The sequence below is a fragment of the Dendrobates tinctorius genome, unplaced genomic scaffold, assembly GCF_039654945.1.
Source record: "Dendrobates tinctorius isolate UK_male_01 unplaced genomic scaffold, ASM3965494v1 ptg000073l, whole genome shotgun sequence".
NCBI classification, from domain to species: Eukaryota; Metazoa; Chordata; class Amphibia; order Anura; family Dendrobatidae; genus Dendrobates; species Dendrobates tinctorius.
In genome coordinates, this window is record NW_027361741.1 from 36,250,209 (window position 1) to 36,322,297 (window position 72,089).

At 42.2% G+C, this 72,089-nt stretch overlaps 1 protein-coding gene across 2 annotated transcripts; it reads left to right on the plus strand.

Moving 5' to 3' along the window:
• Positions 1–8,285: 8,285 nt before the first annotated feature.
• CABP1 (calcium binding protein 1) lies at positions 8,286–53,986 on the plus strand. 2 transcript variants are annotated; one of them, XM_073582762.1, is made up of 6 exons: positions 8,286–9,201; positions 26,180–26,210; positions 40,997–41,140; positions 43,460–43,569; positions 43,979–44,126; positions 48,425–53,986. In XM_073582762.1, the coding sequence occupies exons 1-6, from the start codon at positions 8,401–8,403 to the stop codon at positions 48,448–48,450; spliced, it is 1,260 nt and encodes a 419-aa protein (XP_073438863.1). In that variant the 5' UTR covers positions 8,286–8,400; the 3' UTR covers positions 48,451–53,986. The 2 variants fall into 2 exon arrangements, with proteins under 2 accessions (XP_073438863.1, XP_073438864.1); XM_073582763.1 differs by lacking the exon at positions 8,286–9,201 and adding an exon at positions 24,760–25,149.
• The last annotated feature ends 18,103 nt before the right edge of the window (positions 53,987–72,089 follow it).

Genomic DNA, 72,089 nt, shown 5'->3' on the forward strand with positions numbered 1-72,089 from the left:
GCCCATCGGCGCTCGTGTCACATGACCGTGGGCCGCCAATGGGTTGCCCTAATAACCTGGGGTCTGCAGGAGATCCCTGTGGTTGTCATTGCCAGATTGCTAGGAGCAGATTAGCTACACATAGCTGGGCTATGCAGCTTCTAGTCTCCCATGGAGACTATTGAAGCAAGTGAAATTTTAATAAGCAAAAATGTTTTTAAAAATATTTTAAAAAATTAATAAAATATAAAAGTTTCAATCCCCTCCCCCCATTTGCCCTATTTAAAATAAAATAAAAATACACATATTTGGTATCGCCGCGTTCAGAAAAGTCCGCTCTATCAAAATATAAAAATAATTAATCTGATGAGTATACGGCATAATGAGAAAAGCCAAAATTAGGGTAATAACATTGTAATAAAATGCAATAACAGGCAATCAAAACATCGGATCTGTACTAAAATGGTATCAATTAAAACGGCAGCTTGGTGCGTAAAAAATAAGCCTTTACCCAGCCCCAGATCACGAAAAATGGAAACACTTACAGTTCTTGGAAAATAGCTCCATTTTTATTCCTTTAAACTTGGGATTTTTTTCACCACTTAAATAAAACAGAACTTATGCATGTTTGGTATCTGTGAACTCATAATGACCTGGAGAATCATTATGGCAGGTTAGTTTTAGCATTTAGTGAACAGGGTAAAAAAAATATAAAAAAAAAACCTAAAAAGCAATTGTGGAATTGCACTTTTTTTGCAATTTCACAGCAGTTTTTTCCTGTTTTCCATTACAGGATATGATACAACCAATGGTGTTGTTCAAAAGTACAACTTGTCCCGCAAAAAACAAGCCCTCACATGGCCATATTGACCAAAAACTTAAAAAGTTATAGTCTGCGAAGACAGGGAGCAAAGAGCAAAAAAAACGGAAACGCAAAAACAAAAAAACCCATGTCATGAAGGGATTAAAGAACCTTCTGTGACTGGCAGGATCTTCCTATTTGCAGATAAATTAATATAGTAATCTCTAAAATCACAAGGCCAGTATGTGAGCATCCAGATTTTCTCTACTGTGTAGAGCTAGTCACCAGCTGTAGACCTGCTCTTCATAGTGTTTACTGGACCTGGTGCTGATGCATCAAGCTGGCATACAGCCACGAGCAACGCATCATTGCCTGCGAGCCACAGGTTGGGGATCCCTGGTATAGGGCAGTCTGTAGCTCTCTTAATCGGTGGGGGAAAAAAATTGATCCTCTAATTAGGTCGACCAGTTGTTTAAAAAAAACAAAACAAAAAACTTTGGTCCATATTACCACTTAACTTAAAGAAACTTGACAATATATCACAGTACAGTGCTAGTAGGCAGGGCAGTATACATTCTGTAATAAGCCCCATTCCTGTCAGAGTTCTTGTAACACTTTTTGGAAGGAAAAAATAAAATGTATGACCTTTACAATTTTTACTCTGTTGTATTACTGCAGAGAGGGTCACTCCTTCCATCGTGTCACCAGGTTTCAGGAGCCTTGTGCATTTAGCTATGATGACCCAAAATGGATCCGAGAGCTGTCTGTACACTCAGAGTAAAGCCTAAGGGGGTTGGCCACCACTTTACATGTCCCTGTCATGTGAGGGAACTGCCATAGATGACACTACACTAAATACCTTGCTTCTCCAATCCTTCTGAACCTGGGCTGCTCTCCTGCTCACATCCTGCCTGGCTGAGAACATTCTAACTTGTGATGTCACAGTGACTCTCCCTGCGATCTTGTCTGTGGGTTCTGGAGTGACATCACAATGGTGTGACTGACTTGTGATGTCACAGTGACTCTCCCTGCGATCTTGTCTGTGGGTTCTGGAGTGACATCACAATGGTGTGACTGACTTGTGATGTCACAGTGACTCTCCCTGCGATCTTGTCTGTGGGTTCTGGAGTGACATCACAATGGTGTGACTGACTTGTGATGTCACAGTGACTCTCCCTGCGATCTTGTCTGTGGGTTCTGGAGTGACATCACAATGGTGTGTATAATAAGAAAGGAAAGTATAGGTCACATATCGGGGGATCACCCAAGACTGGATTTAGCAAATGTAAAGCATGTAAATCTTTATTGAGACACAAATAACAGACACAGAAAAATTAAAAACATTAAAATTCGTCACTCATGTGACATGCACAAAATACTGGGCTCATAACAGAGCCGCACCCCCTTGGTGAACACTCCAAATAAACATGTGGATAAAGTGACCTTATAGATAGATAAATAACATACCATATGTAATCATAATAACCATAGGTTAATAAGAACGTACAATCTTATATGTTATTCAATGTACAAACGCAGATGTTGAAAAAGAAGGCTGGGGGCAAAGCCCTGTAACCTCAATCCGATACAACAATTGGTACAAGTAGATGTTACTGATCACCAGTGAATAACCCAAAACTATATATGAGATATAATGCATGGAGAAACAGTAATAAGTACAATTGCCAAAGAATAAATATAGATGTAAAAACTGAATGTCAAACACTGTTTCGCTTATAGTAGCCTCGCATAAAACAGGCAGACCCGGGCATGCATAATTAAATGCTGGAGGCTGTAATAGCCATCTTAGAGGTAATGAAGCGCGGCCCTGAACTGCCTGTAAAAAACCCCTATATAGAAGGCCATAAACCACACAAGGAAAAAACTCCTTTGCACACCTATAGTAACCAAATGCAACTCCAAAATGAGTAGTACAGCCACCGGCTGTGGTTGTAACCTGGAAAATGGTATGCGTGCCTGAAGGTCAATGCACAGGCACCATGTGTGGATAGGAGTGGAACCAAGGAGGGCAGAGACCCATGGTTTCTCCACATCACAATGGTGTGACTTCATAGGACATTCACAAACGTAAGGCTAAGTGCACACGTACCGGAACTCTCGCGGAAATTACAGCGATTATTCCGGAATTCCAGTCCGGGGGAAAATCGCATTTTAAATTCCCGCGATTTTCAAGCGGAAAAACTAGCATTGTGCAAGCGTATTTAGCTTGCAAAATGCTAGCATTCTCCAAGCGATCTGTAGCATCGCTTGGAGAACTGATTGACAGGTTGGTCACACTCGTCAAACATAGTGTTTGACGAGTGTGACCAACTTTTTACTACTGAGGCTGCCTATGCAGCATCAATAGTAAAAGATAGAATGTAAAAAAAAAAATAGTGTTTTTATTTTTTACCTTCCGACGTCCCGCGCAGGCGTTCCCAGTAGACCTTTGCGAAAATGCCCGCGATGACGTCAGTTCTCGCGGGAACGCGACGTCTCGCGGTAATTCGCGATGACGTCGCGCGAATTACCGCGAGACTTCGCGATCCCGCGAGATTGGACGCCATCGCGGGCATTTTCGCAAAGGACTACTGGGAACGGGAGCGTGGAGAGAGGCGGGAAGGCTGCGCGGGACGTCGGAGGGTAAGAATAACAATATTTTTTATTTTAAATTCTATTTTTTACAGGGATATGGTACCCAAAGCCCGGAGGACAGTCTCCTCTCCTCCGGACCGTGGGTACCATCCACAATTGTTCTGCTTACTTTCCGCATGGTGTGCACAGCCACATGCGGGAAGTAAGCGGAACAATGCATTCCTATGGGTGCGGGATCGCCGCGATTCCGCAAAATAATGAGCATGCTGCGGTTTTTACCGCGAAGCGATTCCGCCGCGGTAAAAACCGCAGCATTAGCACAGCATTGCGGAATCCCATAGGAATGCATGGGATGCTTATTTTTCGCGTTTTCGCGGCAAAATCGCGCGGTTAAAACTGCCGCGGAAACGCGAAAAAAACGCCACGTGTGAACTCAGCCTTATACTTTCCCTCTGATTGCTCCACTTCTGGTTTTGGCTTACAGATACTGAGGTAAAATACTGAGCAATTACTGATAGTGTGAACATGGTCTTAGTTTGATTCTTTTCTCTTCCTATTGTTGGTCAGTGTGGCCCATGATGTCCTAACGATGTCTCTTCTCAAATTTTAATACATAGCTGATTGTTATATGTGCATAATGTAAAAATTAGAATGAGTGAAATGTTCCTTATTCTTGCTATTTGTTACAGTTGCCGACTTTCCCACTGTCTTTGTCTGCTCCTATTACCACATAGAAATTTCTGACATTTTTGCATGCTGGTTGAACTTCACAGGTTAAATGCAGAAATGATGCTATAATTAAGTAGTTTATTGTAGAATGTAATATATTATTTTGCCCTATAATCAATGGTATTTCAAGATCAAAACTGAGTAGAAGCAAAAATTAACTGGAATGGCATTTTGCTGAAAAAAATAAGGTGGAGTTTCCTAAAAAGGAAAGGTGATACATTTTTCTAGTATGTGCAGATATACTGTATATATATATTATATATATAAAGGTACCGCTTGTTATGCGTGTTGGGGACACTCGCTTTGCTGCAGAAAACCAGGTCCGGCACAGGTTTCTCAACATAAACTCAGTCCATTCGGTTTATTATGCATCATAAAAACCAAAGACATATGCAACAGAAAGTTCATATTAAACAGCATAGCGTCCATGACAGAGCTTCACCCTGTTATCCTGTGGTCGCACAGGTTGTGCAATGTCCAGCACACAGGCTCTCTAGCCTCACAGTTATATCCCCTGTCAGGGTTACCTCATGGCTGCTTCTCCGTGCAGACGTTCATTCCCTCTCCCTGGGAACTCTCAGGCAAATGCAGCCATTATACACAGCCTCTCCACGTGTACAGGAAGGCAGCCATGTCAGCCCAGACGAGACCTTCCATACAGACCAACCGGGTCCAAGCATTCACTCATGTGACCTACCCTGTCCACCTTATATGGTCCGTAGCCACGCCCACAGGATCACATGGCTATGACCTCATCACAGGTCCTTCAATCATTCACACACACATGCGTTGCTATGGCATCCTAGATACCCGCCCCTAGGTGGGTTTGTAGGTAGCTGGTCCTGCCCGTCTCACCAGCTACATGGAAAGCTCTCCCTGACACAGTGTAACGAAAGCTCAGCAGTACCTCTGCTGATCAACACACATAGTCAAGCTTCCATCCCAAGGCCACCTACCTTGGGATACATAACGATCATTCAGCACCCTGCCACTCATCCTCTCTCCTGGGACACCCACACAGCGCCCCCTAGCGGACACAGTGGTCACTACACCACAATATATATATATATATATATATACACTGTAGCTATGTATATAGGGGAAGAAGAACTGCCTTGTGTGCAGGTGGTGGTGATGCCACAGGGTGTTTTGTGCATGTGGTGGTGATGCCGCTGGGTTTTTGCGCATGTGGTGGGGGTGATGCTGCAGGGTGTTTTGTTCAGGTGGTGGTAATGCCACAGGGTGTTTTGTGTCGGTTGTGGTGATGCCGCAAGGTGTTTTGTGCATTTGGTGGCGGTGATGCCGCAGGGTGTTTTGTGTCGGTTGTGGTGATGCCGCAGGGTGTTTTGTGCAGGTGGTGGTGGTGATGCCACAGGGTGTTTTGTGCAGGTGGTGGTGATGCCGCAGGGTGTTTTGTGCATGTGGTGGTGATGCCGCTGGGTTTTTGCGCATGTGGTGGGGGTGATGCTGCAGGGTGTTTTGTTCAGGTGGTGGTAATGCCACAGGGTGTTTTGTGTCGGTTGTGGTGATGCCGCAAGGTGTTTTGTGCATTTGGTGGCGGTGATGCCGCAGGGTGTTTTGTGTCGGTTGTGGTGATGCCGCAGGGTGTTTTGTGCAGGTGGTGGTGGTGATGCCGCAGGGTGTTTTGTGCAGGTGGTGGTGATGCCGCAGGGTGTTTTGTGCCAGTGGTAATGCAGCAACCCTATCATTTTTTTACTGATTCATTGTTGTTTTCTTTTATTTTTTTCACAAGAATAAACATTTACTTTTAGGCTGGAATCATAATGTGAAGCTGGATCCAGACAGAAGAAAATCCTGAAACTTTCGTCTGTTATACCCAGATTTGTGTCGTATTCAAAACACCGTCAGAAAACTACATATGTGATTCCAGTCTGAATAAAAAAGAAACATATAGATGCATCTCACAAAATTAGATGGCTGCGCTGACTTTGGTCTTGATAAAACACAGTGGACCTACACCAGCAGATGACATGGCTCCCCAAACCATCACTGATTGTGGATACTTCACACTAGACCTTGGAAATCAAGGTCTCAGAGTCTGGAGGAAGAGTGGAGAGGCACACAATCCAAGCTGCTTGAGGTCTAGTGTGAAGTTTCCACAGTGATCGGTTGGGGAGCCATGTCATCTGCTGGTGTAGGTCCACTGTGTTTTATCAAGACCAAAGTCAGCGCAGCCGTCTACCAGGAAATTTTAGAGCACTTCATGCTTCCCTCTGTCGATAAGCTTTTTGGAGATGGAAATTTCACTCTCCAGCAGGACTTGGCACCTGTCCACACTGCCAAAATACCAATACCTGATTTAAAAACAACAGTATCACTGTGCTTGATTGGCCAACAAACTCGCCTGACCTTAACCCCAGAGAGAATCTATGGGGTATTGTCAAGAGGAAGATGAGAGACACCAGACCCCACAATGCAGATGAGCTGAAGGCTGCTATCAAAGCAACCTGGGCTTCCATAACCCCTCAGCAGTGCCACAGGCTGATCGCCTCCATGCCACCCCGCATTGATGTAGTCATTGATGCCAAAGGAGCCCTGACCAAGTACTGAGTGCATTTACTGAATATACATTTCAGTAAGCCAATATTTCGGATTGTAAAATCATTTTTCAAGCTGATGTTATAAAGTATTCTGATTTACTGAGATAGTGACTTTTGGGTTTTCATTGGCTGTAAGCCATAATCATCAACATTAACAGAAATAATCACTTGAAATAAATCACTCTGTAATGACTCTATATATTATGAGTTTCACTTTTTGTTTTGAAGAACTGAAATAAATTAACGTTTTGATGATATTCTAATTTTGAAAGATGCACCTGTACTTTTATGTAACTACAGCAGCAAGAAGAAGCTTGTACAGGTAAAAAGACCATGTTTGTGTAATCCATATAAGAGCCACAGAAAACGTTTGTATGTAGGAGAGATCAGTCAGTTTCTCTGTTTCAGACTGTATTCTTCAAAATGTTCTTACACAAGTAATACTGTTTCCTTATAGCTAATCATGACATAACATAAAGTAGTCATAACACCCCTAATCTGAGAGCAGGATAATGTAGGAGCAGAGATCTCCAGCAACGTGTGACTTACTGGGCTGCTTGCTGCAGTTTTGGTAATCTGCTGCAGATGAAACAGTGATTTTATCACTTGAGGACCAGTAAACCTGCTGCCATGTAGTCCTCCAAATGTATCAGCCATGCAATGATGTCTAGACCATACATGATAGACACTTTTCACCTACTGCGCCCCCCCCCCCCCCCCTATTTCCTTGTAGATTGTAAGCTTGCGAGCACGGCCATTATTCCCCTGTAACTGGTGACTTTTTTTTACTCTTTAATGTTACTGTCTGAACATGTTTCCACTTAATTGTAAACAGCTGCAGATTATATTGGCCCTATTGAAGTAAAATTATTATTATTACTGTACCTCACCCCCACTGCTAAGTATCAGCTTTCTGCCTATGCACAGTGCACACTGCTGCCAATCACTGATGTGGGCTGGGTTATACAGAGCTAAGCATTCAGAGAACTGGTAGATCTGCAGAAAATAAAACGGTGATTTTATCAAAATTGCAGAAAGCAGTAAGTGATACATCGCTGGAATCAGGGTCTCTGCCCCTAGATCATGCTGCTCTCACATTGGGTGGCAAAAACATGGTGACAAATTAACTTTAGTCAATTCTGAAAAGTTACACACATACATACACCAAGGATTTATATGTGACTTGTACCTAATACAATGTATCGAGAGTTGGTAAAAATGTCACAGTACTGACAATGAAAGTAAATTGACATATTACAACAAGAACTTCTAAAAAGAGCTATGGCTGTCATTCACAAATGTGTATATAGGGTATTCTGCAGATGTTTCCAGGGGTTCAACACTATTATTAGAGATCTTATTAAAACTCTTAATTCAGCCTTTTGAAGGCCAAAGTGACAGCTTACTGAGATCAATAAGTACATTTCCCATAAGGATGTGATATACTGCAGTATTAGTGGTAATGAAGGAGGAAAGCATAATTGAATCAATCCCATCTTCTCTCCTAGTCTGTGACTTCAACCTCTCCCTCCAGCTCTCTCCCCTGTGTCTACCACCTTTCCACTCCGCTCCTCCCTTTCCACTCCAGCTCTCTCCTCCCTCCCATTCAAGCTGTGTGCAGGAGCTGTCACTGGCACTGTGGTGCTGAACAGACGTGCTTGCTGTAACATGGCTCTAGCTCGGCTCCCTATACACTGAGGATCCTATGGCAGATACCGATCCACGTCCAACGACATGAACGAGTCCAGCAGCTCCGTGATCAGTGCTGACGAGACCAGGAGACCTCATCCCAGATACCAGCTGCCCCATGAGCCTGATCCAAGCTTTAGGAGGCCTCTATGTCACCCCCGAGATAGTGGACTTGCTAGCGGAAGAAGGCGCCAATCTCCACGGACAACTGAGAGCCCCCCAATAATGAGAAGACTTCCTCAACAGGAGGGTGGATGGAGGAACAGACAGCCCGGGAGCCCACATTATCAACAGTACCATGCTAATCACCATCACTATCCTTCCGTTTATCCCCAGTACCAGTCCCGCAAGTACCACTCCAGCAGCCCACCTCCTGACCACCACAGTCATATCCAGCACCACCCCAATTATCAAAGTCATCATCAACACATCCCCACTCATCAACCGCATGTCAGTCAGACCCAAAGCACCCATCATTTGTATCAGCACATGTCTCCATATAACCACAGGCACTCTCCAAGTCCCAAGCAGCAATCCCCTAGTCCTAAACACCATAACCAAATCCCCAGGTATCATCATCCAAATCCCAGGGACTATCCACCCAGTCCAAGGGAGCATACACCCAGCCCCAAACAGATCTCTCCTATTCCAAGAGATCAGCAAGAAAGTAGCCAAGAACAGAGAGGAAAGAAGAAGGACTCTGGAAAGGGATCTGAAGGCACCTCCGCTCAACCCTCCAAAGCCAATGACCTTCCTCCAGCTAAAAGCAGCGACAGTGACCCGGAGCCGGACACAGAGCCCCTGTTTGTGGAATTGCATCCCATCCTTAGCTCTGTGTTTGGTCAGGTGAGAATCCTCTATATATTTATCCTTCAACACAGTGTATTATGTTTAGAAGGTCCCCTTATCCTCAATACCTTCACGTCACGCCACAATGGACAATGTCACCTTTTTCACTTCTTGTTTAGTAAGTGTAGTTCAGGTCTCAACATGAGTAATCTTTGAGTTCTTAGCAGGTCTGGAACCACAACCACATGGACAAATCTGTGTAAGCATAGTCTGGCAGTGGTTAGCATCTTAGATCCAACATTGCTGCATTCCTATACCTAGTTTTGGGCCACCCTGTATATTGGCCACAATCTAATGAATATTAACCAATAAGCTGTGATATGGTGACATTGTCTTAATTGATGTTATCTCGTAAGGCGCAGGACAACTCAACTGCACTGATAGAGTTGCATTATTTGACCCTTCTACATGGTACATATGAGTTGAGCCTAAATCTGTCAGCCTATATGTGACCGATAAATGAATTAATTGTTTATTCTAATAATGTATTATTATTAACTCTGGGGTCCTATACATTAATGTATTCACCCCCCACCCCCCAAAATAATGTTTGGACAAGCAGTTTCAGTTGCACGCTGGCTGTCGGAGCATGCTGGGGTCTGTTGTTTGGCTGAGGATGGACAGTCACCATTTGAAGACCACCATAATTGCTGATGGCATAATATTGTATCTTCCCATTAGCAAATGACACCACAAGTTTATATGAAAATTGCAGCTGACAGACATTCCATAAACTGTGAAAACTCTCTTCATGGTATAGATTGTAGCAATGTCACATATGCAAATGGAAGTTTACTTTGGCCTTTATATCAATATTTTCTAAATATTATCCTAATGAGAGGCCCACAACGTCCCATCATCCCAAGCTAAAATGTCCTTTTGGCAGAGAATTAACCTTGATGCGCATTAATAAAAAGGTCAGGATGTATCAAAGTCACAGATCGATTGTTTTGCAAATGTGCTGGGAATGTTATTGATCTGCACATTGTATTAAATCCTCAATAACATTTATCCTATAGTCAAACAATAGACGGCACTTACTGTTACATTTACATGGGTGAATGTGTCTTTCAGTTGTTTTTCATCTGATTTGCTTTGTCATATTTTAATGTGTTTTCGAGAATCCAGTGTGACGACCAATATGACTGCACGTCTTTTACGGAGCGTAAAATACGTGTGTTTTTGGATGCCTTTTGACTTTTTCTTTGCGTACAGTACATTTTTTTGGCATTCATTTGAATGGGTGAAAAATGCTACAAAAAAAAGCTGAAACAATTGACATGCTGCATATTTGAATAAATGCTTTGTTGGTTCAAATCTGCAAGGAAAATCTAAGCAGCGCGTGCATAACATTTCAGAAATCTCATTCACTTTGTGGGTACTGTAGAATGCTGTATTTTTTCCGAGGCACAAATGCTGCGTGTGAACAAGCCATTGCATGGATTTTCACCCAGCTTTCACAGACTCCTGGATGGCAAACCTGTGTAGTGTCACAGCTATATACAGAGGGCATACGTATTGAACCTTTTACACTGTTTGCAATGTTCATCCAAGGTTTACGTCAGGAGGACTTGCTGATGTATCTCCTCGATCACATCGACATCCATCGTGTTTAGGCCCCCACATATATCATGCAGTCTTCTTTACTGGATGCAGCAGAGTGTACTATTTCGCATAGAATATGCCCTGCTGTAAGTAAATACGTAAAAATGTAAAAGCCACCCCACCAACGTCAAGGTGTACCACAACCGGGATGGTCCTAACCTCTAGTAATATTTTTTAATATGAGAGGTTAGGACTATCCCGATTGTGGCACACCTTGATGCTGGTGGGTTGGCTTTGATGGTTTTTATATTACAAAAAACAGTGTTTACGAAGTATCCTATCTTATTTCTATTACTATTGCTTTTACTTAGTTACTTACAACAGGGTATACAATCATTTTGTTTCTGTCTTGGGTTTTGTCTGTTTAACTCAGTGTGAACATGCTCCTATTTTGCATGCATACGAACTTCTACTTCACTTTTTCAGTTACTTTTCAGATAGCAGAGAAAATGTATACAAACATATATCAACCCAATGGGACAATCTCCTCTGTTGGGTGACTATAAATCTATGAATTTATTTCTTGAATTCACCGGAGCAAATAGTCGCTGCAAGTAAGCAGATTTGCCATACAGGAATAGCAGAAAGCTGAGTGACATCGCTAGTTAGAATTTTAATGGCATGGCGACCTTATTACTTGCTTTATAAATTTGTTACGTTATGTGTCTTCTCCTCTGTCTGTACAAACATTTGTCTTTTCGCATCATCCCATAAATTACTACGCACACTCTCTGTTACTAATCACTAACGTAAGAATAACGTCGAGTATGTTTATGTCATCCAATCAAATTATTCTTGTCAGCGATTTTAATTCAGTTTTTATCTTGGTTTCTGAAGCTAAAATTTCTGAGATGAGCAAATACCCACAATTAAATTCTATGATGAAATGATGTTTGGTGGCAGAAAATGATATAAAAAGGTTGGATATATTTCCTTACTGAAGTTATAGGTTTATTGGTTGAAAAGGAGTATTTTGTACATCTGTCAGTTATACCCAATATCCCATTTGGGAGAATGTAAAAGAGTTGGGAGACAAGGACCAGGTGCCTCCATCTCAGGGTGGGAATTTGGACTTTTTTTTCTTATAAAAACATCTTTGTCAGATTTGTGTCTTAGCTGTTTCTATAGTACCAAACTTCTACACTATGTTTAAGGGAACCTGTCTTGCCCAGACATGATATTTGCCTTCAGACATTCTTGCCTGCTTACTAAAACAGTGGCTACAGGTAGAAAGTGAACTTTTATTCTCCCTGCAGCCGCTCGCTTCCAGTCATCATGGCAGTGCAGGAGGGCGGCAACAGTCACTGCTCACAACACAGCGGGAGAAGCTGTTGTTACTTCCTGAAACTTTGGCAAACTGTTAATAATAATAATAATAATAAATTTTATTTTTATAGCGCCGACATATTCCGCAGCACTTTACATTTCAGAGGGGATTTGTACAGACAATAGACATTACAGCATAACAATAATCACATACAGTAGATTATAACAAATACCAAGAGGAAAGAGGGCCCTGCTCGCAAGCTTACAGTCTATGAGGAAAGAGGTAGACACGAAAGGTGGGTGGTAACAGTTGCCCTGATTGTATGGACCAGCCATAATGTTAGGTGTGTGACAGCACGGACACAGAGGGCTAATGGATGCATAAAGCATGTGGGAGAATGGTGCGGGGAACCTGGTTATGGTAAAACTTTTGGCTCTGCCACACAGGGATAGATTAGGTTAATGTGTTGAGGCGGTAGGCCAGTCTGAATAAATGCGTTTTCAGGACACGCTTAAAATTGTGGGGATTGGGGACTAATCGTATTGACCTGGGAAGTGCATTCCAAAGAATTGGCGCGGCACGTGTAAAGTCTTGGAGACGGGAGTGGGAGGTTCTGACTATTGAGGATGCTAACCTCAGGTCATCAGCAGAACGGAGGGCGCGGGTAGGGTGGTATACTGAAACAAGGGAGGAGATGTAGGGTGGTGCTGAGCCATGGAGGGCTTTGTGAGTGAGGGTAATAAGTTTATACTGAATTCTGGAGTGGATGGGTAGCCAGTGTAATGACTGGAACAAGGTAGAGGCATCGGTGTAACGATTGGTGAGGAATATGATCCTGGCTGCAGCATTCAAGACAGATTGGAGAGGGGAGAGTTTGTTAAGAGGGAGACCGATTAGAAGAGAGTTACAATAGTCGAGACGAGAATGAATAAGAGAAACAGTAAGAGTTTTTGCAGAGTCAAAGGTAAGAAAAGGTCGAATTCTAGAAATGTTTTTGAGGTGCAGATGACAAGAGCGAGCCAGTGATCGAATGTGGGGGGCAAAGGAAAGCTCGGAATCAAGTATGACCCCAAGACAGCGGGCCTGTTGCTGGGGAGTAATAGTGGAACCACACACAGAAATGGCAATGTCGGGTATAGGTACATTAGTAGAGGGAGGAAACACCAGGAGTTCAGTCTTTGACAGGTTCAGTTTCAGATATAGTGAGGACATGATATTAGACACAGCGTTTAGACAATCGCCGGTGTTTTCTAGAAAGGCTGGCGTGATGTCAGGAGAAGAAGCGTATAATTGGGTGTCATCAGCATAGAGATGGTACTGCAAACCAAATCTACTGATTGTTTGACCAATAGGGGCAGTGTACAAGGAGAAGAGGAGGGGGCCTAGAACCGATCCTTGGGGGACCCCAACAGTAAGGGGAAGATGAGAGGAGGAGGAACTGGCAAAAGATACAGTAAAGGAGCGGTCGGAGAGATAGGAGGAGAACCAGGAGAGAACGGTATCCTTGAGGCCAATGGAACGGAGCATAGTGAGGAGGAGCTGATGATCCACAGTGTCGAATGCTGCAGAGAGATCCAAGAGAATTAGCATGGAGTAGTGACCATTTGATTTAGCTGTTAGCAGATCATTAGAGACTTTAGTGAGGGCAGTTTCAGTGGAGTGTAAAGAGCGGAAGCCGGATTGGAGAGGGTCGAGAAGAGAGTTTTCTGAGAGATAGCGGATAAGACGGGAGTGGACCAGGCGTTCCAGGAGTTTAGAGATGAAGGGAAGATTAGAGACAGGTCTATAGTTACCGGCACAGTTTTGGTCGAGGGATGGTTTTTTAAGTAGTGGATGTATGATGGCATGCTTAAATGAGGAGGGAAAAATACCAGAAGAGAGAGAGAGGTTAAATATTTTAGTTAGGTGAGGGGTGACAGCAGGGGAAAGGGACTGGAGGAACTGTCACGGAAATGGGTCACTGGTGCAAGTAGTTGGGCGAGAAGATGCAAGGAGCCTGCTTACTTCTTCTTCTGTGACTGGTTCAAAATCAGAGAGTGAGTTAGATGCAGTGGGGGAGGGAGGACAGTGCATGGTATGAGGTGATTGGGAGATAATTTCCTGTCGGATCTGGTCAATTTTTTCTTTGAAGTAATTGGCCAGATCGTCAGCTCGGAGCTCCGTGGTTGGGGCCTGTACTCTTGGATTGAGTAAAGAATGAAAAGTGTCAAAGAGACGTTTCGGGTTATTGGACAGTGAGGTGATGAGGGTGTTGAAATAGGTTTGTTTGGAGAGGTTAAGGGCAGTGTTGTATGTTCTAAGCATAAACTTAAAATGGATGAAATCTTCGGGTAGATTGGATTTTCTCCACAGACGTTCGGCGCACCTGGAGCACCGCTGCAGGAACCGTGTTTGCACCGTGTGCCAGGGTTGTCACCGTCTGCGTTGTGGTGTTCTATTTATAGGGGGTGCAAATTCATCCAGGGCAGTTTGAAGTGTTTCATTGTAATGCTTCAATGCAGAATCAGGACATGAGAGGGAGGAGATAGGGGCCAATGAAGACTGCAAGTTCTTCATAAGTTTCTGGGTGTTAATGGCCTGTATGTTTCTATAAGTCTGGACAGTGTGGGTGACCTGAGCAGCCTGGCAGTTCTTGATAGAGAATGAAAGAAGATTGTGGTCAGAGAGCGGGAGAGGGGAGTTTGCAAAATCATCCACTGCACAAAGCCGAGAGAAGACCAAGTCGAGGGCGTTTCCGTCATCATGCGTTGGAGAATTAGTAAGCTGCGAAAGGCCAAATGAGGAGGTTAGAGATAAAAGGTGAGTAGCAGATGGTGAGAGGGGAAGAGCAATGGGGATGTTGAAATCTCCCATGATGAGGGTAGGGATGTCACAGGAGAGAAAATGTGGAAGCCAAGTGGCAAAATGATCCAGGAACTGATGGGAGGGGCCGGGAGGACGATACACCACCGCCACTCGCATGGAGAAGGGGGTGTAGAGTCTGACGGCATGGACCTCAAAAGAAGGGAAGACAAGTGAGGGTACTTGAGGGATAACCTGTAAGGTACATTTTGGTGATAGGAGCAGACCAACGCCTCCACCAGCTCTATTGTCTGATCTTGGGGTATGAGAGAAGTGAAGCCCCCCCGTATGAAAGAGCAGCAGCAGCGGTAGTGTCTGACTGCTGGATCCAGGTTTCAGTAAGAGCCAGGAGGTTAAGAGAATTAGAAAGGAAAAAGTCATGAATGAAGGCGAGTTTGTTACACACTGAGCGAGAATTCCAAAGTGCACAATTAAGAGAGACAGATGGCATGCAGGGAATATTAACAAGATTAGAGGGGTTTCTGAGTGTAGCAGTCGGGAGGTTTGACTTTCTATAACATGAGGGACCAGGGTTGGGAGCAATGTTTCCTGCGACTAGGAGAAGGAGGATAGAAAGAGTGAGCAGATGGTTAAGTGATTTGTGAGAGCGTCTCTGATGTTGAATGGTGGGACTGACTGGATCTGTGCAGTTTAACAATGTGAAAAGAGCATGAGTGCTATACATAGGAGAGGAAAGAAGTGAGGGGCCAATGTGGATGGAGTGTAGAGAGTTAATGCCAGGGCAGTGGATGTGTGTGAATGCAGTGGCAAGGATTAAAATTACACAAATGCATATGGTATATATTTGTTGTACTCCAAATGTACAGGGAGTAGATGTATATAAATGTCTTACCTGTCTCCTGCCCTGTCTAACTGCCATGTTATAACTGCCAGTACTTTGATAAACTGTACTTCGATAAAGTGTGCATAAATTCTGTTCTGCACATACATGCTGTCAATCAAAGTGCTGGGGAGTGATTACAGCTGCGCTAACTGTGTCGTGAGCAGTGACTGTTACCACCCCCTGCAGCACCCTGGTGACTGGAGGCAAGCAGCTGCAGGGAGAATATAACTTCATTTTCTCCCCATAGCCACTGCTACAGTGTATTATTGTGTAACTGATATCTACAAAATAAGCAGTTTCAACCAATAAATCTGTACCTTCATTAAGAAAATATATGAGACTTCTCCCTTTAGCTATAGAAATATTACCTTATCAAATAATTCATGAGATTTTAGTATAAAGGCAATCTCTGAGCAGGATTTCACCCTCTAAAACTCTTTCTATGTACATGTACTTGTTTTTCAAAGACAACTCCAGCAATTCCTTTACATGGCTGAACTGGCGCTCATGGCTGAACTGGCGCTGTCACAATGAGGTCTCTACAACATCATTATTTCTATAAATGTATGGAGTAACAGGTCATTACACACATTAGAGGACATTTATTATTGCATTTGCGCCCAAATGTTGACGCAAATTGTGTTATTTTGTTATTCTAAAAGCCCAAATTGAATCTATCAATGTTTTATGCCATTTATTACTACATGTGTTGATCCCTTCACCAGAACTTAAATATAACGAGAAAGGAGTATGGGGATTAATCTTGTGCAACATATTTATGACTGCATTTCTCAATAAAAGTAGCAAAAAAATTATTTAACTTAAAAAGAGTATGCAAACCAATATATTTATGTTGCAATATAGGCACAAAAGTCACAATTTGTGTGAAATCCTACATTGACATGCAAGATTGGACACGTTGCTCGCCTGCTCTTTTCTTACATAAATATTGCAATTTAAGCAACATTCATTGACTTGCGACAATTGACATATTGGTCTCAGGTTGTCATCTAACATTGGGAAGTATTCTGCCATGCAGTACTTTACCCCTTCATGACCTATATAGATACATCATAGGTTGTGTCCTGGTATTTGATGCGGGCTCCGGCACTGAGCCCGCACCTTTTCCAGCACATGACAGCTGATTGGTTCAGTTGTCATGTGCCCCTAACAGCCACAGGTGGAGTCACAATCCACCCGTGGCTATTAACATGTTAAATGCTGCTGTCAATCTCTGACAGTGGATTTAATGCAAAAGTGCCAGAAGCGCGTCACAAACCCCGCCCATTTGTGCCCCTATCAAATGACAGATGACACACAGGGCGCCAATTGGTTGGCATGACAACTGGTTTTCAGCAGAAGAACCCCGTGCTTGTCATTGCTGATCTGCTATGAATGTCGGCCCGATTTTTGGTACACATAGCAAGGCTTGAGCCTAAGGGGACTATTGAAGCAAGTAAAAAGTGGAAAAAAATGTTTTAAAAAAATAAAACAATAAAAAATACACATATTTGGTATTGCTGTGTCCAGAAATGTCCGATCTATCAAAATTAATCCGATCGGTGAACGGCGTAACAAGAAAAAAAATAAAACTGCCAGAATTACATTTTTTGGCCGCTGCAACATTATAATAAAATGCAATAACAGGCGATAAAAATGAAGATGAAAAAATGGAAAAAAACCCAAGGTTGTGAAGGGTTTAAAGGGGTTGTTCAGTCACAAGATATGGATGACCGCTGATGTTATCCACATCAGATCTGTGGACACTCAACACCTCCACCGATCTGCTGTTATTTGTTGTGGCAGCAACTAGTTGAAAATACATTGAAGTAAGCTACAATACACAATCCCATGCAATATGTAGCAGCTGTGCCGGGTACAACAGAACAGCTCCTGTGCTCTCCATCGCCAAAGATTATAACTTCTGATTGGTGGGTGTGCCAGGGGTCAGGCTTGTACCTTTTTAACATTGTTGACAAATCTTTACCATTCTTTAAACAAAGCAAGATAACATCTAGTTTTAGGCCATATTGAGTATTTTTAAACCAGGAGTGGGACAGTCAGTGGAAAAGTATAAGGTTCCTTTTACACTTCCCGTATTTTTTGCCGCCCGTTTTTGTGGGCCTTTTTAGGATAGCTGTTTTTTATGTTTTAAAAAGTAGGCTGAAAAAAAACTGGCGTTCCGCAAATACGGTGTACCGAAAAAACAAGCTTCCGCTGTTTTTACGGCACCATTGATTTAAATGGGGGCCATGTCCGTAAGACATGAAAAATATCAAGCAAGCGTGATATTTTTTCACGGCTGTAAAGACGGCCCTCACAGCCATATGGCGCACGGCGCTCTGATAAATTTTTGCTGGCCGTCTAGAAATCTATTGGGGCCGCAAAAACGTCCCGCAAAAACACGGCAAACCCTAATAGAAACACGTCATCACTTCTCCATTTATCACCCACTCCAGTATTTGGTCAGTATTTTACATTAGTATTTGTAATCCAAAATCAGGACATATGAACGTGGCCTTAGAAAGATCTTACACTGGGAATCTCATTCAAAACAAGCTTTTCTCTGGGTTTAGGTATCACTGGAAAATCTGTGTTCACTGAAGACAAATTTTACCTGTAAAATGACAATTGTGAGACTGAAAGTTGAGTCCAGGAAGAGAACGAAGTGAGTTTCTCTGATAAAATATATTACATAGATTCTTGTTTTCTCAGGTACTATTGATTTAAGAGAAAAAAAAATATGGTTACTCGTGTTTGCAATTTGGTGAGTATATTTCAAAAGTAAATTTCAGAAAACTGTCTTCTCACTTGAAAGATGAAGGAATAAGTAATAGCCTGGATGTGTTGTTCTCCATCACTAAAAAGGGAGAAAAATAGATGCTATTCCCCAAGAAAGGAAGACAGAAAGGTCACTTTTCTCTAAGGCTACTTTCACAAATCAGTTTTTTGCCGTCAGGCAGGATCCGGCTATTTTTAGAAAAAAACGGATCCAGCGTAAATTTTGGAGAACTGTAGAAACGGATCCGTTTTTCTGCTGGATCCGTCTAGCAGGTTATATCTGTTTCCTGGGGGCTGGCCAATTGGATCTGAGCATGCGCAGACTTAAAAAAACCGATTCGGTGGCTGGATCCATCTTTTTCTGGATCCGGCGCATTCCGGCGCCCATAGACTTTCATTGTGGCAAAAAGCCGTAAGCGTCGGATCCGGCGCTTCTGGCTTTTTCGCCAGAGACAAAAAACGGTACAGTAGCCGTTTTTTCCAGACACCGGAATGACAAACCGCAATGCCATCCGGCGCTAATGCAAGTCAATGGGGAAAAACCAGATCAGGCATTGCATTTTGCCAGATCCGGTTTTACAAAAAAAAGGCGGATCTCGCCTGACGGCGCAAAACGGATGTGTGAAAGAGGCCTAACATAGCTGTGTGCTCATTTCTTTTTATTTATTTATTTTTTTGAAGGGATAATGAACAAATTTTGGGGACAAATGGGCAATTCATCAGGCAGAAATGTGGCATAAAACTGTTAGAAATGTTGTCCAATTTTTTCTACAATTTACAGTTTTGGTAATCTCCCAACAGATCCTTGTTTCTCACATCACTATTCCATATGTAGGGCTACAATTAATTATCTGCCCTAAGAGCCCAGATAAAGTAAAATGACATGTTTGGCTATGCTAAAATGGAATGTGTATGTAATACATTTAAAATAAAGATGATTTAAAGAATAAGTAATTTTCAGATAGCGGATTCTCCCTAAGTTTGCAGATAGATGGCCGTATAACTCGGTCCGAGATAGGGACTGGCTGGCGGCTCTCCTGAACTGAGTGTGACAGCCGCATAGAAATACATGAAGCTGTCACACTCGAGATGGAAGAGCCGTGTACCGCATTCCGATCTCGGTCTTTTTTTTACGGTCGTCTAACTGCACCCTTCGTGGATTAATGACAGAAAGGTTGAATCACTCGCCTGCCACCATCCGAATATCATGTAACATTGATCTCCTCATTTACCATTGTGTATCCGGTCAATAAAAGCGCTTGTGATGTAATATATATTGCCTCTCTGCCTTTAAGGAGTCATTTTGAATACACATTTTCAAGACTTATGTGTTTAGCCTTATGAGAAAAGCTTGAAATTTCCACGGGCATCATTTGGTAGTAATCTAAGGCCTCTTTCACACATCCGGTTTTCAGCATCAGGCGCGATGCGGCGAAAAGTGTAAAAACCGGATCCGGCGCCGGTTGCCACCGGATCCGGTTTTTCCCCCATTCAGTTTCATTATTGCCGCATCGCGCCGGATACCTATGCGGCGTATCCGGTTTTTGCCTGATCCGGCAAAAACAGCCTGTCCGGCGTCTGGAAAAAACGTTCCATGTAACGTTTTTTTGCAGCGCCGGACCGGCTTTTTCCACAGCGCATGCCCGGACTCTGTGAATGTTAACCCCACAAGTGCCCGGCGAGAGAGAGAGAGATCTCTCTCTGTCACCTGGACACTTGTGAGAGATCTCTCTCGCCGGGCACTTGTGGGGTTAACACTCACAGTGTCTGGGTGAGAGAGAGAGATCTCTCTGTGGGGTTAACCCCACAAGTGCCCGGCAAGAGAGAGAGATTCTCTTGCCTGGACACTAAGTGTTAACCCCCCATGTCTCTCTCTCTGAATTTGAGATGATTCTGCTCCCGAAATTCTAGTTGCTTATTCTGTTACTCTCTGTCTCTCATCGTGTCGTTCATTTATTCTGTGCCCTGTGGAGAGATTACAGGTGACTTTGGTTGGAATCTGTAGGAGCTGTTGAGCAATGTCTTAGTGATATATGAAATGTTCTTTGATGTCTCATCTCCAGAGAAATCCTAAGTGTCCTCATTTTTTTAGTGTTCATTCAGTCTCGGCATATTTTCATCTGTCGGCTCAGGAGGGCTTTACAGTGTCACCCCTAAGAAAAGATCTGGCGTGTGACCTGTCCTAGGTATGCCCTCTGCTGTCGTATTATGGAATAGCACAGGAGCCATTTTCAATTGTGCGCAGTATTGTAGTGCAATTTTATGCTAGGGACAGAATGCACACATGCACTTGTCATCAGATCTTGTCTCCTTTTGTGTTTACAGCGCTCATCAAAAGAAATAAATTCAGGACAGAAGAATAAGAGAATAGCATAAGGCTGTACAATAGTCTCTATGATCTGGGAGATTTCTCAATTTAAATGGATGTTCTATCCCATCAGAATAACTATAGTGTGTGCAGGGGTTGCAGTCACACCTCAGCCCTGTAGTCTAGGGGGCGCTGTGGTGCATATGAGGAGACCAATGCAGTTTCACCTATGAGATTGGTGGCCGGTTGGAGATTTTGCATTGGGGCCAACAAGCTTCAAGCCACTGCTCTTCCCATAACCAATTTGATTCTCTAACAGCGACAGTGTCATACTAAGACATTAGAAAATAAGTATATTCTACTGTGAATGAAACGTAAAGATAAAAGGATAAGCGCTGGTTTACCTCTGCCTTCAAAAATAGTTTTTTTTTTAACTTAAGAGAGTTGTCTGGTCATAACCTACAAATTTGCAGTCACCATATCTGACTGCAGACTTGTGAATCCTGACAACTGACGTACTGCATGCCGTGATGATTCTCCGGCACTGACGCAGGGAACGACGGTCATGTGACCGCAGGTATGTGATATGCATACTCCCAGCTACAATCTGAATACACTGTTTCCAACCTCGCTTAATACACTTTCATTGAGTAAGGCCATGCCTATCTAGTTATGACTGTCGTTCCTGGTGCCGGCAAAACAGAATCCTCACAGAGAGCAGTGCACACGATGTGAAGATTCACAAGTCTGCAGTCAGATAGAGTGACTGCAAACTTGTAGTTTACGACTGGACAATCCCTTTAAATTAAACTCATACTGAGCTAGTGAGAGTCATCTACTCGCCTTATTTTAACCCCATAAACTCTTCTGTTATGTTACAGTAGAGCCGCACATTTCACAGATTGGCTCAGAACTCATATGTGGCTCTTAGATCCCCGGATATGACAACCCCCAGTCGTTGGCAGTGGCAGATACTATTGTGCACTGTTGGCATTAGTTCAGTTGACTTCTAGAGTAACAAAAACCCATATAATTGCAGGTAAGACTGTAATTTGGTGGAGAAATGTTGAACTTGATGGACTTTGCTCTGTTTTCAACCCATGTAACTTTGATTGGGGTAGAACATACTGTATAGTGGAGGAGGCAACCCTACCAGCATCCCAATAAACTATATATGTTTAATAGCTTTTCCCTTTTAACATTTACTGTGGCACAACATTGTCTATAGATTTTGAAAGTGACTCTTGAGCTAAGAGTGTGGATCTCTTCACAAATTATCTATTTATATTTAAAGGGTTTGTCCCTTTTAAAATTATATTGCACCATAAGGTTGTATAGGTTTAAAGTAAAGCACTGCTTCTCTGGTCTTTGTTGATCAGCTGAGGCAGTGATGTCAAGTCTACAGCGCTCACAACTGCTGTAGCCGTTCACTCCGCTTAGTTGCCTATGCCATCTACTGTGGCAAAGCCTCTGCATGCAGTGATTTGCTGCAGTGGTTATGAGTGCTGTAGATGAGATGTCAACGCTGCAGCTGGTCAGCAAAGACCAGAGCATTGTCAGACAAGCTCCCTTTGTTAATTTAGATCTCTTCAGTTCTATTGTACAATAACATTTGAAAAGGGACAACCCCTTCAAGGTCTTAAGTTCTTCCATTTACATTTGCCATGACCAATGGGATGCGCAAACATACCTTTGGCATAACCAAACTGCCTTTGCTAGTCAATAAATCTTTCATAGCAGTTTTTCTAATGCCGTCCATTAAAAGATTCATATTTAGAGAATAAAATATATGGAAAAATCCAGCCCTAACTACTTTGGCTCAGTGCTAAAGGTGATGGAAAAGTATAAAACTAATTCAAATGTTTGTTTTATTACTGATTTTAAGATTACAATGACTGTGATAATAATGTCAGTAAGCCAACTGCTAGTTATAAGGGCCTGACCTCATACACACGTTGTATAAGTATAACTGCGGCTTCAAGGAGATAATTATTCTTGTTGCAAAATATATCTTCGGCTTATGATATAGAATCAAAGTAATTAAGAAGTCAGGGTAAGTAATCAGCATTCCTGCCACATCCCTGCACATTTTGCAAACATATTTTGACCTTCAATATTATTAATATGCCATGCATCTGACTTAAATAATAATTGGCAAATCAATGCCGTCTGTCTGTCTTCATCATTCATCATCATCAGTAGTAACCCATGGAACGTGACAATGGTATTCTGGGGTAATGTGTAGACTGATTATCTGTAAACTCATTTATTTTCTGTGAATGTCATTCCAGAATCGCAGTAACTCCACATTTGTGTCAGTACAATGTAATCATCTTCATTCTATGACATGTGTTCAGAGGAAGTGAATTCAATTAATAGATGTTTTACCATCCATTACTAATTGCTTGGATTTTTCATGTTCATACATTACACATATATTGGTTGTGCGGGTCCTGGAAAGCACACACTGTAACTCATTTCCAATTTGAGAGGCTGTTTCTCAGCTTGATCTTTAGGGTTAACAACCACCGATGGTCCAGCTTGATCTTTAGGGTAAACACTTTTCAACCATCGATGGTCCTCCAATTAGAGAGGCTGTTTCTCAGCTTGAACTTTAGGGTTAACAACCATCGATGGTCCTCCAGTTATCAGTTTCCCATAGAATGATGTAGGATCCAATAGGCAATCTTCTCTGGTGTAGCATTTTCTTTGGTTCTGTGATGTCTGGGGTTGCCGTCATTGTATTGTGGCAGGACCTTCGATATATACTAGATGCAGATATGATGCGTTATCCTTGCAATGAGCGGTACATGCTCAGTTTGTGTCTCTTACGCAAACGCACAATAGTACATTGTCCTTTCTTTGACAGCTCCTGTCGTTCTACATTGTGCCTGCTGGAGATCACGCATCTCTGAACAGGCAACCACCGTACAATAATGAAGGAAATAGAGTTAACCGTTGGATGAGGATATTGTCGCCTTTTGGAAGCAGTGTAGCTAACCTTAAAAAGGCATAGGTTTCCAAATGGATCCCAAAATAAGAAGGTTCCTGGCTACTGTTTAGTATCATGAATCCTGTGTCCGCCTCCAGCTGATCTGTCCCACATCATGTCATTGAAAAGCTGTAAGGCTCATGGGGGGAAGGGGACTAGCTCCAAATTAGCTGGATTCTCTGAGCTCATCAGGGAATAGTTTCTGCTGCAGTTTATCTGCTGTAATCAGAGGCTCTATCAGAGAAACAATCTGCGGCTCAAAGGGTCTAATCTGTGGGAGCCTGCTGACTGCCCCCAAGGCTCAGAGGCGCTCACTGTGCGAGATGCCTCGCTGGCTGCTGCCCTCTCTATCTTTCTCGCCTCGGGAAAGCTCGTCCTTTGCTTCGTACTGTATGTTATGGGGAATTGTGTGAAGTCTCCTCTTCGTAACCTCTCCCAGAAGGTATGTCTCCCAATAGAGTAACACCTGCAGCAAACGATAAGATTGGGTTTATGGGTTGGACAAAAACACAAAAGGGAATGCAGCTGTTAGGTGAAAATCCCCAAAGAGAGCAAGGATTGATGCTCAGTTGTTTTCTCCCTTTACTTAATTGCTTACCCTTTTGCTGAGCCATAAAGCCTCCATCGCTCTCTTTATGTGTCTGTGAATATGACTCACATTTAGTTTCCTTTTATTTTTAAACTGGAGACGGTATCCTATATTGGTAACGTGTCCTTCAAAGCTAGTTATATGATCCCAAAGGACACTGAGAGACAAGCAAAGCAAATATGTCTTATAAAGGCGTGGGAATGGAAGAACCGAAAGGACCAGACTAAAACAGTTCCTTATATAGAGAGGAGATACAGGGGAGGGAGGGAAAAGAGGTGGCAAGGAGAGCAGAGACTGTGAATTGTTCATACACTGAGCCATAACCTGGTAGAGAGAAGTGTCATTGTTAAAAGCTAGTAATAGGGATTGCTTGATATAGAAGACCACCACAAACCCTAGGGATGAAGAGAAGGATTTTGGGAGGATTACTTTAAAAATATACTTAATTTAGAAGGGCGCATTTCTGAGACCCCTATATTTACAAGTGAAAAACAGGTAGAACCTAGGTTTTGGTGTTGACCCATTAGTTTGCTGGTAACACTCTATATGTTGTAAGATGCACCAGGAGGAAAGAAGTGGCCTGAAACCGGCGCAGACAGGGGAAGAGGGTGCTCAGGGACCTCTTATGCTTTTGGCTCAGAACTTCGCAGTGATGCACAACCTGTTGGGCCCAGCCTGTATTTTTCTCCGAAAGGGATTCGCTGAGAATCGACAGCCTGTAAGTGAGTTCTGACCCTTCCATCTTCTTCCTTATTGTGTGACTGGACCCACCTTTCACACTGAAATGCTACCATATATCATGTAACCCTTCACCCATTGATCATCATGACCCTGGCAAAGAAGTTGGCGGAAATGATTAAGCACTGTAATCTGCATCTATTCTGTGGATGTATGCTTGATAGTGGACAGAAGAGACCATTGTTGTGAAAGAGCTTGGTACATGTGCAAAGTTAAACAGGTCAGACCGAAATGTCAAATGATGTTACTTCTATCTATATTCTGAATTATTGTCATAATTCTTGCCAATGAACTGTATACCAGTCTCCAGTGGCACTGGGATTTCTGAATTAGATGCCGTTTGTTATCAGCTGAGTATTATTTGTCATATTTATATAGGTCTACCATTGGGAAATACCTTATAAAATAAGTGTTCTATGTAATGATAATGTCATTATTAACATGGATCAATAAAATACTGGGCATTAGCATTGGAACATCCAATCTCATCTGTGCAATCTCAAACTAACGTATATTAATTAAAACAACTTTTATTTTTAAACTCTATTTACTATTGTCTATTTTGCAGAAGACATTTTATCCTCTACAACACTGGCCTTTTCAAAATGTTAATACCCTGAAACCAAGCAAATCTTCTTACTCTGATATCTTTTTTTGTTGACTTAGTAAAATAACATACTGTGACATATAAAATCCTTGTAGAGGAAGCTCAGGACATCAATGATAACTGTTCAAGAGATAATGTATTCAACATTTGATCAGGATAAGGTTGAAATCTTGATAGAAAAGCTTACTAATTGGTGATGAAGGAGGAAAACACAATATTATGACTTCCAGCAGCATTGACATACCCAGACGGCTGAGCATTCAAGGACCTTCCCTTTCATCCACTGGCTTCTGTGTAATTATTGTCCAGATTATTGTAGGGCAACCATTTAATCCTTTTCATTCACTGACTTCACTGCTCCCTTCTTTAGATCTAATCTTTGATTCAATATGTTCTCTTTTAGGACAGAGAACTACGTCCAGAAGAAATAGAAGGTAAGCCAAATGCAACGTTTAAAATGTAAAATGCAGAAAAAGTCAGGAGGAAAATGTTGGCTTTCTGTGACTGAGATGCGTACAAGTATATATAAATAGTGTGATGGATAATGGGAGATGGATCAATGTGGGAGATAAGCTGGGGTATATTGTAAGTGCTGGAGGAATAATAATGCTTAACACTGCGATTTCAGTATAGGGTTTCTGATTGTAGTGAGTGTGGTAGGTGTCCTAAAGCTAAGGAAGGTTACATATTGTAATAGCAGCGTAAAAATGCTGCCATAGTATAGGCAGCATCCAATAAAATGCATACACATATGATTAACCATAAGGCCACTGTAACACAGCGCGTTTTATCTTTTTATGGTGTTTTTGGTGCCTTTTTTTTGCAAAAAGCTGTGTCCAGATGATAGCTGTAATCTTTGCATCCATTAATCACAACTTTCTTTTTTAATGTGAAATGTGAAAAATGCTCCAAAAATACAGGCACTTAAAGGGAACCTGACAGGTGATACATGAAGCCCGATCTATGGGCAACTTGTATCATTCACTGGTTACAGGATTCTCTCCATATATATTGCTGCAGTGTGTCAGAGAAAAATCTTGTTTCAAAGCCGCCAGGGACCTTCTTGTCAAACTAGTCTAATGGTCTGCTATCCCTAAGTAATAGGTCTCTCCCTATAAACATGCCAGGGAGAAACCTGTCACTTCAGGCAGTGGGCGGGGAGAAGCCATTGGGGAGCGGCGTGTCTGGGTAGTCCCCTATGCTGCAGGTTCCTGGCGACTATTAATCCATACTTTTCTCTGAAACAACACAGCATTTCAGAGTTAAACATACATGATTGCAATCATGCAGTCAGCGTCTGATACATGCTGCCCCTGGATAGGGCAGCATGTATCAGTTGTCAAGTTCCCTTTAAATGAGTACTATTTCTTTTTTCTCCCCCCAAAAAACTTTGCAAAAATATGTCTCTGTGAAGGGAACCTAAGGGTATATTCTCACTGCTTTTACCAGTTGTGAAAGCATACACTTTCAAGAGGAAGATGCTTCAGAAATCAGTCCTTTCTTTCTATCTTTTCTCTGCATTTTGTAATCCTGAGTGACTTTTTTGTGTCATTTCTTGAAGCGCTACGTCAACATTTTTTCCCACCAACATTTTTGGTGGAAATTTTTCTGTGTTTTTTTGGATGTCTTTATTGACCTTTTCTGGACGCTATTTAAAATCCATTAAGCAATGCATAAACCTTTAGCAGTTTATGTACCAAAAACACTTAAGAAATACTTATAAAAGACACTTCGGTGTCTTCCTGCCATTTTGTTAGCCTTCTCATTGATTCCAATTTTGAGCGTTTTTTCCAACATTTTAAGTAGTGGAACAGCGCAAAAAAAAAAAAATGAAGAGGAAAAGCCTCTGATCATTTAAAATTTTGGTAACATAATATGAAAAAGATTTTGTGAGGTCGCACTCAGACATCTGTACAAACTGGTAAGAAATCGGACAGCAATCATGGACTTGCCGCAGGTCTCCCAACTTAAGCAGGACAGCTTGATATATTTCTATGAAGCTGTCATACTCAGATCGGGAGACTGGCGGCCACTCAGTGCATTACTGTCCAATCTGGGACCGATTTTTATGGATGTCAGAATGTATCCTAACAGTTGAAATAGTATGGTGGTTTCTCCAGTGAATTCTAAGCTACGTTCCTACATTGAGTATTAGTTCATTTATAATGTTGCAACATTTCTGCAGCTATTAGCTAAATTAATTTTTTTCCTGTGAAATATTATACATTTAACACAATCCTATGGGGGAAATCCACACATAAAATTGCTAACTTTTAAAGTTACTCGTTTACTTTACTCTTTAAAGAGAAATTGACATATTGCAGATTTGAAACACGCACTGAGCAAAATGAAAGCACATTGGGCATGAAAATTCTATAAATCCCATCTACTTTGCTTGAACTGTAAGAGATTGCACTTTTTACTCAGTGAAAATATGCAGCATTAAAAATTTGTAATGGTAACAGCCCAACACTTGTCCACTACTAGGATAACCCCTTCTTGATCAAAATATTTGGTGCCGATAAAATAATAAAGCAGTTAATCCTGAATGCTATATATGTCTTTTCAACTCTGCAAGCTTATATCTGGTAACCACCATTTTCAATCTCTGCTCTGAATCAGCTCTTGTGTATCTCCACTCCATTCAATGTCAGCAAACAGTTAATCCTGAATGCTATATATGTCTTTTCAACTGCAAGCTTATATCTGGTATATATTTATTTCAACTTACTCTGCTTGTCCCCTTTTATTCTGAGGTCAAGAAACTTTTCAAAGTGGTTTATGATGCATGTAGTCCTGGACATTGGTTTGTCTGATAATTACCTTTATTGTGCCCTTCTGTCTTAGTTTAGTTTGATTGATTAACGAGAAGAGAGAGAGAGAAAAAAAAATCTAAGCCTTAGATTCCTATATATTCAGACCTAGCTTGGGGAAGGCATTTATGCACAGTTAATCGAAGTACAGTTTATCAAAGTACGAGGCAGTTATAACATGGCAGTTAGACAGGGCAGGAGACAGGTAAGACCTTTATATACATCTACTCCCTGTACATTTGGATTACAACACATATTTACCATATGCATTTGTATAATTTATTTCCTGGCCGCTGCATTCACACACATCCACCGCCCTGGTATTAACTCTCTACACTCCACCCCTATCGGCCCCTCACTCCTTTCCTCTCCTATGTATAGCACTCACGCTCTTTTCACATTGTTAAATTGCACCAATCCATTCAGTCCCACCATCCAACATAAGAGACGCTCCCACAAATCACTTAACCATCTGTTCACTTTTTCTATCCACTTTCTCCTAGTCGCAGGAGACATCTCTCCCAACCCTGGTCCCCCATGTTATAGAAAGTCAATCCCCTCAACTGCTACACTCAGAAACCCCTCTAATCTTATTAATATTCCCTGCATGCCTTCTGTCTCATTTATTTGTGCCCTTTGGAATTCTCGCTCAGTGTGTAATTAACTCTCCTTCATCCATGACTTCTTCCTTTCAAAATCTCTTAACCTCCTGGCTCTTACTGAAACCTGGATCCAGCAGTCAGACACTACCGCTACTGCTGCTCTTTCATATGGGGGATTACACTTCTCTCATACCCCAAGATCAGAGAAAAGAGCAGGTGGAGGCGTTGGTCTGCTCCTATCACCAAAATGTACCTTTCAGGTTATCCCTCAAGTATCCTCGCTAGTCTTCCCTTCTTTTGAGGTCCATGCTGTCAGACTCTACGGCCCCTTCTCCATGCGAGTGGCAGTGGTGTATCGTCCTCCCGGCCCCACCCATCAGTTCCTGGATCATTTTGCCACTTGGCTTCCCCATTTTCTCTCCTGTGACATCCCTACCCTCATCATGGGCGATTTCAACATCCCCATTGCTCTTCCCCTCTCCCCATCTGCTACCTACCTTTCATCTCTAACCTCCTCTTTTGGCCTTTTGTAGCTTACTAATTCTCCAACGCATAAAGACGGAAACTCCCTCAACTTGGTCTTCTCCTGGCTTTGTGCAGTGGATGATTTTGCAAATTTCCCTCTCCCGCTCTCTGATCACAACCTTCTTTCATTCTCTATCAAGAACTGCCAGGCCGCTCAGGTCACCCCCACTGTCCATACTTATAGAAATATACAGGCCATTAACACCCGGAAACTTATGAAGAATTTGCAGTCTTCATTGGCCCCTATCTCCTCCCTCTCATGTTCTGATTCTACACTGAAGCATTACAATGAAACACTTCAAACTGCCCTAGATGAATTTGCAACTCCTATACATAGAACAACACGACAAAGACAGCAACAACCCTGGCACACCCTGCAAACACGTTTCCTGCAGCGGTGCTCCAGGTGTGCCGAGCGTCTATGGAGAAAATCCAATCTACACGAAGATTTCATCCATTATAAGTTTATGCTTAGAACATACAACACTGCCCTTCACCTCTCCAAACAAACCTATTTCAACACCCTCATCACCTCACTGTCCAATAACCCTAAACGTCTCTTTGACACTTTTCACTCCCTGCTCAACCCAAGAGTGCAGGCCCCAACCACGGAGCTTCGAGCTGACGACCTGGCCAATTACTTCAAAGAGAAAATTGACCATATCCGACAGGAAATTATCTCCCAATCACCTCATACCATGCACTGTCCTCCCTCCCCCACTGCATCTAGCTCACTCTCTGATTTTGAACCAGTCACAGAAGAAGAAGTAAGCAGGCTCCTTGCATCTTCTTGCCCAACCACTTGCACCAGTGACCCATTTCCATCACATCTGCTCCAGTCCCTTTCCCCTGCTGTCACCACTGACCTAACTACAATATTCAACCTCTCTCTCTATTCTGGTATCTTTCCCTCCTTATTTAAGCATGCCATCATACATCCATTACTTAAAAAACCATCCCTCGACCAAAACTGTGCCGCTAACTATAGACCGGTCTCTAATATTCCCTTCATCTCTAAACTCCTGGAACGCCTGGTGCACTCCCGTCTGATCCTCTATCTCTCTGATAACTCTCTTCTCGACCCTCTCCAATCCGGTTTCTGCTCTCTACACTCTACTGAAACTGCCCTCACTAAAGTCTCTAATGATCTGCTAATAGCTAAATCTAACGGTCACTATTCCATGCTAATTCTCTTGGATCTCTTTGCAGCGTTCGACACGGTGGATCATCAGCTTCTCCTCACTATGCCCTGCTCCATCGGCATCAAGGACACCGTTCTCTCCTGGTTTTCCTCCTATCTCTCTGACCGCTCCTTTACTGTATCTTTTGCAGGCTCCTACTCCTCTCATCTTCCTCTTACTGTTGTGGTTCCTCAAGGATCGGTTCTAGGCCCCCTCCTCTTCTTTTTGTATACTGCCCCTATTGGTCAAACAATCAGTACATTTGGTTTCCAATACTATCTCTATGCTGATGACACCCAATTATACGCTTCCTCTCCTGACATCACGCCTGCCTTTTTAGAAAACACCAGTGATTGTCTAAACGCTGTGTCTGACATCATGTCCTCACTATATCTGAAACTGAACCTGTCAAAGACTGAACTCCTTGTGTTTCCTCCCTCCACTAATGTACCTATACCCGACATTGTCATTTCTGTGTGTGGTTCCACTATTACTCCCCAGCAACATGCCCGCTGTCTTGGGGTCATACTTGACTCCGAGCTTTCATTCACCCCCCACATCCAATCACTGGCTCGCTCTTGTTATCTGCATCTCAAAAACATTTCTAGAATTCGACCTTTTCTTACCTTTGACTCCGCAAAAACTCTTACTGTTTCTCTTATTCATTCTCATCTGGACTATTGTAACTCACTTCTAATCGGTCTCCCTCTTACCAACCTTTCCCCCCTCCAATCTGTCTTGAATGCTGCAGCCAGGATCATATTCCTCGCCAATCGTTACACCGATGCCTCTACCTTGTGCCAGTCCTTACACTGGCTACCCATCCACTCCAGAATCCAGTACAAACTTATTACCCTCACCCACAAAGCACTCCATGGCTCAGCACCACCCTACATCTCCTCCCTTGTTTTAGTCTACCACCCTACCCGTGCCCTCCGTTCTGCTGATGACCTGAGGTTGGCATCCTCGATAATCAGAACCTCCCACTCCCATCTCCAAGACTATACACGTGCTGCGCCAATTCTTTGGAATGCACTTCCCAGGTCAATACGAGTAGTCCCCAATCCCTACAATTTTAAGCGTGCCCTGAAAACGCACTTATTCAGACTGGCATACCACCTCAACACATTAACCTAATCTATCCCTGTGTGGCACAGTCAAAAGTTTTACCATAACCAGGTTCTCCGTATCATGTTCCCACATGCTTTATGCATCTATTAGCCCTCTGTTTAGACCAGCCATAATGTTAAGTGTGTAACAGAACAGACACAATCAGGGCAATTGTTACTACACACCTTTCGTGTCTACCTTTTTTCCTCATAGATTGTAAGCTTGAGAGCAGGGCCCTCATTCCTCTTGGTATCTGTTATGATCTATGTGATTATTGTTATGCTGTAATGTCTATTGTCTGTACAAGTCCCGTCTGAAATGTAAAGTGCTGCGGAATATGTCGTCGCTGTAGAAATAAAGTTTATTATTATTATTATTATATACTACTCTCCCGTGCTGGCGCCGCTCCCGCTGTGCTGGCACTCTCGGTTCCAATCAGTGCCAGTGTCACTGTTCCCACCTTTGGAAGTTCGGGCTAGAGCTGATCTCGTCTTCCTCTTCTTGCTCAATTCGACAGGAGGTGGGAATAGCGACGTCAGCACTGATTGGGCACGGGCATCATGTGTCACAACTGCAGCACAGGACCCCCGGGAGATGGGTACGGTGGCAACACAGGAGGTGAGTATAAGCTTTATTATTTTATGGGGGCCAAGCGAGGGGTATGAGAAGAAGTGGACAACTTCTTTAATTCTAACAACCATTTCCAGTGTGTCTTTGTGTTTCAATGGTGGAAGGCTCGTTATTGGACTTGTAGGTATTGTGCCATTATGTTTAGTGCATTACCGAGCCATAAACTGATTATGACGCTTCTCGACTTCTGGCTCATGTAGAGGAGGAGATCAAAGCATAAAGCAGGCATAATTTCATTTGAACTAATGGCAGGAGTCGACAACTGCACCTTAATGTGATGCTGCGACCTGCCATCCCTGCCAGCGCTGGTAGAGTAGAGGTTAATAAACAAAACGCAATTTTGTAGGTGTTTAGAATAGAAATGCTATGTTAAATTATTGGATATCCTAGATGAGACTGTAGCAATATGGCTGTGGGGAAGGTGGTAAAGTGATAATATGTTAAAAAAACAACAAATGAATACAAAGGAATTAAATGTTAGACGAATACAATTAATAACATGATGACTGCCTCAGTTGGTTGAATGTAAACCTATCAACACTGATACTGATGTTAAATTGCAGGAATACCAGAGACAATATAAAGGAAATACAGTTTGTACAATATTTAAATTATATGGATGTGTGGCGCCCCTGAGGGTTCAGTCGCCACAGAGGTACTGCACCTCCTCCTGAGGTGTGGTATCCCACTATCCAGGTAAGGTGGAGACACCTGACTACACTCCAACACTCATATCCCACATGCACACCAGTAGTGTAGCAGAGCAACCTTGGTGGCTCCCTGCTTGGAACACGAAGAGTGCTGGGAGGTGGGTGGAGCTTAGACTGCACAAGAGAGCGGGAGAATATTAGGAAAAGGTCAGTCTGTGAGAGAAGATCCCCTGATAGGGATGGAGTGAAGGAAGTGCTGCAGCAGACTCCTGTGACCTGGAGCTGCTGGCACAGGAAAGAGCCATAGAAAGCCTGATTCTTCAGAAGGAAGATAGTTTAGTACGGAAGGTAAGGAGAAGAAGAGAACTAAGGACTAGGGTCAGAGCAGAGCCCTTCCTCAAGTTTGAAGCGCATGGCCGGGGCCCAGTCCCCGAGGTTGTATGGATACTGATGTTCCTGCAGCAGAAACCGGAGGAATAGAAGTCGTCACCACTTTATTCCCATCTAAGACTTGGGGGCACAACAGCAACGTGGGTGAGCCGGGACATGATAGCAAGGAGTCCCCGAAGCAGGCTACAGCTGTCTGCCGTACAAGTAGAGTTCTAAGTAACATCAAGAAGGAGGAACTTGAGTGTAATACGCAACTACAAGTACTTCAGATTAGGCGCTAGTGTGGAGATGTTCAGAGAAGGCACATGTTGGAGGAGTGCTGGAAAGGTGTGCTTTACCTAGCCTGGGAGTTGGCTGAGCCCCTGACCTGGAGGACACAGCACCGAAGCGGGCATCTGTGTGCACCAGACTGTGAGTAAAGCCTTGGAACTACATGCCCTTGCGTCCTCCACTTATTCTTGCGCCTTGCACCCGGCTCTGCTACATCTACTTCTTTACACCACCTCCTCACTTGCCAACCTCATCTACACTGCCCTGGGACTACAGCTCCACCTGTGGGGAGCTTCAACATCATTGCTGCACCACACCATCTGTCCCAGAGAAGCAACCCTGCAGCGCTGGTCAAACTGACCAGAAACCACAGGTGGCGTCATGAATCATCTTAACAACTTTATCCCCATCACTCTACCCCATTTACATTGACCGCCTGAGGCCACGGACCGGGTCACTGCCACTGTGACATCTCCCATTGAAATCAACGGGCCCGGCACCGAGTACCCCATGGCCTCTGGGGGGCGAGTCAATTTTGGCGTCACGAACAGGATGACGAAACCCGGTATCACCGGGTCCTGTGTGCTGAAGATTTATTGGACTTAAAATTGCTGAAAATGTGCAAAACAAACAAAATGATAGACTGTAAAATGGACTCTCAAAATGGCCGCCAGCGCGGTGAGGAAGGGCGTGACAACATGGGTGGCCCTAAGAAAAGAGCACAAACTGTCCTGGGCCTCCCCTGCCTGAACTTCTATGCAACAGCAACATGGCCCACCCACAGAGGGGTTCGTATACTGGCTTGGTATGAGGCAGAGGAAGAAGACGCCGCCCCAGGAAGGAGGAGCAAAGCCCTGTGGCGAGAAAGGAGCCCAGAGAGAAGCAAGAACGCCAGGACGCCATGATGGAAGAAGGACAGAGGCCTGAAGAGTGCGAGGAAGAGGAGCTTGCCTTCCCCAGCGCAGTAGTCGAAGGCTCCGGCCCTGCTTCTGTGATGGACCGTCAGCAGCTGGAGGAAGAAATCGCCATGCTGAACCACAGTCTGCAGCTGAAGCAGGAAGCGCTGTGGACCTTGGACCGGCAGCGCACCCAGGAGGGGCCTGCAGAAACAGTACCTCCACCACCGGTACCCGCCGCGGCTGAACCAGTTTTCCCCCAGGCAGCAGCGGTGAAACCCGCGGCCGCTGCTATGCCATCGGCAGCGTCTGTCACCACTTCCACACTGCTGCCGCCACTGGGCGCTTCCTGCCAGGAGGAGTTACCTGAGGACCCGAGAGCTGAATGTGAAGCAGGAAACGTGTTCCCTCCTGGACCTGGCGCGGCCACGCAGGTCCCACCGGAGGCCTCAGCAGACCCTGAATCAGCACCCGCTCCACTCCAGTCGCCGCCCGCTGACCAGGCAGCTCCAGCCACCACCGCTGCCACCGGCTGCCATCCAGTGCCTGTACCGGAGCCGGAACACCATCAGGAAGCGTCAGGTATGATCGCCGCCCCTGCAGCTGGGGAGACCTCTGAGTTCCCGTCCACTCCAATGTCCGGGCAGGTTGTGCTGGACCTAGTCTGGGACCGGGATACTAGTCTCTGGGGGGAAACACCCGAAACCCCTGGCAGTGGTGCCCCTGTCCGCTGTGGGCAGAGGCCGGTCCCAAGAGGAGGAGGAAGAGCCTTACTACCAGCAGACTATTCGCCAGCTGGCAGCAGAGCAGTGGGAGCAACGGAGACTAGCAGTGCTGGGCCCTGACCTCGACAGGAAGCAAAAAGCCTGCGCCGGACACTATGGTCCCCGGGACTCAGCAGGATAGGGTCAGGTCCTGAACTTTAATTTGGAAAGGGGGTTTGGTTTCATCTCGGACCCTCTCCGACCTCTTCGTCAGTCGCAGGGATGTAGAGTCCCACCTCCGGAGGGGACACCCCGCTCGTGATCTATACCTGGGAGATTACGTCACCTTCACCCGTCACGAGGGGCTACGCGGCTGGTATGCTCTGAATGTGCGCCGCATCCCGGAGGAGTTCATAGCGGCATACAAAAAGGACAAGGCTTATGTTCCACCGACAGAGGCAGTTCCCACTGTGGTATTTGTACCCACCAAGGCCAAGCAGGCCACATCTACGGAAGTGAAGCACCCCCTGGTACAAGTTGCTATGCCGGCTGTGCCACAGGCAGCAGTTCCACCAGCTGTCAGACCAAAAACCAGGGCAGCAGAGATACCACCTAAAGCTGCTGTGCTACCCTCGCAGGCAGCTACTGCTCAAAGACCAGCTGCCACCCCATCTGCACGGGCAGCCACCAATCTAACTCCTTGGGAGGAAGAGTACCTGCAATTCGTCAATCCGCCAGGAGATGGACACCCAGACAGTCTTCCCTGGAAGCAGAAGAAGAAGCCCGCTTCCACCACCCCAGGAGGAGAAAAGCATTGAAAATGATTGCAACTAACTGAACTGTTACCCAGGAGGGTATGGGCACTGTTGTGCCCTCATTGTTTTCTGTTTTCTCATTATTTTTCCAGTTTATCTGTGTGGCGCTAATTAAAATATGGATATCTTATAGCCTACATATTGTAATATATTGTTTATATGCTTTGATATAGTGTGGTCATTAGACCAAGGATGGAAAGTATTGCAAATATGAAATATGGTTGTTTGAATCCAAACACTATATTGCAATATACTATGGTGTAATATCATTAATGCTGAACTTTGATACTGAGCCACAAAGCGTTTGCTCTGTGTCAGTACCGGAAGACAAGGAATTGTTCTGTGGTCTTTGAAGCTCTGTGTTTCAAAGATTCATTATCCTGATTTGCACACAAGTGACCCCTGTTGACAAACAGTGATAGATACTGAATACGTTCACTTGGGGGGTGGTTGATGGGAAGGAACTTTCCAACTAATTCTGTGTGGTGTATTCTTTACACATGTGCTAGGAAAGTTACAAAGACAATAGGAATAACAACTGTATAGATAATGAATATTTATGCTGCTTGAACAAGGAAGTATTGTGCTCAATAATAGTATGATTCTCAATTGACAAGAGAGACCAAAATGTGATGGTCTCATGTAGCAAGGATCATGCATGACATCCATAATCGAGGACCGATTGTGATACATATCTGACATGTATGCGTGTGTGTCTGGGTTACAATAGGTATCCAGTTTTCAGAATAGGTGATTATGGAAGTCATGCTGCCCATATGTTACCATCTTAGAGCGTTATGCTATGAGCATGAAGAGTTAACTTTGTAACAAGCAACATATGTTGAACTTTGAACAGTGATAGACAACTTTGACAAGTTAACCAGAGGCAAACAGATCCTGGGTTATAATCAGTAGCAAAACATTGTGCTATTGTTAAGAGACATGCTAATGGTTGGTGCAAACAAACTAAGATTGTAGTAGCCAACCTCATCTACACTGCCCTGGGACTACAGCTCCACCTGTGGGGAGCTTCAACATCATTGCTGCACCACACCATCTGTCCCAGAGAAGCAACCCTGCAGCGCTGGTCAAACTGACCAGAAACCACAGGTGGCGTCACGAATCATCTCAACAACTTTATCCCCATCACTCTACCCCATTTACATTGACCGCTTGAGGCCACGGACCGGGTCACTGCTACTGTGACATCTCCCATTGAAATCAACGGGCCCGGCACCGAGTACCCCACGGCCTCTGGGGGCGAGTCAGATGCAAATGGAGTATGTATATGTTGTATATTACACTTTTCTTCAATTATGTTTTAAAAAATAAAAACTTTTTTTATTAATCTGCTCATAGCTTAATATTAATCCATAAGCTAAATATAATCAGAAAAAGTAATGATGTGAGGAAATATTAATTATGTATATTACATTATAACAGCAAACATTTGATATCATATTGTATGAGAATAATATTCCGAATTAAAGTTTCCGTCTTTGTTAACTAGGACTGATATAAAAGCTGCAAATTTTTTGGAGGACATTCAATGCAAATTTTTAATACACAAAGTATAGTAACACAGTTGCTATCAAAGTCTAAAAAATAATTTCAGACATACTAAACAAAGCAATTTAGGGTCCTCAGTGTGCTTAGCTATGTATCTCAAGCAAGCAGGATCTATGACCTGCAGGTACTACAACAGGCACTGTAGTCGTGCTGCATTAAATTACACCTTCAGAAATCTTTTTGTTATGGAGACATATAGAAGTTAATCTCTGCAAACCATGGTTGATTTTTCCTACAAAAATTGTTGTACTCCACCCATTTTTGGCTCAAGCATTCTTCCTCTGTCACTTATTTTGCATCTGCCAATCTTAAAAGTCAGCCCTAATGCTGAGCTGCTGTCAGTCAGTGCCGGGGGTGCAGTTACAGCAGCCACTCTCTATACACAGAGCAGTGACTGAACCGGAGCCATCCCCGTGACTAAAACCAAACACCGCTGAGAGGAATAAAATTAATTTACTCCAGGCAGCGGGGCGCTAAATGCGGGCACTGGGCAGGTTCAGAATGCTATTAACCTGCATATTATCCCATATCTTCAGGTTATAGCAGTTTATAACATGACAGGTTCCAACACTCTTTGAAAACTTTTGACATATCTGATGTATTAACTGGTAGGGATCCAGTTGCTGAAACCCCTACCAATTGCTAAAAAGATAGGGCCGAAGTGCTCATTAGTGGGCTGTTTTCTCTGGTACTGAAGACACTTTCATAGATCTCTTATTTTTTGTTACACATCTGTCCTTGGTATCCCAGTCTCCACTCCTTTCTCCTGGGTCCACTGTCCACTGTTGTGCTTCCCGTTGGGTTTTGCAAGTTGCCCAACATGGAACTATGACATCATCTCCCTAGACCTGTTTAAGGCCCATTAGGACACACACCTGTGTCTTCAGATTGAGAATCAATACTTCACAAAAATTGTCATACTCCACCCATTTGTGGCTCAAGCATTCTTCCTCTGTCACTTATTTTGCATCTGCCAATCTTAAAAGTCAGCCCTAATGCTGAGCTGCTGTCAGTCAGTGCCGGGGGTGCAGTTACAGCAGCCACTCTCTATACACAGAGCAGTGACTGAACCGGAGCCATCCCCGTGACTAAAACCAAACACCGCTGAGAGGAATAAAATTAATTTACTCCAGGCAGCGGGGCGCTAAATGCGGGCACTGGGCAGGTTCAGAATGCTATTAACCTGCATATTATCCCATATCTTCAGGTTATAGCAGTTTTTAACATGACAGGTTCCAACACTCTTTGAAAACTTTTGACATATCTGAAGTATTAACTGGTAGGGATCCAGTTGCTGAAACCCCTACCAATTGCTAAAAAGATAGGGCCGAAGTGCTCATTAGAGGGCTATTTTCTCTGGTACTGAAGACACTTTCATAGATCTCTTATTTTTTGTTACACATCTGTCCTTGGTATCCCTGTCTCCACTCCTTTCTCCTGGGTCCACTGTCCACTGTTGTGCTTCCCGTTGGGTTTTGCAAGTTGCCCAACATGGAACTATGACATCATCTCCTTTTAAGGCCCATTAGGACACACACCTGTGTCTTCAGATTGAGAATCAATACTTCACAATCTGTGCACACCATGCTTACTCTGATTCTTTCCCTGCTGACTTCACTGCACCCATCCTGCTGCTCCTAAGATTCCTGAGTGTACCACGTCCTCGTTCCCCACTTGTCATTGCCAGCTACACCAACTCCCGGTGTCCATGAACCCACCTGGACCTGGGGCTTAGTAGGTCCACTTCACAAAGTGATACTAACATGTGTTCAGTTCTGGAGAGCAACACTCAGATTAGCACTTGTGCCCCTTCATCTTGTTTTTTGAAAGCACAGTTACATTTTAAGATTAGAGGAGCATGACAAGTATACCAGAAGATGAGCAGTTAGGGTACCGTTACATTTAGCGATGCACTAGCGATTCCGACAACAATACGAACCGGTCAGGATCGCTGGTACATCGCTAAATGGTCGCTAGTAAGCTGCCAAACAGGCAGATCTCGCCAGCGACATAGCAGGGGCCGGCGGTCGTTACTTACCTGTCAGACGCGGCTATGAAGACGTCCTCCCGCCCGCGTCCACGCGTCGCTCGTCAGCGCCAGCAGGAAGCCAAAAGGAAGTGGCCGAAGAGAAATGGTCCAGGACGTTCTCGCGCGATCAGTGATAACCAGCGGGGGAGCCGGTCGGAGGTAAGTATGACACATAGCGATATCGCTAGCAATATCGCTGCTGCGTCACAAAATCGGTGATCTCGCTGCGTGTAACGGGGGCTTTAGAATGCTTTCAGATATCTATAGGACTCCATGACTAGCATGTTCTACCACTGAGAAACAAGAATAGAGCAACTGACAGAAGTAAGGGAAGAAGGTCAAGTAGATTTTGTAAATACTGCTTTTCTTGGTATGTCCTAGAATATGTCTTTAATCTCAGCTGTGCATAAGTAGGTTTAAGTGGATAAACAAAAAATTAAAATTAATTCCTTATAGACCTAGTCTGTGCCTTGACCTAAATCCAGCTGGACATTTAGGGATAAACTGGGCCATTATGCTGCATGTTGTGTCTACACAAGCAAATGGAACAGTAACGATCTGATCTTATTAATGTCCCATTATTGTGCTTTAGTAAAAAGTGCAGATTGATAGCAGACCAATTAAAAGGCTAATTAAATTTTATATTTGATTTGTCTTCATTTTATTGCTAATTTGTACATATTACCTAAAAATCACAGGAAACACTAATATTGAAAGCCATTGCAACATTAAACAGTTCAATTATAATTTAGCTGATATTCGGTAAAAATAGTAAAACTGGCCATAGAATAATTTCATCCAAAATCATGTGTTTTCAATCGACTTAATTTACATATACGATCATATTCTAAAAGGTTTGTAAGCTTTCTAATATGGTAAGGACAATTGTGAGCAGCAACCTTACTGCGCGATTTTTAGTCTATATTTCAAGGCCATATTTTCTAAAAATGTTGCTCACCTTTAAGATTTGTGGCTAGAATACTTCTTTTCAGACATCATTATCTTTCGAAATGTAACGCTAATGTATTTTCTACAGAACTAAGAGAAGCCTTTAAAGAGTTTGATAAAGACAAGGATGGATACATCAGCTGTAAGGATCTTGGGGATTGTATGAGAACGATGGGATACATGCCAACAGAGATGGAACTAATAGAACTGTCTCAGCAAATCAATATGAATCGTGAGTTATGTTTATCATACTACGCACAGGAAAAAGTCTTACATGTGACATTCAATATCTCATTTTTAATGTTTTAGACATTTATTCTAGAAATTTTCCATTCGTCTCCAATCTATGGCCTTTATAGGTGATAACAATATTTCATTTTTTTTTTTTCATTTTGGATAGACTTGATAAATAAGATAAAGTTAAGGTCAATGTTCAGAACTGGAAACTATTGAACCAAACTATTTCCCATCAGCTAGCAAAACTCTTAAATCAAATGCCTTGAGATCTACTTTCCATCTGACTCAAAACATGACTTTTTCTAAAACTTTTAGCCAATGATTACCGTGCTGGAAGATGACTTTGAAAAAGCTATCACGCAACTTTCTGCTGGTTTTTGTAGAATTAAGGACCCTACACACAGACTAATATCGACTGAATCTGCCAAAATTGACGACAGTCTGATGTGTTTTAAGCAAAAGTAAAATAAGCAAAATATATAACAACGGCCAAGAGAGGAAAATACCTCAATCCCTATACAGATTTACCAAATTTCATAGAAAGAAATGTGGAATACTCCCAAAAGTGTTCAAACCAAGAGAACAGAGTACAGAAATACCACCAGAAATTTAAAAAACAATAGAAAATAGCAGCGTCCGCTCGTCTCCCTGCTGCCCCCTTGACGTGCATTTTGCATGTCAGCTTTATCAAAAGGGGAATGCCTTGTGCCTTATCAAGGGAACAAGCAGGGAGACAAGTGGACGCTGCCATTTTCTATGGGTAAGCTAGGTTAACTCCATATGACGTATGAGTCTGGTGACTTTGTTATTATATGCATATTGATTGCTCACCAGCCTCTTTGTTGTTTATGTATTACTTCTATTTACTACATGTACTTCGTCATATGTTCCCACTCACTCTTGGTTACTCAGGTGCCCGCTCTCTCCTTGCTGTACCAGTTTGTTTCCTCATCTTCTTCTCCTCTCTGTGCCATATTGTATGATACATTTTGATATCTTCATATGTGATATTGTTTAATAATGAAATAATTTGTGTTTTTTTTATATTTCTGGTGGTGTTTCTGTACTCTGTTCACTTGGTTTGGACAATTTGATGTGAACCGGCTCCCAAGAGATGATGGTATAGGAAGATAAGTATACAGCATATCCGATTTTGGACTGCTGATTCTTTTATTCTCTAAGAGATAAGCCACCGCCAGAGATGTCTGGCAGTGGCTCTTTCATACAGAACACAAAATTGCTTGGTAAAGCAAGTGCTCTTGTGTATGGGAGAGTAAGGTGAGATTGCAGCCAGTCAAGAGTTATCTAAAGTGTATGTGTAAGTGTCCTTACAATATGTACTGTACATTACCTAAACAGTTTCTAACTGTTCCCCTGGAACTACGTAGATTACACTTCTTTCAAATAAATTCACAAAATGACAACTAACTTTGTTTGGAGGGGAACAAGATCTAGTATAAAGATCTACTACAATTTCATCTAGGTTTAGATTGATAAAGTAAATAAGGTTGATGGACTGTTTCCAGTTGTCTACTGGAAATTTTCCATCATTGCTCCTTAAAGTTGTGGGTAGAGATGGAGCATATCGGGGACCCAATTCCGGTCCATTGTATATTTTTGTTGACTCCAGGAACAGACAGATGAGTTATCCTGTTTTTGTTTCCTAGTACATTACAAGCCTGCAGTCTATCACTGGTGGTCAGTCTCCTAAGCGAGGAGCACAGTACTTCCAAGTGTTTCCATTAGAGCCTATAGGTGCGGTTTTGAAGCTGGCTGGATCGCCAGGTGCAGTGCCACTCTGCTCCTCCATTTCTGCAGAGGCAAAGTTGCCTCATATACCAGTATCTGGCTATTAGTGCAAGGATGCTGCTGATCCTGTCACTCAACCCAGCGCACACTTTTCCCTACGCTCCTGTAAGCAGAGAGCCAGTATACTGGGGAGTAGTGTGGTCCTCACAAGATGATGGGACAACTACTTGCAAATCATTAATGCATATGGAGAACATCAGAGCCAACAATAACACCTACTATACTTACTATCCTGCTTGTTTTAACTGGAATCAGTTTAGGACGTCTCCAACCCTAGCTTCATGGCTAACTAATAGTAGCTACTTACTTTCATTTTGTCAGAATCTACAATTTTCTTTTCTTACCTTTTCATTAGTCTTCCATTCCCTAACCCCAAATTACATGGATTCTATATTTTGTTCTGTGTTTTTTCTGTTTAACGTGAAATGAAAACTGTCAGATGCAAAAATGGTAAATGTGTATAATATTCACACTATGGTAAAATTTCCACATTTTTCTCCCTTAGTTGGAGGTCATGTGGATTTTGATGATTTTGTGGAATTGATGGGACCTAAGCTACTTGCAGAAACAGCCGATATGATTGGAGTGAAAGAGCTTCGAGATGCTTTCAAGGAGGTAACAAATTCTTTGACCGTATACCAAATCCTGTTCACTTTCTGAAATTTCTCTTAATATTTATTTATTTTTACTCATTTATATAGCGCCATTAATTCCACAGCACTTTAAATACATTATCATCACTGTCCCCATTGGGGCTCACTATCTAGAATCCCTCAGTATGTCTTTGGAATGTGGGAGGAAACCGGAGAACCCAGAGGAAACCCACGCAAACACGGGGAGAACATACAAAATCTTTGCAGATTTTGTCCTTGGTGGGATTTGAACCCAGGACCCCAGCGCTGCAAGGCTGCAGTGCTAACCACTGAGCCACAGTGCTGCCCTATTTAGTCATTTTCATGAATTTTCTGATTGTTTGAAAAAAGTAGTCATCTGGCTAACGAGGATCTTTTCAACGTACATTCAGTTTGACACCAATGGAGATGGGGAAATCAGTACAAGTGAACTACGGGAGGCTATGAAAAAACTTCTGGGGCAACAGGTTGGTCACAGGGATATAGAAGATATCATCCGGGACGTTGATCTGAATGGAGATGGACAGGTGGACTTTGAAGGTTAGTACTATTGTCATAATGATATGAACTAGTTAAATGTGGTGTAGTTCTTTTTTTTTATAATTCTTTATTTAAAGACTCACAACGAAATCCAGGTTAACATAATAATTGAAACCAGACAAGTAGACGAATACAAGCAATACAACTTAACTCCCGACCAAGACAATCGGCCACGTGTCCTTATCATCCGGGGAGCCGGTAGTAGAGGTCAATTCGGAGGGTCTTTCATTTTTAAACTTTAAACAAACAGTATAGGAAACAAAAGACAGAGCAGAGGAAGAAGAAGGAGAGCGGTTGAAGCGAAAAAAGAGAGTGGGGGGAAATAAGTAATGGAGCCAAGAGAGGCAAAAAAAAGAAAAAAAAAGGGTAGGGAAGAAAAAAACAAGGGGGTAAGGGAGGGAGTACCCACCCGACCAAGTCCACCACTCAACCTGATGTTTTCAGTTAACCTCAGAGGGGTTTGCCTCCAGCATTAGATCACAATATTCACTAGAGCTTCGAAAATCCATCCATCCAAGCCACGTAGCCCAAAACTTTGGGTACGATTCATGTATGGATGAGGTGAGGTCCTCCATATACATAATTTCATTGACTCTTGCAATCCACTGAGTTATGGTTGGAGGAGCGGGACTCTTCCATCTCTCCGGGATGCCAGCCCTCGCAGCCATGATCAAAAATTTCAACAGAGAGGATTTATAGATCCGGAGAGGGATTTCATTATGTTGGAGTAGTAACAGAGCCGGAGTCAACTTATCGGAACAGTCCGTAACCCGACAAATAATTTCCCACACCTCTGTCCAAAATGATTGCAAAACATCACATTGCCAGAAAATATGAAAAATCATGCCCTCTGCCCTTCCACACCTCCAGCAGTTGGGGTCAATTTCCGGAAATATGGTGGTGTAGTCAGCGTCGGACTGGAACACCTTGGGCCCACCAGAGAAAATCATTCTTGGGGCCCACTACGTAGCTGCATAGAGTTAAATACCAGACCACCAATTATGCGGTAAAACACGCTAATATCCGGGTATAATATAAGGTTGTACATGTCTTAATTATGTAGCAGGAGTTGGGGTAGCCCCCTCATATAATATAAAGCAGCCCCCTCACATAGTATAATGAAGCCATCTGATAGAATATAATGCAGCCATCTCATAGAATATAATACTGTCCCCCTCATAGGGTATAATACTGCCCCCCTCATAGGGTATAATACTGCCCCCCTCATAGGGTATAATACTGCCCCCCTCATAGGGTATAATGCACCCCCTCATAGGGTATAATGCTGCCCCCTCATAGGGTATAATACTGCCCCCCTCATAGGGTATAATACTGCCCCCCTCATAGGGAATAATGCACCCCCTCATAGGGAATAATGCTGCCCTCCTCATAGGGTATAATGCTGCCTCCTCATAGGGTATAATGCTGCCCCCTCATAGGGTATAATACTGCCCCCCTCATAGGGTATAATGCTATATAGATATATAGATATAGAGTTAGATAGATATAGATAGAAAGATAGATGTAGAAATAGATAGATATAGAGATAGATAGTAGATAATGGATAGAAAGTAGATAATGGATAGATATAGATAGAAAGATTCATAGAGATAGATAGATATAAAGATAGATATAGAAAGAAATATAGATAGATAGATAGATCGATAGGTAGATAGATATAGAGATAGATAGAAAATAGATAATGGATAGATAGATAGATAGATATAGAGATAGATAGCTATAGATAGAAAGATATAGAGATAGATAGATATATAGATAGAGATAGATAATAGATAGAGATATACAGATATAATAATAATAATAATAATAATAATAATAATATAGACATATATAGATAGATATAGAGATAAATATATATAGATAGATGGCTATAAATAAAAATAGATATAGAGATATATATAGAGATAATAGATATAGAGATAATAGATATAGAGATAGATATAGAGACAGATAGCTATAGATAGATATAGAGATAGATATAGAGATAATATCTAGATATAGAGATATGTATAGAGATAGATAGATATAGAGTTAGAAAGATAGATATAGAGAGAGATAGAGATAGATAGAGATAGCTAGATAGATAGATATAAATAATAGAGATAATAGATAGATATAATAGATAGATATAATAGATAGATATAGAGATAGATGGATAGATCAATAGATAGATAAAGAGAGAGATAGAGATAGATAGATAATGAGATATAGAGATAGATATAGAGATATAGTGTTAGATAGAAAGATAGATATAGAGATAGATAGATATGGATATAGAGATAACAGATAGAGATAGATAGAGATAGATATAGAGATAGATAGATATAGAGATAATATATAGATAGATAGATATAGAGATAGCTATAGAGAGAGAGATATAGAGATAGATATAGAGAGAAACAGATATAGATATAGCGATAGATAGGTAGATAGATATAGAGATAATAGATAGATATAGAGATAGATATAGATATAAAGATAGATAGAGATAGAGAGAGCGGTAGATAGAGAGAGATAGATAGAGAGAGATAGATACAGAGATCGATAAATAGATAGAGAGATAGATATAGATAATAGAGATAGATAATAAATATAGCGATAACAGATAGATATAGAGAGAGTAAGATAGAAAGATATAGAGATAGGTAGATATAGATAATAGAGATAGCTAGATAGATAGACATAATAGATAGATAGAAAGATAGATATAGAGATAGATGTAGAGATAGAAAGATAGATATAGAGATAGAGCGATAGATAGATAGAGATAGATATAGATAATAGAGATAAATAGATAGATAGATAGAGAAAGATAGATAGATATAAAGATAGAAAGATAGATATACAGAGAGATAGATATAGAGATAGAGATAAATAGATATAGAGAGAGATATAGAGAAATAGATATAGAGATAATAGATATATATAGAGATAGATATAGAGAGAGATAGATAGATACAGAGAAAAGATATAGAGATAAATAGATAGAGAAAGATAGATAGATATATAGATAGAAAGATAGATATAGAGATAGAGCGATAGATAGATATACAGATATAGAGATAGATAGAGATATATAGATAGATAGCTATAGAGATAGATATAGAGAGAAATAGATATAGAGATAGATATAGAGATAGATATAGATATAGAGATAGAGCGATAGATAGCGAGAGATATAGATATAGAGATAGATAGATACAGAGAAAAGATATAGAGATAGATAACGGATAGAAAGATAGGTATAGAGATAGATAGATATAGATATTAGATAGAGATATATATAGATAAAGATAGATAGATATAGATGGTAGCTAGATAGATAATAAATATAGAAATAATAGATATAGAGATATACATAATAGATATAGAGATATATATAGAAAGATATAGAGATATAGAGATAGATAGATAGAGATAGAGCGATAGATAGAGATAGATATAGAAATAGATAGATATAGATAATGGATAGAGATAGATATAGAGATAGATAGATATAGATAATAGATAGAGATAGAAAGATAGATAGATATAAGAGAGATAGAGAGATATATAGAGATAGATAGAGAGAAACAGATAGAGAGAGCGAGAGAGATATAAAAAACAAAACAAAACACAATACTCACCTCTCCTCCTCGCGCCCACGCTGATTCCGGCTTCAGTGTCAGGAGCTGCCCCCTCTGCCAGACACACAGCGGGTGCGCGATGTAATGACGTCATCGCGCACTGGCTGTGAGCCAGGAGCAGAGAGGACTGAGGGCGGCGCCGGCCCTGATGCAGAGCGGCTTACTGGGCTGGGGGCGGGGCCTCTGGGGGTGTGGAGACCTGAAATGATATTCACTGCTTCGCAGTGAATATTCATTTCTCTTTAGCAGCGGGGACAGGGGCTCCTGCCTCCTGACACCCGCTGCTGCTCCGCTGGCAGGGGCCCCCATAGCAGCTGCATGGTGTGCGACACACCACTGGCTGGGGGCCCCTGGAGCAGCGGGGGCCCTAGGCAACTGCTGGCCCTGTATGCCAGCAGGTGCCAGGGCCCACCGGAGAATCCACCGGTTCTCCGGTGGGCCAGTCCGACGCTGGGTGTAGTTCTTAGGCTCTTGACAAGGAGAACCTTAATCAATATAAAAATGAAGGTGCGTTTAGGATTACTTATAGTTATATATGTTGTAAAATACTGTGTAAAACGTGGCTGTTTGATGGGTATGACACTTTTTCAGATGATTAGTCAAAGAAAATATTTTAAACTTTGCAGTCATCAGTTCTTTTTTTATCTACAGAGTTTGTTCGCATGATGTCTCGCTGACTTTTGTTGACGTGATGACCATGCTTCCATCTGAATGCGCTGAATTGGCAAACCTGTGCCTAAACTAACCCACATGTCCTGGACTTAAGAGGGCAGTGCCCACGTCAGCCATAAAGTCAACATCTTGGAGGTGATGTCACCATGCCTCCTTCCAGTATTCTTATTGTGGGATATGCGATGCAAACAGGACAGGCCATTCTTCCACCTAACCCTGCTGCTTTGACTTTTTGTGTGCCATCCCAAACTATAAATGTGATATCCAACATAAGGGGAACACGGAGATGCTTCTTTATGACTGTTGAGCAACAAGAAGAGGTCTCCAGACCAATGGGAAAGGCAAACTTATGTGTGCATGAGCCTGCACCCTACATGTGACTTTACTCCTAGAGGAATTGTGCAATAATAGAATAGATTCTGCTTCCTGGACTTTCCAAGAATTAAAAACCTAGTAATTAATCCTTCTGGGTTTACAGTGATCAAAAATGTGTTGTGTAGAATATAGGTATGTACACAGAGACTGCAGAGGCCTAGCACTCTCCTAGCGAGAGATCTGATGCGTCTATCATCTAGGATAATACAAAGAAACAATGCAACATTTGAGAAACAAATGCCGGAATAATTTCAACCTAAAAGCTACTTAGTGTCATTCCCACGTTCATTCTGTACCCATACTACTTCTTGTTTCTGCTGTCCCTCTAACCCATTTTGACAATATTGCATATGAAAAAAAATCACTGGAGATGGAATGGAAATACATAAAGAGTAACTGAGTAACTGTACTTCATATTTTTTTCTTTCATAAATCAATAGTAACCATAAAAATAAACTTTGTAATATAGCTTATTAGAGAAATATGCTTCTTACTCCTCTGGGGCTGAGCATTAATTCTCAAAATTCTCAATTGACAGGTAAAATTCTATCTTCAGTGAATACAATTTTTCCCGTTACGGAGATGGCAGATGACAATTGGTGCTCATAAAGTTCCATGAAAACTGTAACTGTGGTTGCAAGAGACGTTTTAGCAGAATGTCTGCCTGCTTCTAGATCCTCCCTCCTCCTCCATCTCCCCTCTCCATAGAATTTGACCATTTGTCATCTCCTGTCACATTAATGGGAAAATCAGTCTTCACTGTAGAGAGATTTTACATATTTTACCCATGAATTGACAGAGTAAGATCAGTCCAGGAGGTGAAAAGGCAAATTTATCTGATAAGATATATTGCAAAGTTTATAATTTTCATGTGAACTATTAATTTATTAAATTAAAATTAACATGCTGGTTACTCTTTAAAGAGGATGTACCAGTAGCTATATTGTAAATTGTTAAATCAAATTCATAATTCTAAACATTTTTGTAGTTAGACTTTTGAGGAAAAGTGCTTACACTGGTATGTAAAAGTTTGGACACCCTTGGTCAAAATTACTCTTATTGTGAACAGTTAAGCAAGAGGAAATGATCCCTAAAAATCCTAAAGTTAAAGATTACCCATTTCCTTTGTATTTTAGGCAAAAAAAATATATATTTTTTATCTTTTACATTTTAAAAATTACAGATACGAAAATGGGCCGATGCATGGTTAGTACCTTGTAGCACCCCCTTTTGCAAGTATCACGGCTTGTAAATTCATTTTGTAGCCAGACAAGAGTCTTTCAATTCTTGTTTGAGGAATTTTCATCCATTCTTCCTTGGAACATTCTTCCAGTTCTGGGAGATTCCTGAGTCGTCTTGCATACACTGCTATGTTGTGGTCTAGCCACAGATTTTCAGTGATATTCAGATTTAGGGGACTGTGCGGGCTATTGTAAAACCTTCAGCTTGTGTCTTTTGAGGTAGTCTATTGTGGATTTTGAAGTGTATTTAGAATCATTATCCATTTGTAGAAGCCATCCTCTTTTCAACTTCAGCTTTTTTTTTTACAGATGTTTGCATCAAGACTTTGTTGAAATTTCATTGAATCCATTCTTCCCTCTAACCATGAAATGTTCCCCATGCCATTAGCTGCATCACAACCCCAAGCATGATTGACCCACCCCCACGATTAATGATTGATGATATGTTCATACCCTGTAATTATGTGCCCTGTTTTCTCCACACATACATTTGATCATTGCGACCAAAGAGTTCTATTTTACAGTCACTGGTCCACAGGACTCATTTCCAAAATGCATCAGACTTGCTTAGATGTTCTTTTGCATACTTCTGACACTAAATTTTATGGTGAAGATGCAGGAGAGGTTCTTCTGATGACTCTTCCATGAAGGCCATATATGTGAAGTTGTCTCTGGAGTTGTAGTACATTGTTCTACAGTTCAAAGTCTGCTAAATCTTTCTGAAGGTCTTTTGCAGTCAAGATTTGCCTCTTAATCAATCCTACAAGCAGCTCTCACTTAAATTTTGCTTGGTCTTCCAGACCTTATCTTGACCTTGCCATGAGAGGTGGTGAGTTCTCTTTCGATGGAAGTCTTCATACAGAGGCTGGACAGGCAGTAGGTATCTTCCAACTCTAACATTCTATGATTCTATGACCTCCACTGTTCCTATTAACTGCAATTTCTTAATTACATTTTGAACTGCGGAACGGTCAACTTGAAAACGCTTGGCTATCTTCTTATAGCCTTCTCCTGCTTTGTGGGCCTTCATCATTGTCAGAGTGCTAGGCAGCTGCTTAGAAGAACCCATGGCTGCTGTTTTTTGGCACAAGGTTAGAGGAGGCTAGACTCTTATAAAGCTGGAAGTTTGCATCACCTGGCCTTTCCTCACAATGATAGTGAACAAGCCATAACCCTAACAGGCTATTTAAGGTCTGAATCCTTGGTCAAAGTTATCTGAGCACACAAATCTCTAACGATGACCAAACATTTGCTTAGACCCATTTTCCTTTTTGTAATTTTTAAAATGTAAAAGATTAAAACACGTATATATATATATATATATATATATATATATATATATGTATATATATATATATATATATATACACAGTGGGGGAGAAAGTATTTAGTCAGCCACCAATTGTGCAAGTTCTCCCACTTAAAAAGATGAGAGAGGTCTGTAACTGATATCATAGGTAGACCACAACTGTGAGAGTCAAAAATGAGAAAACAAATCCAGAATATTACCTTGTCTGATTTGGCAAGATTTATTTAGCAAATTATGATGGAAAATAAGTATTTAGTCCTTAACAAAAGATCAACTCAATATTTTGTTATATACCTTTTGTTGGCAATGACAAAGGTCAAACGTTTCTGTAAGTCTTCACAAGGTTGGCACACACTGTTGGTGGTATGTTGGCCCATTCCTCCATGCAGATCTCCTCTAGAGCAGTGATGTTTTAGGCCTGTCGCTGGGCAACACGGACTTTCAAATCCCTCCAAAGGTTTTCTATGGGGTTGAGATCTGGAGACTGGCTAGGCCGCTCCAGGACCTTCATATGCTTCTTACGAAGCCACTCCTTCATTACCCTGTTGGTGTGCTTGGGATCACTATCATACTGAAAGACCCATCCACGATTCATCTTCAATGCCCTTGCTGAAGGAGGTTTGCACTCAAATTCTCACGATATATGGCCCCATTCATTGTTTCATGTACACGGATCAGGCGTCCTGGTCCCTTTGCAGAGAAACAGCCCCAAAGCTTGATGTTGCCACCCCCATGCTTCACAGTAGGTATGGTGTTCTTTGGATGCAGCTCAGCATTTTGTCTCCTCCAAACACGACGACTTTCGTTTCTACCAAACAGTTCTACTTTGGTTTCATCAGACCATATGGCATTCTCCCAATACTCTTCTGGATAATCCAAATGCTCAGTTTCTAGCAAACTTCAGACAGGCCTGGAGGACATGTACTGGCTTAAGCACAGGGACACATCTGGCACTGCAGAACCTTTGTTACGGTAGTCCCAGCTCCATGCAGATCATTCATTAGGTCCCCCCGTGTGGTTCTGGGACTTTTGCTCACCGTTCTTGTGATCATTTTGACCCCACAGAGTAAGATCTTGTGTGGAGCCCCAGATCAAGGGAGATTATCAATGGTCTTGTATGTCTTCCATTTTCATATTATTGCTCCCACAGTTGATTTCATCACACCAAGCTGCTTGCCTATTGCAGATTCAGTCTTCCCAGCCAGGTGCAGGGCTACAATTTTGTTTCTGGTGTCCTTCGACAGCTGTTTGGTCTTCACCATAGTGGTGTTTGGAGTGTGACTGTTTGAGGTTGTGGAGAGGTGCCTTTTATAACGATAACAAGATCAAACAGGTGCCATTACTACAGGTAATGAGTGGAGGACAGAGGAGCTTCTTAAAGAAGTTACAGGTCTGTGAGAGCCAGAAATCTTGCATGTTTTTAAGTGACCAAATACTCATTTTCCCCCATAATTAGCAAAATAAATCTTGCCAAATCAGACAAGGTGATTTTCTGGATTTGTTTTCTCACTTTACTGTTTCGAATAAATAGCTTTTACTGTATCCACCTCTGCCTAGGTTGACACATGTTCAGGCTTGCTTCTCAGCTCCACTGGGTATGTAGAAGGATTTCTGCTGTGGTAAGACAGATGCATCTGAAACCACAGCTTCTTCTCTGCTTGACAAAGTAGGTGCTGAGAAAGTGTAATTGCAGTAATGCTGTCTTGCTATCTTATTCTTTGCTCAGTATCTCAGAGCTGATGCTTTAGCTTCAAGAGCAGCCGGCTCACTATACAAGGAATCGCTCTACATACCCAGTGGACCAGAGAGAAGCCAGACTGAGCATGTGTGTCCACCCTGGCAAATTTACAGAGATATACACAATAAAAGCTATTCAACAGAAACACTCTTCTAAAAATATTGATGTAATACTTGGTGATATAAGTTTTTTAAATATAAACATGTGTATAATTTTAGGATGAATTTAACAAGTAACAACATTTTTCTTACAAAAACATTTTACTTAGAGTCGTAGATGAGAATGAAGACAACTTGAAAAATAAAAATCATCAAATGTATTGTTCTGTATCAAAAATGAAAGGGGATCTGTTAGCAGGATTTATCCTTCCAAACTATTTTATATGTGCATATAGTTCCTTCAAATACATGTCCAGCAATACCTTTACATGACCAGTCCATTCCTCCTTTACTGAAAAAATCAGCATTTGGATTGATATGCAAGTGAGGCTGAAGAATTAATTCTACATATGAGGTCTCTATCACTCCAGCTCTATTCCATGTCTGGGGCCGCCTCCTCCTCCTCTTGACTGATGGCACCTTTGCCTGAAGTCTCACAGCATAAAGGTTCTCAATCAAGCAGGAGGAGGTGGTGTTGGGCGGGAAATAGAGCTGGAGTGACAGAGGCTTCAGATCTACAGTCTCATTTGCATATCAATTCAAACCCTGATTTCTTAGTAACAGAGGAATTGACAGGCCTTGTAAGGTTATGTTCTCATGTCCAGTATTTAGAATGAATAAAGCAGCAATCCATTGGCAAAAAAAGTTGTGCAGACACATTTTTTATTCCGTTTTTAAATAACTGATCTCTGTTGGATCCGTTTTTTTATCATTGAAGTCTATTGAAAATGGATCCGTTAATCAGCCATCCATTTTTCTTTCATTTGTAAAGGATCCGTTTTTTGCTTTCTGAATTCGGTAACAAAAAATGGATTAGTTACAAATGAAACAAAAATGGATGGCTGATTAACGGATCCATTTTCAATAGACTTCAATGATAAATAAAAAACGGATCCAGCAGAGATCAGTTATTTAAAAATGGACTAAAAAGTTGTGTCTGCATTGGCATTGCTAAGTAGAGAGCTGGTCAATGGACGCATATTCAACTGAACTAAAGTGTTGCCGTTGGCGGGCCTCTGGACTGGGCCGTTATGGTCAAGGGTTCTGCGGGGTCTGCGTTCCGCATGAGACCCCTGTCATGTCGAGTGACACCAGAGGTACATAGAAACAGAAGATGACCCCTATGCAGGAACAGTATATTGACTCTTTACAGTCCAATAGATCATTACAAAGCGCGCTTTTATGTGCTGCTTTGGAGCTGAACGTGGCCCCCCTTACCTTTTAGCCCCATGTGCATTGCCCAGGTTGCACCAGTGGCATATTCACCCCCGAGTTCACAGTTGATTATTTCTTGCTTTAAGCAGGAATATTAGATTTAGGGTTTTCATTTATGCCAACAAAATTGATGTCTTCATTTTTTCTAGCTGTCTTCAAGCTCTTCTATAAATCTCAATGAAATATAACATTACATGCGGCGTTGTTAATTTCCAAGCTGAAACTAAAGATTTATAGCAATGAGGCCTTAATATGGCAATGGGCTGCAATTCAGATATGTTATGGCTCACGGACTTCTGAGTCAATGAGAACAGATGACATTTTATGTATTTTCATTCTGCACCGTTTGCCTATAGCCATGATTTGTGAGTGTCACATAGACGCATACTTCAGAATTTTCTGTATGTACTTTGAAAAGAAAAAAAATATTGTCTACATTTTCCACGCCACACTCATACACATTCATCCTCATCTCATCTTTGCCACGGTGATAGTGACGTTACTGATATCGCAAGGTATAAGACAACTCTGACCACAGTTCATCAGAGAAAGGTGTTCCTGTAGCTGCGTAAAAACAGACCAGTACCTTGAAAATCCATTTCAAGACCTTTACTATTATTGTCCCTCCAGCTTTATCCATGGAAAGCAAATCAATGTCACTTGCTTTGATGGCCTATAACATCATAGAGATATCCTGTCTGATGGAATGACACAGTGTAAGAACGTTACCTTCAGGCCTGAACTGGCTATTCACTTTACCAGCATTTCCACCATGACCCCCCCAAGGTTAGGACCCTCCAGCATCTGAAAGTCAGAGGAATCTTGGGAAAATTCATCCTTGTGTTTGAACCACAGTTTCCTAATTAGAGAATGAAGTGCATGTTTGATGTTATATATTACTTCTGGGTTATAGTGAACATCTAGAACTAGTTCTCCTGTTGGCTCCCTTCCTGCACTATCTACCATCATATTATACTGGTATGTTACAGAATATGTGTATTTACTTATGTATTGATAATTATTCATTTACTTTCATTGATTGCGTTTTCTAAAGGTCCGATTCAGAGACCAACAGTGCCAACTATATCTATATAAGAACATCATTACTATAGTATGTGTATTCTGTGCATGATTATTTTACTTTGCACTGACCTAAAGACTACAAATCACATTTTTGAATGCGAACACACACATAATGTAGCACAAGCTATATCCCAAAAGATATTTTAGTTCCTTTTTCAGTTCTCTTTAAGTATCAAAGTCATTAAAGGGGTTACCCGGTCTTAAAGGGAATCTGTCAACAGGTTTTTGCTACCTCATCTGAGAGATGCATGGTGTAGGCAAATTGACCCTGAATCCAACGATGTATAACTTAGCTTATTGTGAGCAGCAACTGTGACAAAATCACAGTTTTTAGATGCAATATGAAGCAGAGCTGAGAAAGCTAACTCTGCCCCCATGAGGCCCTCTATGTACATTGTATATTGACAATAAGCTGCTTGTCACAGGAGGGGGCGGAGTCAGATTAGGAGGCACTCATCAGCAATAATAATGTTCTAGTGATAAAGCCTTCATAGTAAGTAAACAACAGCGCACACCTTGCTGAATTCATTGTTTAACCCCTACCTCATGCTGTCCTCAGATTACATAGCAAAAACCTGCTGACAGATTCCCTTTAAACTACAAGACTGCAATCATTCTTTGTGACTGCAGACTTGTGAATCCTTACATTGTTCAGTTTCTTCGCCAATGGCATCAAGAGCAGGTGGTAATGTGATGGCAAGTATTTGATATGCATAGTCTTGGCCACATTCCAACTAGATGGGTGTATGGGTGATGCAAGCGTATTGAGCAAGGCCAGAAACAGTCTACTTGGTATATGCCCGGGATTATGCATATCGCATACTTGTGGTCACATGGCTGCCACTCCTGGTACCGGCACCGGAGAATCCTCACAGCATGCAGTGTGTGCAATATGAGGATTCACAAGTCTCCAGCCACATAGGTAAACTTGTAGTTTGAGGCAGGACAAGCTTTTTAAAGATACAACCCCAGATGGCTTTATTTTGTTGTTTTAGTGTTTAAAAAAATACAACTACCCTTTGTGTATTTTTAACTTTTTATTTAATTGTCTAAACGACCCATAAAATTCTTTGGTAAAATAAATGATGACTAACGTTATTATTTATGTCGCACATTGCATATGAACGTTCTACACTAGACAGTTATATAAGCAATATCTTCACTTTTTATATACTTATATGTAGATGAGAAGTTTTGGAATTCAACTCACAATGTTAATAATTTTGGGGGAATTAATTTGTTACTCCCATCTCTGTCTTTCATGGCCAAGACAGAAATAGCCACTTCTGGGTTCCAGCCACCAAAGGAGGGTTACAAAAACTGCTGCGCATAGGAGCGCTAAACTGAACGTAGCACCCATAGAAATTAATGGGAGTTACGGACACAGCGCTAAACAGCAAGATATGCTCTTTCTGCAACTTAGGAGTTGTGTCAATATCGTAACTTGCTTTGCTATACTGTGTCTATACTGTGTCTATATCTCCACACTGCTCTGTACACTGCCAGATACCACCTCCCCCATCCTTACAAACTGCGGCCTGTCCGTCAGGTAGTCGCTTATCCAGTTCACCATCCCCTCATCCACCGCCCTATCAGTCAACTTATTTCGTAATAAGAGCAGCTGTAAGGTATTGAAAGCACTAGAGAAGTCAAAGAACATGGCGCGCACTGCAGTTCCATCATTGTCCAAGAATGAATGTATTGTGTGCAGCAGAGACACTACAGCATCATCCACCCCCAATCTCTACTGGTATGCAAACTTCAGGGGGTCAGTGTAGGCCCTCACCTTCGGGTGCAAGTAGGTAAATACTATTCTCTCCAACGACTTCATAGCATGCGATGTTAAGGCCACTGGACGATAGTCATGTAGAGACATTGGAAAGGTGATCCCCTCCTGAACTCCACTGTGCCTAAACCACAGAAAGAGGACACATGTTTGGCATTATTGTGGTGGGGAGAGAGAACTTTACAATTTATGGGGGTGCTTGTCACCAGAAGCACAAGCTGGGTTCAATGTATCTGGGTGCTACAATATAAGGGCGCTCTACACTGTATGGGGGCACAATGTATTGGAACTAAACTAAATTGCCATATTTGCAATTGTTCAAAAAAAAAAAAGCCTGGAGTGGATATTACAAAATAATCACTGCAGCCGTAGATTAATTAATTGAGAGATGCAATTTCTACAATGCGGTCACTTTGGGGTTTTTCTGCTGTTCTGGCAACTTCAGGGCTTCGCAAATGTCGCCCGTAAATGATGCCAGCAAAATCTGTGCTCCAAAAGCCAAATAAATATGAGGTTCAGTTTCACCTATTAACACTTGCATACTTGAAAAATTTACAGCAAATATAATTGCATTTTTACCACAAAAATGTCATATTTCCAAGTCTCAATGCTACAAAATTCTGTGAGGCACCGCTATCTTCAAAATACTCACTACACCCTTAGATGAAATCCTTACGCAGTGAAGTTTCCAATATGGGGTCACCTGGGGGGGGGGTTCTGCTGTTCTGGCATCTCAGGGCCTCAGCTGATGGGACCCACAATCTATTTAAATAAAATCTGCATTCAAAAAGTACTCCTTCCCATCCGATTCCCACCATGTGTTCAAACAGTAGTGTGCAACCACATATGGGGGTACTGCAACATTAGGGATAAATTGCATAAAAAATGTGGGATCCAATTTTTCCCATTACCCCTCTTTTAAATTATAAATTTGGTGCTAAAACAGTATTTTAGTAGAAAAAATGTAATTTTTTTTCTCACATCTAAATGTTATAAAGTTTTGTGAATCACCTGTAGGTTAAATAAGCTCAGTACATCCTTGAGGGGTCTAGTTTCCAAAATGGGGTCACTTGTGGGGGATTTCTGCTGTTTTTGCTATCCAAATGCGACATGGCATTCACAATTTATTCCCGACAATAGGCACTCTTTACTTTCTTAGCCCTGCCATGTGCCCAAATAGAAGTTTCTGACCACATATAGGGTATCATCATGTTTGGGAGAAATTGTGTAACAAATTATGGGGTCCCTTTTCACTTAATATCCATTCTGAAAATTTCAAATTTGGGGATAAAACGCATCATTTTTGTGATAAAAATGAAAATTTTACATATGACGATCTAATGTTATCAAATTCTGTGCAGTATCTGGGGGTTCAAAGTGGTCACCACACATCTAGATACATTCCTTGAGGGGTGTAGTTTCCAAAATGGGGTCACTTTTGGGAGGTTTCCACTGTTTAAGCACATCAGGGGCTCTCCAAATGCAACATGGCGTATGCTAATTAATCCAGACATTTTTGCGTTTAAAAAGTCAAACGTTGCTCCTTCCCTTGTGAGCCCTGTCATGCTCCCAAGCAACAGTTTTCCCCTACATATGGGTTATTGACATACTCAGGAGAAAATGGACCCCAAAATGTGTTGTGCAATTTTTTCTATTACCCTTGTGAAAATAAAAGATTTGGGGCAAAACTGTTTTTTTCCTTCCACATTGCTATAGTTCCACTGAAGCACCTGGAGAGTTAATAAACTTCTTGAATGTGGTTTTGAGGACTTTCACGGGTGCATTTTTTAGAATGGTGTCACTTTTGGGTATTTTCTTAAATGTAGGCCCCCCAAATTCACTTCAAATGTGATACGGTCCCTAAAAAATGTTTTTGTAAATTTTGTTGGAAAAATAAGAAATTGCTGATCAACATTTAGGCTATGTACCCACGTTGCAGAAATGCTGCGGAAATTTCCGCAACATTTCCGCATCCTCGCCGCTGGTAAAACGCATGCGAATTTGCATGAGTTTTTCCAGCGGAAAATAAGCGTTTTGCAAGCGTTTTTCACTTGCGGAATGCTTGCGCATTCCAAGCGATTAGCATCGCTTGGAATGCGATAGGTAGGATGTTAAAATAAAAAAATAAAAAATATTGTTATTCTCACCTTCCGACGGCCCCCGATCTGCTCTGCGGTGCTCCCGGCATCTTCTGGTCCCAGTAATGCTTTGCGTGAAGGACCTGAGATGACGTCACGCTCGCGAGAGTGCGATGTCATCATGGTCATTCGCGCAAAGCATTACTGGAACCGGAGGATGCCGGGAGCGTGGTGAGAGGCCGGTAGGACTCCGGGGGCCGCTGGAGGGGGTGTATATCACTATTTTTTTATTTTTATTCTATTTTTTACAGCATTATGGTACCCAGGGCCTGGAGGACAGTCTCCTCTCCTCCAGACCCTGGGTACCATCCGCACATGAGACACTCACTTTACGCATGGTGGGCATAGCCACATGCGTAAAGTGTCTATTTTTTTTTCTCTGTGTGTCTATTTTAAATAATTAATTATGTGCACCTGTGCACTTTCTTGATATTCTGCTGTGTTAGCTCTTTGAGGTTATTCTGAGTCTAAGAGCGTATAGCGCTCGAAACGCGTGCAGAACCTCCTGGGCACTTTCTGTGCGGCTATCCCATGTCAGGGTAAAAACCGCAATGATGACTATAGCAGCCATGCTTGTATTTTAATGAAATAAAAAAATAAAATTCTGGATTTTACTCCTTGAGCTGGACTTTCCTTTTTCTACGAAGTATTCCAAGACGTCCAAGTGGAGACGTGTCCATGCTCGGACCTTGCTGCAGCATCAATGAGGGGTGAGCTGAACTAAATCCTTTTTTCTCCAAAAGGAAAAAACAATCTCAGAATCACTGGGTCGTTGAAGCGTTCCAGAGTTATTATCATATAAAGTGACGCTGGTCACATTTAAAAAATTTGGCTGGGTCATTAAGGTCAAAATTGGCTCCATCATTAAGGGGTTAAGCAAACAGAGTAAAAGAACTGCACTCCACTGGTTTCTTTCTCCTGCCACTAGATGCAAAAACTAACAGTGCAAGAAGTTATTCCCATCTTGACCATAAAAGGAAGAAATGGGAATACAGTTTTCATTTTTTAAAACTATGTAACATAGTTTGTAAACCAGTCACTATGGGCATACTGTAAAATATCTTACTAAATTGAGAGGGGAGTATAGTAAGGGTGAGGAGTTTGAGTGCTCACACTATACATCCAGTCTCAAAAATTAAGTAGATAGTACAAGGTTATTTAATCTTCTTGCTCTCAGTGAATGTGTCAGTTAATGCTCTCTGCATTGATGATTTGCCAGGACCCAGGTATATGTCAGGATTTTGTTGCAGTAAAATGCGCAGGTTACTTAATTTAGTGAGAAGGTGGAAGCAATGTATGGAGTCAGAAAATTGCACTCATGCACAAGATTTGCAAAGAATCATCAGTAACATTGCTCTTTCATATCATGTCACTCAAACGCACAGGGTTGGACTGGCCCACCAGAGAACCGGAGAATTCTCCGGTGGGCCCTGGCTTCTCCTTCAGAAGAGTTCATAGTGCAAACCTTGCAGTTGCTATGGAGCTTTTCAGTGGAGGAGAAAGGAGGGCCCTCAGAATCAAATCCTCCGGTGGGCCCAATGTTCTTCAGTCTGACACTGCGATATGCATGGGGGTTTGTTTACATGATTGGGAGTGAGGATTAGTCTAGGGAACTCAATACACCCAAGACTAGTCACCAACTGCTTTACATAGCTTGAGCGCAAGTTTAAAGTTGAGTGTATGCTGGTGCTACATGGCGACGTGTCACACAAAAGCAATTCTCAGAAAAATCATACAAATATATCTGTGCGACTGGTATGTGACTTGCTATCACTACTATTATACCTGATCCCTGTTCAACTCAGTTCAGCTATTTGAAATTCCCCAAATCTCTGTACCTTTACAAAGTCCTTCATTATACTCATAGTAATGTTTTGATAGTGGGTGATCCATAAATTTTATATGGTCCCTGATACTAACCATCTTGTGTCCTTTTGAGAACTCCTTTCTTTTAGTGGGACGAAGTAGCCAACACACTTTGCATTTATGTCATGGATAATAGCCTGCAACTCCAACAGGATATTTATGTATTTTTCTATTTTGCTGACACATATTTGGAGCCGTTAGGGTTACCAATAATTTTAGCTTTCCTAAAGTTGAGTCCAGGATAATTTGGTAACAAATCCCTTATGGTTTTATCTTCACATAGTATGTGACAGTGTTTACAGACTATCTTCCTGAATATTCTGGAGTTACTAGTGTATTGTACAATGATAGATATATCTACCTGCTGGGAGTTCCTTCTTTGATGCAAGTTTTTTTTCTCCAATAGGTTAGCTCGGGTTAGGGTTCTAATATTTGTCTAGACTTGATGTAAAAATCCTGGGTCATACCACTTATTCTGAAATTTCTTTGTAAGTGTATGGGCCTCTTTATTGTAGTCCATAATATTACTGAAATTCCTAAAAAGTCATATATACTGGCTTTTTGGTATGTTAAGTAGCCAGCTAGGCAGATGGCAACTGGACATGGAGAAAAAACTATTGCTATCGGTTGGTTTTGTGTAGATACAGGTGTGATTACGACTGTCCCCAATAAATATAGTCTGATCCATAAAGTGTATCTCCCGTTTACTATATGTATGTGTAACATTGAGATAAAACTGATTTTTATTTATTTCATTAAAAAATTTTTTAAAAGGGAAGAAAGATATCACCAAGCTCCAGCGGTGGTACACACTGTACACACTCACCCTCTCTTTGCCAGACGGCTCTCTCTTCACACACATGCCACTGGCCGGGGCACTTCTGCTGTGTGAAACGTCGACCATAATGCCCTAAAAGAAACACCTGCAACCACAAGTCTCCATAAGGTAAAATGTGCTGGATTTGAACATCGTCCTCCCTCTGCAAGCCTCCACAAGGTAAAACCTGTTAGAACAGGACACTGTCCTTCCACAGCACACCTATGGTTGTGATTTAAGCTCCTTTGCTTTCAGTTAATCACTATCACCTGGAGTACGGTCAATTCGAATAGACAAGGACAATACAATGTCATATTTTGTCTTCTATAACAGCCAGTTTATTTTAACTCAAATTTTGTCTCATCAGTCAACAGCTTCTGCTGCCATTTTTGACACTCTACTGCCTATTTTTTCATGCATAGTTGAGTCACGTGGCCTTATTTCCATGTCATAGTATTTAGCCCCAATTCTTCCATGAATACCACGTTTGTCAGACTTCTGCAAACAGTAGATGGGGAAAGCTGAGCCCCACCAGTTATTACCAGTTCTGAGCTGATGGCACTGCTGGACACCTTTTAATTTCAAACTGAAGTAAGCATGATTCTTTCATCTGCTGCACTAAGCTTTTTTGGCTTCTCCACATTTATTCTGTAGCAGGACACAAAACTCAAACATACAGCAAATGTCATTAAGAAATTTCTTCAGTGTAAAGAAGAACATGAAGCCCTAAAAATGATGATATTGCCCCCATAAAGCCCTGATCTCAACATTGAGTCTGTCTGGGATTACCTGAATTTGAAAGGATTAGCACAAGCCTCCATCAACTGAATATCCGGGATTCTCCAAGTTGTCTGGAACAACCTCTCTTCCGAGTTCCTTAAAAACGAGTATGCCTAGAACAGATGTTTTGAAGCTATTTGAAGGCAAAGGGCGATCACACTAAATAGTGATTTGATTTAGATTTCTCTTTTGTTCATTCATTTTGCATTTTGTTATTGAATAAAAATAAACTATTAACATTTTTTAAAGCATTCTTACTTTGCAGCATTTTTTCCACACTTGTCTAAAACCTTTGCATTAGTACTGTATATATTTAATATACTACTTAGTAAAATGTATCTGTAAATAATAATTGTTGTCATATTTTAAAAATAGCTGTATATTTTCTAAAATCTAATATATGACCATAAACTATAAGGTTGGATATGGCTTTTGTTTGTACAGAAGGTCAACATTTCCCTTTGACATCATTATCCAATTTGTCCGCTAATCTCAATGTGTTTATCTCTGAGCTGCTCTAGGAAAGCAGCCATGCACATTGAGATTACACTGTCTAACAACCCAGCTTGCCTGAGCAGTGGAGCATTGCCTGATACAAGTGCAGCTCATTCTCTGCCATTCCTTAGTTTATGCAGGTCATCACACAGGTTACTGCAAGGACGCATACAGTCAAAGTTCTGGAATGAATCCATCTCTTGATATGGGAGGTTGTATTGTATTTCAATTTAAGAAATCCATGCTGACCTAATACATTATGACTTAGCTCTGTGGAAGCAGATGACTTTAGCTTTAGCATAACTCCCTCATTCCAGATGGTCAAATACAGACACTTATGGATGGTTCAATAGATCAAATCAGCTCTATCGTGCATGTGTATATTTTTTTAAAGCTTTTCAGTGATGCAAAAAAATACAAATCATTTTGCCATATTCATAGACTAAAGATTCTTTTTGCATTAGAACTTGAAAAATCTTCTAGTAGAGTCAGAAGTAGCTCTCCATTCTACAAAAGAAAAGATATGGCATGCTTAAATTCTGCAACAATGCCCTAAATTTTACATGGCTTTATCTGCAAAACCATATTCACTATCATTGCACTGCAAAAATGTGCAACAAATCAACCGTGTGCGAATAATATTGTAAGGAGAAGTAGTGTGAGTACATCTTATGCACAAAACACCAATGAGGATAAAAACTGAACTGCATGCTTGCAAGGAAAAACACATCTGGAAAACGCATGGTGGATAGGTTAGGCAACTCCTCCGCTTGTTAAGACGGGAGAATCAATAAGTTAATGCATAATGAATCAATCAATTACAATAAACAGCTTCTTAAATAGCCCATAGAGAGAATAACCAAATATAAGAAGACTTATAGGCCATGCACTGCTCCTCTAGGAATTTAAAGATGCAAATTAGTCTTTTCTGTCAATATAGACCAATAAGGAGTCTTGTCCCAAAAGGTAGGATAAAGCCCCCGTTACACACTGCGATATCGCTAGCAATATCGCTGTAAAGTCACCGATTTTGTGACGTTGCAGCGATATTGCTAGCGATATCGCTGCATGTGATACTTACCTCCGACCGACTCCCCCGCTGGTTATAACTGATCGCGCGAGAAGCTCCTGGACCATTCCTCGTCGGCCACTTCCTGCTGGGCTTCCTGTGGCGCCGACGAGGGACGCGTGGAGCCGGGCGGGAGGACGCAGGATCGCCACGTCTGACAGGTAAGTAGCGATCCCCGTCCCCAGCGATGTCGCTGGTGAGATCTGCCTGTGTGGCAGCTCACTAGCGACCACCTAGCGATGCACCAGCGATCCTGACCACGTCATATCGCTAGTCGGGATCGCTGGTGCATCGCTAGGTGTAACGGTACCCTAAGTCTCCAAACCAGACACTCCATTTCCAGATATGTGTTTAAGGATGTTTGCCCCTCATCAATGCAGAGCAGGACATCTTATTTGGCTAGGTTAGAGGCCTCTGATATAAGATTTAAGGGGTAACGCTTCTCCTTGAGAGTGTGAAGCTGGCTTAAGAAGACATATGCCATGCAATGCTTCTCTGGGAATTTAAAGATGCAAATAGCCTCTTCAGAGAGGAAGAGGATGAACTGTAGTAACACCTATTGGGGTAATAATCCTAAATGTCAATATTGACCCTTTAACGAGTTTAAGATAAGCAGCTGTGAGGAACAAAGTATATCTCCCTGGAATGTGCCCCCACCCTTGCATTGCCCCAGGCCATAAAAAGCAATGCAATATTTTCCTTTAATTAATTCCATGAACAAACCTTTTGAAGCTCTGGTCCCCATCAATTATCACAGGGCTGTGAACACTCCTGCAGACACAGCCAAACTGGATTCCTTTGTCTAACTCAAGCACCACAGGTCACAGCAAGGCTCTGAGGTATTGAATCTGGAAAATTACCTATAATAACAGAATGCAATATCTCTGAGCCTAGCCGAGCACATTATCGGACTCTGCATTCCTTCCCCCACCAACCCGTAACATCCAGCCACCCCTAGCACTCTGCGTTATGGAGATATGAAGCATAGCTTCCATTAATTATATACGGTAAGCATATTTGGTCTCCCTGCGCAGATAAAATCCAGCAGAATCCAGTGGCACCACTGCCGTTCCATTCAGAGCTTTGGGAGGAAAGTTATGAAGCTCCACGGTTCCCGACAGAAGACCATACTCTCAGATATGGGAGGAGAGATGCTGCACAAGCCGAGGGGTGGGCTCAGAGTGTTTGAGGGAGCAGCCTTGGAGATAAGAGGCAACTCCTCATTCTGAGGTCAGTTTTTCTACTGGCAGGAGGATCCGTTACCTGGCACGGCCAGGTGCCCCTGATTTGGAAGATAGTTTCAAGAAAGAAGAAGTTGACTTTATGGTATACAGTCAATCTGTAAACGCCCAGTACCACATACAGAAGAAAAGAAGAACTGCTGGTTCCAAAAGCACCAGAAACATTTTCGGTTGAGTCAACTGAGGAAGAAGAGGGAGTTTGGTGTCATGAAGCATCTTCCTATCAGACTTTGTGTCAGCAACCTCAACTGAATCAAACTTTATAACACAAAGTGAACTGAACAATCTTTTTAGATATTTGATTCTACCCAAGTGTAAAGCTGAGCTCTAAGGTTCCAGGCTACAGCAGTGAAATCTCCTAGTGGGCGATGTTCGGGTTTCTTTGTTACACAACCATGATAAATATCTTATCCAATACTTCTTCATGGAGGGCGATATTGTGGCATATAACATCAACATTTTAATGTAAGCTCTGAAGGTAAGTCATAATCCAGAAGAATGGAGACTCTACATTGATTCATCCAAAACAAGTCTAAAGGCCATCTTGCTGAATAATGGCAATGGGCTACCTTTAATTCCAGTTGGTTATGCAGTCCACATAAAAGAAACCTATGAAATGAAACAGCTGTTGAATTGCCTGAACTGTGACCACTATGATCAACATTTGTGGTCACTCTCTGCTGACTTAAAGGTGGTTTCCCTCTTACTTGGTCTCCAGGGTGGATACGTACTGCTGTTTTCTGTGTGAGTGGAATAGTCATGCAATAGAAAATCACTACAATAAAAGAGACTGCCTCTCCAACATTCACTTCAGCTAGGGAGTAAAAATATCCTGCATCCAGCATTTGTTGACCCACATAATATTTTGTTACCACTAGAGTTGAGCGAAACGGGTCGAAAAAATTCAAAAGTCGCCGACTTTTGGCAAAGTCGGGTTTCATGAAACGAAACCCGACCCTAGGATGAGGTCGGCCACGAGGTCGGCGACTTACGCGCCAAAGTCGCATTTCAAAAGTTTGTTTTGCGCTCTTTTTCAGCCAATCAGGATCCACGGACACTGTGGGCAACGTGATGACCTAGGCACGGGTCACCACCATCTTTCAGAAGGGCATGCAAGTGATTGGCTTGCTTTGGAGGGCGTCACAGGGGGTATAAAAGGGCGTGCACGCCGACCGCCATCTTACTTCTGCCGATCTTAGTATAGGGAGAGGTTGCTGCTGATTCTGTAGGGAGAGCGTTAGGCAGGGAAGAAGACAAAAAAACTGCTTCTGCTGCTAGCGATTTGGCCTGCACAACACACAAGTCACTGTGTGTGCAGTGCAAGGGGAGGCTATATTGTGGTGTATCAGTGGTGTTGGTTGTTGGGCTGCCTTTTAAGGCTTCCTGACACGCTGGCATTGCTGTTTACCACTGCTCCGCAAACTGCTTTTTTAAAAGCAATCCAATCTCCCTTATCCTCTAGTCACTTTTGTCACAGCTGTGCCATCGAGCCTGTCACATAGCGCTCAGATATCAGTGGGCCTCACACAATCCACAAGTGTCCAGTGTCCAAAAGTGTGTGCAGAGATTCAAAATCTCCATTATCCTCTCGTCACTTTGGTCACAGGCAGCTGTGCCATCGAGCGTGTCACATAGCGCTCAGATATCAGTGGGCCTCACACAATCCACAAGTGTCCAGTGTCCAAAAGTGTGCGCAGAGATTCAAAATCTCCATTATCCTCTCGTCACTTTGGTCACAGGCAGCTGTGCCATTGAGCGTGTCACATAGCGCTCAGATATCAGTGGGCCTCACACAATCCACAAGTGTCCAGTGTCCAAAAGTGTGCGCAGAGATTCAAAATCTCCATTATCCTCTCGTCACTTTGGTCACAGCCAGCTGTGCCAATGAGCGTGTCACATAGCGCTCAGATATCAGTGGGCCTCACACAATCCACAAGTGTCCAGTGTCCAAAAGTGTGCGCAGAGATTCAAAATCTCCATTATCCTCTCGTCACTTTGGTCACAGCTGTGCCATCGAGCCTGTCACATAGCGCTCAGATATCAGTGGGCCTCACACAATCCACAAGTGTCCAGTGTCCAAAAGTGTGCGCAGAGATTCAAAATCTCCATTATCCTCTCGTCACTTTGGTCACAGCTGTGCCATCGAGCCTGTCACATAGCGCTCAGATATCAGTGGGCCTCACACAATCCACAAGTGTCCAGTGTCCAAAAGTGTGCGCAGAGATTCAAAATCTCCATTATCCTCTCGTCACTTTGGTCACAGCTGTGCCATCGAGCCTGTCACATAGCGCTCAGATATCAGTGGGCCTCACACAATCCACAAGTGTCCAGTGTCCAAAAGTGTGCGCAGAGATTCAAAATCTCCATTATCCTCTCGTCACTTTTGTCACAGGCAGCTGTGCCATCGAGCGTGTCACATAGCGCTCAGATATCAGTGGGCCTCACACAATCCACAAGTGTCCAGTGTCCAAAAGTGTGCGCAGAGATTCAAAATCTCCATTATCCTCTCGTCACTTTGGTCACAGCTGTGCCATCGAGCCTGTCACATAGCGCTCAGATATCAGTGGGCCTCACACAATCCACAAGTGTCCAGTGTCCAAAAGTGTGCGCAGAGATTCAAAATCTCCATTATCCTCTCGTCACTTTGGTCACAGGCAGCTGTGCCATCGAGCGTGTCACATAGCGCTCAGATATCAGTGGGCCTCACACAATCCACAAGTGTCCAGTGTCCAAAAGTGTGCGCAGAGATTCAAAATCTCCATTATCCTCTCGTCACTTTGGTCACAGGCAGCTGTGCCATCGAGCGTGTCACATAGCGCTCAGATATCAGTGGGCCTCACACAATCCACAAGTGTCCAGTGTCCAAAAGTGTGCGCAGAGATTCAAAATCTCCATTATCCTCTCGTCACTTTGGTCACAGGCAGCTGTGCCATCGAGCCTGTCACATAGCGCTCAGATATCAGTGGGCCTCACACAATCCACAAGTGTCCAGTGTCCAAAAGTGTGCGCAGAGATTCAAAATCTCCATTATCCTCTCGTCACTTTGGTCACAGGCAGCTGTGCCATCGAGCGTGTCATATAGCGCTCAGATATCAGTGGGCCTCACACAATCCACAAGTGTCCAGTGTCCAAAAGTGTGCGCAGAGATTCAAAATCTCCATTATCCTCTCGTCACTTTGGTCACAGGCAGCCCCCCACAGGCACGGTCGCAGTGACGACTGCTGTGGGCATGGTAGTTATGCCCCTGTGTTTCACTAAAGTTTATAGCACCCGGGTGTGAAAATAAAAAATCATATTTTTTCCACAAACATGATCTTTTAGTCCCCAATTTTTTATTTTCCCAAGAATAATAGGAGAAATAGAACCTCAAAAGTTGTTGTCCAATTTGTCCTGAGTACACTGATACCCCATATGTAGGGGGAACCACTGTTTGGGCCCATGGCAGAGCTCGGAAGGGAACGATCGCCGTTTTACTTTTTTAAACCAAAATTGGCTGGAATTGAGATCGGACGCTATGTCGCGTTTGGAGAGTCCCTGATGTGTTATAATGTAGAGCAGTAAAAATGAAAAATCATATTTTTTTCACAAACATGATCTTTTCACCCCCAATTTTTTATTTTCACAAGGATAACCAAAGAATTTGGACCCCAAAAGTTGTCCAATTTGTCCTGAGAAGGTCGATACCCCATATGTGGGAGTAAATCACTGTTTGGGCGCATAGCAGAGCTCGGAAGGGAAGGAGCACCGTTTGACTTTTTCAACACAGAATTGGCTGGAATTGAGATCAGACGCCATGTCGCGTTTGGAGAGCCCCTGATGTGCCCAAACATTGGAAACCTCCCAGTTCTAAGTCCACCCCTAACCCCAACACATCCCTAACTCTAATCCAAACTCTTACTATAACCCTAACCACAAACCTAACCCTTACACACCCCTAACCCTAATCCCAACCCTAACCCTAATCCAATCCCTAACCCCAACTCTAGCTCCAACCCTAACCCTAACTTTATCACCAACCCGAACCTTAACTTTAGCCCCAACCCTAACTCTAAACCTAACTTTAGCCCCAAGCTTAACCCTAACTTTAGCCGAACTCACTTTAGCTCAACTTTAACCCTAATGGGAAAATGGAAATACATTTTTTTTATTTTATTATTTTTCCCTAACTAAGGGGGTGATAAAGGGGAGTTTGACTTACTATTTTTTTTATTTTTATCACTGTGATAGGGTCTATCACAAGTGATCAAAATGAACCAATAGGAAAAAATCTCCTATTGGTGGCGGCCAACAGATCTCGGCGGGCACACTGCGCATGCACCCGCCATTTTCTCCTGAAAGAAGCCCGGGGACTTCAGGGGGGCCTGCAGGGACAACGGTGGTACGGGGGGTGTTCGGAGGACCCTATTTCTCTCTCCTCTGATGTGCAATCACATCAGAGGAGAGAGAAATTAAATGGAAAATTAGACTTTTTTTTGCGGTCGCTGTTATATCATTAATAACGGCAATCGCAACACGAGGGTCGGTGAAAATCGACCTGAATCATGTTCTGTGGGGTCTCGTCTACACCCGGCAACCGAGACACTGGAGATATCCAGACGCTGGGGGGGTGCTATGACCTTAAACCTCAGCGCCGTTAAAAAGCGGCGCTGTGGTTTAAGTACCCTTAACTGCTGCCATTAAAAGGCGTATCGATGATTGTTAAGGAGTTAAATGCGACGATAGCCGGCAGAGCAGAGGAGAATGACGAGAGTTGTGATCAGCACCCGGCGCGGGGGAACAGCGCTTACTGCAATGCTTCTTCACTGGCGCCCGTCCGTGTGATACTGATGCGGCAAGTATTGCACACACGACACTGACATCTCCGGTACCGGAAATATCAGGACGTGTGAAAGAGGCCTTATATCGGGTTTTTATGTTTGGCAGCTGTCACACGCTAAAAGACGCTTTTAATTGCAAAAAAATAGTTTCTGCATCACCACATTTTGAGAGCTATAATTTTTCCATATTTTGGCCCACAGAGTCATGTGAGGTCTTGTTTTTTGCAGGATGAGCTGATGTTTTTATTGGTATAATTTTCGGGCACATGACATTTTTTGTTGCTTTCTATTCTGATTTTTGGAAGACAGAGTGAGCAAAAACCAGCAATTCATGAATTTCTGTTCCGCGTGTGGTAAAAGTGATAAGGCAGTTTTATTCTTCGAGTCAGGACGATTACAGCGATAGCTCATTTATATCTTTTTTATGTTTTGGCACTTTTATACAATAAAAACTATTTTATAGAACAAATAATTGTTTTTGCATCACTTTATTCTGACAGCTATAACTTTTTTATTTTTTCGCTGATGACGGTGTATGGTGGCTTGCTTTTTGCGGTACCATATTTATTTATATCCGTCTTTTTGATTGCATGTTATTCCACTTTTTTTCCGGCGGAATGATGACAAGCATTGTTTTTTGCATTTCTTTTTTATATTTTTTATGCTGTTCACTAAAGGGATTAACTAGTCGGACAGTTTTATAGGTCGGGTCATTATGGACGCGGCAATACCAAATATGTACACTTTCATTGTTTAGATTTTTTTAATTCAAATATTGATTTAATGATGGTATAAATATTGATTTATTATTTTAAATATTTTTGCAATTATTAAAAAAAATGTGTTACTTCATTCTAATTTTTACACTTTGTCCCACTGTGGGACACTCATTTTTTGCAGGCTGATCGCTTCTATAGCATGCAGATGAAGCAACGTCTGCATGCTACTGAAGCTGTACACTGCACTGTGCATGACAGAAAGTTTCTCAGCTCTGGTAACCCGGATGTCATCATGACGACATCGAGTTATCATTTGTGAGATCGGGACCCGGCGTCATGCCGCAGGGTCTCCGATCCAAAGGCAGAAGGGCTGTCAGCCCTCTGCCTGCTCCGGAAATGCTGTGATTGTGTTCGATTGCAGTATTCCGAGGGTTAAAGTGCTGGGAGTGGTCCGTGACCTCTCCTGGCACTTAGTGCCGGGTGTCAGCTGTGAGAACCAGCTGACATCAGGCCGCGATCGGCTGAGCGCCCCTCGTGTGCGTGGTCGATCGCTATGACGTACTATCCCGTCCGTAGTCAAATTGGCCCAGGGCAAATGGACGGGATAGTGCATCTAACTTCAGAAAGGGGATAATAATAATGTCCTACATCCTGTACTAATGCCCCTCATTACTCATTACTCCTTTCTTCCATTGGCCTCACAATAAACCGTTATTTTGATGGGAAACGCTTTGTGGCACAGTGTGTGGATAGCCAATTGCAACAGACACATGCCGTTAATATGGAGGACTTTATTT

Excerpts from the sequence above, each read along its gene's own strand:
- CABP1 (XM_073582762.1), top strand. The coding sequence starts at position 8,401 with ATGAACGAGTCCAGCAGCTCCGTGATCAGTGCTGACGAGACCAGGAGA. Across the intron at positions 43,570-43,978 it reads TTCGAGATGCTTTCAAGGAG|TTTGACACCAATGGAGATGG; the intron begins GTAACAAATTCT and ends ACGTACATTCAG. Across the intron at positions 44,127-48,424 it reads TGGACAGGTGGACTTTGAAG|AGTTTGTTCGCATGATGTCT; the intron begins GTTAGTACTATT and ends TTTTATCTACAG.